This window comes from Papaver somniferum, chromosome 9, assembly GCF_003573695.1.
Source record: "Papaver somniferum cultivar HN1 chromosome 9, ASM357369v1, whole genome shotgun sequence".
Classification (NCBI taxonomy): Eukaryota; Viridiplantae; Streptophyta; class Magnoliopsida; order Ranunculales; family Papaveraceae; genus Papaver; species Papaver somniferum.
In genome coordinates this window covers 176,919,853-176,991,941 of record NC_039366.1, presented here as the reverse complement: position 1 = coordinate 176,991,941, position 72,089 = coordinate 176,919,853, and the positions used below count along the sequence as shown (strand labels likewise).

General features: G+C 36.9%; 2 protein-coding genes, 1 long non-coding RNA gene and 1 pseudogene across 10 annotated transcripts; all 4 read left to right on the top strand.

Annotated features, from left to right (window-relative positions):
* The first annotated feature begins 18,525 nt into the window (after positions 1-18,525).
* Positions 18,526-23,403, top strand: LOC113308976. Of its 8 annotated transcripts, none has more exons than XR_003340240.1 (8): positions 18,526-18,766; positions 18,902-19,011; positions 19,259-19,298; positions 19,480-19,677; positions 19,795-19,891; positions 21,434-21,565; positions 21,652-21,763; positions 23,005-23,403. It is a non-coding gene; the product is annotated as an uncharacterized LOC113308976 (long non-coding RNA). The 8 variants fall into 8 exon arrangements; XR_003340241.1 differs by having other exon boundaries at positions 21,430-21,565; XR_003340237.1 differs by having other exon boundaries at positions 21,235-21,565.
* Positions 23,404-23,994: 591 nt separating this feature from the next.
* LOC113309118 (protein GrpE-like) lies at positions 23,995-26,804 on the top strand. The gene is made up of 3 exons (XM_026557537.1): positions 23,995-24,306; positions 25,143-25,646; positions 26,329-26,804. The coding sequence occupies exons 1-3, from the start codon at positions 24,049-24,051 to the stop codon at positions 26,557-26,559; spliced, it is 993 nt and encodes a 330-aa protein (XP_026413322.1). The 5' UTR covers positions 23,995-24,048; the 3' UTR covers positions 26,560-26,804.
* Positions 26,805-27,091: 287 nt separating this feature from the next.
* On the top strand, positions 27,092-30,840 carry LOC113309117 (vacuolar protein sorting-associated protein 36-like). Its single transcript, XM_026557536.1, has 9 exons — positions 27,092-27,936; positions 28,340-28,540; positions 29,093-29,186; positions 29,265-29,322; positions 29,549-29,618; positions 29,821-29,956; positions 30,052-30,136; positions 30,228-30,281; positions 30,474-30,840. The coding sequence occupies exons 1-9, from the start codon at positions 27,298-27,300 to the stop codon at positions 30,475-30,477; spliced, it is 1,341 nt and encodes a 446-aa protein (XP_026413321.1). The 5' UTR covers positions 27,092-27,297; the 3' UTR covers positions 30,478-30,840.
* A 138-nt stretch (positions 30,841-30,978) lies between these two features.
* Positions 30,979-35,107, top strand: LOC113309115 (annotated as a pseudogene).
* The last annotated feature ends 36,982 nt before the right edge of the window (positions 35,108-72,089 follow it).

Genomic DNA, 72,089 nt, shown 5'->3' with positions numbered 1-72,089 from the left:
AAAAGTCCTTACGAAATATCTCAACATCATTTGGTTATACCACACACAAGGATTATCACATCATCTTTTGTTCGTTCATCCGTACATGGCAGTAATCTTCATCCATGGTGATAATTAGGTAGTTGTTCATCTATTTTTCTCCTTCTCTTTCGATTGGGTGGTTGATGATCTTAGATCGTGTTAGCATATATATTGAGATTTAAAACGAAAACAACAATATAACCTGTTTGAGAGAAAAAAAAAGGCATTACCGTATGTTTCCGAATGAATGCGCATCAATTATCAAATTCCATGCAACAACTCCCTCTTCATGGTGCGATCAAAGAAATATTGAGGATTTTTTCAAGGAAATTCCAAATTCCAACACTGCCAAAAAAGGTTAAATATTTTCCCTTTTTCTTCTTTGTATTTAGTTTTTGAAGAGATATAATGCTTGGAACAAGGGGTGAGTAAAAAAGGATTTAGTGTAAAATAAAAATTCTTTAACAAGCTGTTGTTTTTCTGAATAGGATGTTTTTGATGATTTGGTTGATTTAGTTGGAGGTTATATTGATCGATGCTGATGATCATGTAAAATCTGGATAGTTTTGGCTTTCACCATAATAATGCTTTCATGGAGAGTAACTACGTGATGGTCTCATGATTATCATCATTGTTGGCAGTAACATGCATGAGATGGCCTTACTGAAGAGATCGGAGAGGTAAAAAACAAAGTTAATTAATCTCTCTTTTAGTTTTTTGTTTGAGAGATTGACAAGAGAGATCAATCTGTGTAAACTATTGACTGAATATATATAAAAAGGACTCCTATAAGGTTTGGAGTAAATGTAATCATCCCTCTATAGCTCCACTGCAATATATCTGGAAAATAATTTGAGTGATGAATCTGATGATAACACCGGTTGCTATTTGAACTTATCGTTCATAGGAAGAAATTAATTGGGTTTCATTTATTTTCATTTTTTGATGAGACAAAGGGATCGAGATTAGAGACATTCCATCTATGTAGAGATAACATCTTAAGAATACAACTGAGTATCCGAACTCGAAAATTTGTAAGCCAGTTGATGCAGATACCTTCACAGTTTGGAACAAAATATCAGAATCCAAGTGCAGTTCTGCCAGGTGGGGTTCTAGCCTTACTAGGCCTTCAGGCTGTGACAAATAACTGCTCCGAACTATGAATCCTGCTGATTTCCTCTCATATATTGCCGGTTAGTACTACAAAGCTAACATTAATTAGACGTGAATTTCTTACATAATACAAAATAATTGATTTGTAAATGTGTTTGTGTGTAGGAGTTCATGTGGATGACGAGAAAAGAGAATGATCCATCAAGTAAGATTTATATATTCATTACAAGACAAATATTTCCAGCAGACTGAAGTTTCAGGAAACAGGTCATCAACACTAATAAAGATGGAGATCTTCCAACTGTTGTCGATAGAATATAATTTTGATTCAATAATATGTGTTGGTTGCGTTTTGTTGGTTGAAGCTAAATTATATAATGATTGGCGTTACTGCGGACTCTCAGGCATGTACCCTAATTCATTTTGGATTTTAACTTGCTGAACTAGCCCGTGCGATTGCTAGAGAGGTTAAGAGAAGGCTATAATTGTGTGAATCAAATTAATAAACTAGCTGCACAATTTCGCGGGTTTACTGAACTTGTTGAAGTATATATAGCAATACGACTTTTGTCTCAAATAGGAGATAGAGTATATAAACTTTTGAGTGATAGATGAGTTCAAGTCTCCACATACCTTTTGTTGATGAAGTTCCAACAAGTTCCCTTGAGTAGTTCTTCGTATTCATTCGATGAACGCCGTGAAGTCTAAAGCTCAACGACACTAACTATCCTAATCCGAGACTTAGCTATAAGTTATAGAAATCAAGACTTATAGTTTTGGCAACTAAATTTGACAAACAAGCTTGAGATAGTAACGCTTACGAGTTCGACCGAGCAGTGTTGTAACATGCTCAACTACACTTTATATCCTAATCCGAGACTTAGCTATAAGTAGACTAGAAATCAAGACTTATAGTTTTGGCAACTAAACTTGACAAACAAGCTTGAGATAACAACGCTTGCGATTTCGACGGAGTAGTGCTCTAACAGTTATTATTAAAAATTGGACATGAAGGAAATTATGAGGGGGTGCTCGATAATGCACAGTATGTGTGTTGAGATGGAATATTGCAATGAAGAATTGGGGGGGGGGGGGGATCACAGGGTATGAACCTCAACCTCCAATTCAAGGAAACATAAGGCTTGCTCCTTATGTATTGTACAACCCTGCGCGTTGGGCGGAACTTCGCTTGGAACTCACTACACATATTTGGCAACGACATGGAGAAGGTTTGAGAGATGGTGATATTCCAAACATGGAGATTTATGATGCCTTGCCGGAAATTCATTAAGTAGACATTTTAATTAGTTCTTGTAATAACTCCATAATACTTTTTTTTTTTATTTAAGTACGTTTACAATTGCATTACATATTTAACTAGACTTCATGATATTTCTTCATCCATATACTTCAAATCATCTTCGAGCTCCACCAAATATCTCAAAAGTGGTGGTATATATGAGTGCACGACATTCCTTGATCCGCTTGGTATAAAACCATGACATCTTCACTATTACCATTTGATGCCCTTAATGAAGCTATAAAAAGCTTGCAATAACGTTTGATGCATGCTAACCGACTTTGTAGGCTTCCTCGCCTTCTTTTATTAGCATTACCATTGATTCTCACAAATTCTTCAAGAACTTTTTCCCAAAAATTGTTGCGTGTTTGAGACGTTTCTAAAGGACTTGTGTGAATATTGCAAAAACTTCTCACCAAGTCATTGTCTTCGGAAATTGAGAATCCAACCAATCCGGCCATGCTTGAATTGAGAATTTAGGAGAAGAAGAAAAGAGTGAAACTTCACAAGTTTGGGGGTGGGTATGTTGATTTCATATGTGGAGTTTAAATAGAGGAAGAAGAAATGATCTGATTTTCTTGCTGTTGGATCAACGCTGAACCAAACAGCGCTTTGCCTAACAGCCGTAAGATGACAAAATAGCCGTTATTTTTAACGGTTGGAAGGCTCAGCGTTGTACCGTTTGGCGTTGTCTAATTTCAGCCGTCATATCAAAAATGATCGCTAGATCTCAACAGTTCCGATTTACTAGATGCTTGAAATATCAACAACTATATTTTCAGGAAAAACCCTATAAATAGAGAACTACTTCTACTTCATCTCTCACATACCAAAATCAATTGATTCTCTTCTTCATTGATTTTCTTCTTCTTCACCTATTTTGTTCATACAAAAGCACACTTTAGTACAAAAGAAGATGAGGCACTAATTTTAGGTTGGATTATAGCAAGCAACGATCCGATTAGAGGAAAAGATAAAAAAAAAGGTTCACAATTTTGGGCGAAGATTATGGAAGAGTTCATTAAAATATTTCCTAATGGTGGAGAGAGGGACAAAAAGTCATTGCAATCAAGGTGTAATACGTCGAGATTCGAAGTGAGAAGATATGTTTCACACGTTAGACCCTACTTCTGAAACAGACCTACGATATTGACAGTCCAAGATTAAGTACCTGAGTTTTTTTTGATGTTTTTTTCCCCATTTTGGTCTCTTTCTTTCTTTCTCTAAATTTTTTCTTTCTTTCATTCTCTAATACATTTTTTTTTCTTTCTTTCTCCAGTACTATCATGGAAAACTGAATTATGAAGCAGAAGTTAAGAAACCCTAGAAACATGAATCGATTTTCAAGCTCCTGAAGACCTATCAACCGGACTACAATCCAGAGGTGAATAATGATGATGGACCTACTCAAAACATTCAACCTACACAAGACAATGAAGCTGATACTTCCGCTCCAGTAACTATGGATGAAGATTTGGAGGATATGGCAATGTTTGATAGCTCATAATATACTCATGGTTCTGAAACCTCAGACATATCTCGTAGAAGACGTTATTTGGAACAAACAGATGATGTTAGAGGTGCATGGAGAGATAACTCAAAGAAAAGGGCTCATGTGGCTAAAGCATCGCAGAGAGCATATGACAAAATTGATAAGCTCATCGAACCTCTTGAAAAATCACAAGCACAAAGGGTTGCCAAATATGATACAGAGGAAGAGTACCTTAAGAAGCACATGGAAAACTCTACAATCTTGGCACAAACACAACAAAAAGAAGTTGACTTTAAAATCCTACGCCAAAATATGAATGAAGTAGAGGATTCGGAGAAACCCCTCTACAAACCATGGAAGAACCAGATTTTGGTCCGTAATGGATTACCACTTATCCCCTAAATTAAGTTATTTAGATATTCATTTTTAAGTTTGAATTATAAGTTAATTTAGAAATAGAATTTTAATTTCAATGTACTTTTTTAATTTTTATAATTAGAATTTCAATTTCAATGTACTTTTTTAATTTTTAGAAGTGGAATTTTAATTTCAATGTACTTTTTTAATTTTTTCAAAATACATTGTAACTTTGTTTTGCAATGTAATGAAAAAATTCCTTATTTTCGTAAATTTTCAAATTTTGAAACAAACAACTATTGGAACAAATTGTCAAATATTTCACAATTCAAAATTTGGAAACATAGCCGTTGGTGGTGTAAACTAGGTGTAGGAAAAAAAAAGGAACATTTCAAAATTTGAAATTTGAAAGAAAATAGCCGTTGGCGGTGTAAGGTGGGTGTAGGAAAAAAAAAGGTCAAGCGCTGTTCAGTTTAGCGTTAGAGGGCAGCGCTAAACTGAACAAGGCAAACTCTCAGCGCTGAATGGTTCAGCGCAGATACCCTGGAATATTATTTTAGCGATGAACCATTCAGTGAAAGGGTCATTTTTGTAGCGCTAAACCATTCAGCGCTACTATTTCATTGCTATTTCAACTGCGAGCAAATGTTAGGAGAGAGAATTAGTGTTGACAAATAGACAACACTTTTTCTTTTTTTGAAATGGAACACTTTTTTGGCTATTCTAGGGGCTCAATCTAGCCGATGGGATTTAGCCTTAGGCTAAGTGTAAAATAAACTGACCTGGGATAACTCGTTTTCACTATCTTAAAAAGGGGACTAACAATATCTACTTGTGTGAATTGTGGGTGAATCCTTGCTCACCCCAATTCATACGAGTCAACATTACCTTTTGATAATGTGCAACTGTTGGACCACAAATGGATTTAGGATTGGCTGGCTTCCATAAGAATGGTATGGGGTTGGATAGCACATAAGGCCTATTCCTATGCACAAGGTTAAAAAAACCTATTTGACATACCAGGTGGCATGGTAAATGAATTGCGCCACTATGGGAAAATCATGGAGCGACATAAATTATAGGGAACAATATTGATAATATCGACAACGTCACCACGAATATCGTTCGACATTAAGTCTAGCGCCAACGGCTAGTTCTTTAGCGCCTATAAATAGGTAATTTTCAAACTCAAAACTTATCCCAAATTTTTTGTGTAATTTTTTTTTCTCTATTTCTCTCTTTTCAAGTTCGGGATATTAATCAAATCAAAATGCAACTAAGAAAAGGCAAAGAAAAGTTCAAGTCAAGGAAAATCAATGCAAAACAAATTTGAAGACAAAGAAAAAGATAAACAAAGGAAACTCCGTTCATGAGCGCATTGATTGGAAGTTTTGTGAAATGAAGAAGATAAACAAGATGAAGAACATTGTCCCAAATTTTAATTTTTAAAGTCTAGTTATTTTCTTTTCCAAATTGTTATTGTCTAGTTTTATGTCTTGTAAAATGACTATTAATGATTAATTTGAAGTTTAATGAATTTGAAAAATTTGACTCGTATTGTAGGAACAACAAAAATGCATCTTGGGTATGACATAGAGTATTCAAGACAATACAAATTTTGCCTGAAAATTCAGTTTCTAGGTTGTAGGGTATGGCACAATATTCTCATATGAAAGGATGGATGGATATATGGTAGTCAATCACCTCTAATACCTACAACTTATTTTGATGAAGCTCATAATCACAATATCGTAAACGATTTAATAAACCACGACACCAAGTTATGGAAATTTGTCGTAATTTATCAAATGTTTCTCCCTAAAATAGCTGATAGGATTCTAAAACATGAGTATTCCAGCTTCTACGAAAGTTCGGCTCATGTGTACGTTAACAAGAAATCGATAATTTATTTTCAATTCCGCTTATAAAAAACCGGAGAATATTAAGCTAAAAAACATCTTTAATAGCGACGAAGAAACTGTAAAGTTTTGGAAAGCTCCATTGGGATTAAATACTCTTCAAAAAATTGAAAATTTTCTTTGGAAGTGTGTAATTGATATTGTTCCTTCAACTGAAAGACTGACTGGTCAGAGTTATGACACATGGATGGGATTTTTTCCCCAGAGCAAAATATATCTTGTGGGATTACTATTTCTCTACGGTAATTTGCCTTTCTGTTTCTATTGCTAAAATAAGAACGTAGTCTGCAGTTGTAACTGTGCAAGATTGGATGGTAAAAAAACGGGGGTATAACAACCACACTCAATAATTCGTTCGGAAATTTGTATGGAAAAACTCTAATATAATTCCTAGAGCACCAACTTAAAAGCGAGCTCAATCAAGAGATATATCAAAGAGCTTCATCTCAATTTCTCAATACAAACCACAAACAAACAGACAAAAATTTGTGAGCCTGATTGATATGAGAAATAACTTAGACGGTACCAAAGACCAGTGCCCAAGTGCCAATCAATTCCTATCCAACAATCAAGTTCGTATTTACCAATTGATTGAACTACGCACAACCTGTGATATTTCAATTATATAGAATATAATACGGAAAAGAAATAACACGGACACCAAAAAATTTGTTAACGAGGAAACCGAAAATGTAGAAAAACCCCGGGACCTAGTCCAGATTGAACACCATGCTATATTAAGCCGCTACAGACACTAGCATACTACAAGTTAACTTCAGACTAGAATGTAGTTGAGCCCTAACCAAGTCTCACACCGATTAAGGAACAGTCGTGTTCTTTACGCCTTTAGAACCACGCCAGATTCTGCGCACTTGATTCCCTTAGCTGATCTCACCCACAACTAAGAGTTGCTATGACCCAAAGTCGAAGACTTATAAACAAACCCGTCTCACACAGATATATCTATTATAATAGATAAATCTGTCTCCCACAGAAGTACCTATGAAGTTTTGTGCCGTCTTATGATAAATCAAGGTGAATAATAACCAATTGACAATCCGGTCTATACTCCCGAAGAGCAGCCTAGAAATATCAATAACCTCACAATAACTTAACTATATGGTGGTAGAAGAAGTTACTACGGAACCACAAATTCTGAGACGAAGAACTTTGTGACTACTTTTTATATCTTACCTATCGGAGATAAATCTCGAGCAAATCTTATAGAAGATAGTACTCAACACGATAGAACAAGTAAGATCAGAACACACAACTATAAAGAAAATAGTTGGGTCTGGATTCATGAATCTCAAATGAAGTCTTCAAGTCGTTAACCTAATAGGGTTTTGGAAAAACCTAGGTTAAAGGAGAATCGACTCTAGTTTGCAACTAGGGCACATGAAAGTGTCGGGATTAGGTTTTCCAGTTGCTAGAGTTCTCCCTTTTATAATCTTTCAAATCAGGGTTTGCTTATAGTCAAAGCTAAGATAGCTTAGTAACAAAGCATTCATTATTCACTCTTAGATGAAAACCTAGTTTAAGATTCAAGCTAAGTCTGCTTTAACAGTTAGATGGTCTTAGCTTGTTACACACAAATGAAATATACTTTCATTCAGATATGGGTAACCGTACCTAAACGTGTATATTGAGTTGGCTCAATAACAGTTAACCGAAGTTAGCCATATGAACACTTTTGTCTTAACCATATTCATCTAATACTTCTAGACCAAATATGATGATGATCAATCAATTATGAAAGATAATCAAATGGATCTAATTGTGTTTCAAATAGAGTTGTTCAATTTCTCACTATCTCATAGAAATATATATGAACCAATTGAAACAAAATCAGATTGATTCGTAATTGTACAAAGTACTTATACAAGAATCAATTCATGAACATTAAGCCACGATTTGCAAAGATTACATTTATTAATTCATAAATGTTTAGTTCATGAGTATGAGAATCATACTTAACCGATTTTAAAACTTTAATCACTGTGTTCACAAAACAGGTAGGCAAACAACAGTTCCGGATTTTGGCATGTGCAGCCGTTCACATACTAGGTATGCATACCGTGTTGTATCCAGACATGGTTAATTGTTCTAAACTCCCATTTCAATCATTTAAACATCCTTAGAAGACGACAATAGCTGTCTCACGTGAACTATTAGCTTCAAGTAATTTTCAAGTGATCGAATGATCAATACGAAACTTTCCAAGTCGACATCAAGTGATTGTCTCATACAAATCATGTAAGATGTTGCAAGACAATTTTCACATGATCATCTTTTGACTTAATATTTAGTTTCCAACAAATAAATTGTTTCCAACTAAACTCGTCAAGAATAATGATGAACATAGTTAAAGCAAAAATCTTCCAATATATATTTCGAGAAATAGATAACCGAGATAAACTCAGCTCGAAATATCAAATGTGTGTAATGTCAAAGTCTATATAGCTATATGACTTGGTCTCATTAGAAGATAGAATAGAATAGACTTATGAGTGATAGATAAGTTTTAGTCTCCACATACCTTTTTTTGATGAAGTTCCTCCAAGCTCTCCTCAGTAGATCTTCGTCTTCAATTGATGAACGTCGTGAAGTCTAAAGCTCAACTGCACACTCTATCCTAATCCGTCACATAACTATAAGTAGACTAGAAATCAAGACTATAGTTTGGATCAATTAAACTTGACAAACAAGCTTGAGATAGAAATGCTTGCGAGTTCGACCGAGCAGTGCTCTAACAATTGGTTTAAGAATAACCTCTCTGATTGTGATGAATACTGGGTTGCAAACACTATTTGGAAAATTTGGAAAGCTAAATGCGGACGTGTCTTCAAATCCTATTAAAACAATCAGGAGTATACGAAATCTTAATGTTATGACTGGAAACAGAACAAAAAAGAAAAATTAACAACTTAGGATCTAGTAATTATTTGGGAATTGCAGCTCCATTTTTTTGGAAACCACCGACTGGCCCTTAATATTACTCTGCATGTTGTGATGTTTCTTATAAAAAGATAACCAGTCATTCTGGAATTGGTCTGATTCTTCAAAATTTTGCGGATGAATATGAACGGGCAAGGTGCGTATATGCAGACGAATACATGAGTGCAAAACAAGCTGATTGTGAGGGGTTGTTGCAAGCCATTCAATGGGCAGAAGAGCTGGACTACAACTTTTAAGCTGGATGTTGAATTGGTAGTTGAGGTTGTCAAGGTGACTATAAAAAAATAACATGAGAAAGTTTATCTATTAAATTAGATATTAAAACAATAATACTTAACTTTGCGAACTTACAAGTTTTTTGATTTTTTTTATATAATAAGCTAGTCGAAAAATTAGCTAGACATGTTAGGTCTTTTAAAATTTCAAAAGTCTAGGTCTCTTATCCTCCAAGCTTTATTGAAAATGCAGAGTATTAAAAGATAAAAACAATGTAACTAATTATTCATTATAATTCATTATTTCTGATTTCATTAATATTATTTTTCTTCTATAAAATATATAGTGGCACTGTAACAACACAAAAAATGAAAAGAAGAAAAAGAAGGAAATGGTGTCTGCCTTTGAAATTTACAATAAACTACAAAAAAAAAGAAGACGTGATGTCTGCCTTTGGAATTTATAACAATCACTGTGAGCTACAACTGAGTTCGTATCTTGCAATATCGACACTAGTTTTTCAACAAAAACTGCAAATGTGTTATTTTCGAGATGTGTTTCTTCTTTAAATTCCTACTAAAATTAGTACATTAGTCAATCTTAATTTCGACTATTAATTTCCAATAACTGATTTTTAAAATATTAACGACATGGCTTTATGTTTCAGATTGAGCTCATTTCTAGCAGAGATATGTAGTTTCTTAAGAAGAAACTATATCAAGAAAAACTAGCTTAGCCGATATCAATAAAAAATTGAGACTCAATGGTCATGCCCCAGTCAATGCTTACAAAACAGGAGTGCACGCCTGTATAGCGTGTCATGCAATGGTCCAGATATATTCATTTTTCTAACTGGGGGCTAGGATCCCTCCATTCCTAGATTTCATCTCAATCTTTTTTTTTTTTAAAAAAAAAAAACCGAAAGGAATGTATTATTAGATTATGAGTTCAGTACATAGTTTTTATCAGCTCGAAGTTGAGCTCTGATCTCAATTGGAGTAGAGTCATACCAAGCCATAGTCAAACCATTTACTCTAGCTAGCCTAGAAAGAATGTCAGCTATCTTATTTCCTTCCTTAGGAATGTAATAACATTTCCAAAATCTAAATAAACGAAAATACTCTTGGATATCCTTAATCATATTGAAAAGTTGTCAGTTTATTGTAGCATTATTGTTGACAGCATTTACTCTACTGTTTTAGCATCAAGCTCGAAGTGCACTTTCTCTAGCTTTAACTCTTTAGCCCAAATCACAGCTTCCCACAGTCCAATGCATTCGGCTTGCTCTGCACTCCTAATGTCCTTCAGTTGGATGCACTTTGTTGCACGTTGCGCCCCTGCAAAATCACGAATAAGTAGTCCAATTCCACCAGACTTATTATCATATAAGAAAGAACCATCACAGTTTATGGTTACAAAGTCTATTGGAGGGGGTAGCCAATGCACAAAGTTGCGACATATTTTTTTTTGTTAGTGTTGACTGTTTTGTTGAGATTTGAAGAATGTTCTTCAATAAAATTCTGGCATCTTTTGATGGTTTAATCTGGCACTGGATTGAGATTCTGGAAGACTTTGTCACATCTGACAGACCATATGCACCATGCCGTGATGGATCTGTTACATATTTCCTTCACTGTAATTTTCTTTTGATGCAAATCATCAAACCAACTGCATATCCAATCTGAAAGACTATGAAGACCATTAGAAGTAAATCCTGTTATTGAGAACCAGACCAATCTGGGGAAATTGCAGTCCCTTAGAACATGAGCTGGGGTTTCCAGAGCTTGTTCACAGAATGAACAATCACATGAGACTCCTGGGATTTTTACACTAATGATATATCTTGTAGAAAGAAGATTAGACATAGCCTTCCATAAGAAGTGACGAATTCTGGGAAGCACCGGCAGTTTCCACAGAGTTTTGTAATTCTTAACCATTATGGGTCCCACAGAATCTGAACCATGTTGATCTTCATACATTCTGTGATAAGAAGACTTGACCGAGAAAGAACCGTTTCTTTCTAGAATCCATACCAGTCTGTCCTCCTGATTCTTGTGGATAGGAATACTTAAGATGTGAGTAACTGTTGAGCTTTCAAATAAGTCCTGGAGAATGTTGATATCCCATGAATTTCCATCTGAAGTGAAGAGTTGGTATACATACTTGTATTGCTGATGAGAAGAACAATTCTGTTTTGGTTGAGGAGGAGAACAAGACTCTTGAATCCATCTTTGCTTCCAAACTAAGATTTTCTTTCCATTACCCAAACTCCAACAACTGTGTTTTTGAACAAATTCGATCTCAGAGATTATGCTTCTCCACGACCATGTTGTTTTCGTCTTGTTCTTCAGATTGTAAAGGTTTCCATCAGGATAGTATTTGGCTTGAAGAGATTTTGTCATCATTGAATCAGAGTCTGCACAGAGTTTCCAGACTGATTTTGCGAGAAGTGCTCTATTAAAAATATGAAGATCACGAAAATCTAAACCTCCTTGCTCCTTAGGCTTTTGTGTTCTTGTCCAAGTGATGATATGATTACCTCTGCATGTTTTTTTGTTTCTCCAGTACCGTTGTTGGATAGAGCTCATTTTCCGTATGGTAATATCTGGTAGCTTAAAGATCGTCATGTGGTGAATAGGGATGGCAGAAGAGACATTTTTCACCATGACAGACCGTCCAGATTCTGATACATTGCTTCCACTCCAGTTGGAAAATCTATGATCCATTTTATCGCAGAGTGTAGAAAATGGGATGCGCTTGTTTCTGCCCACAAAAAAGGGTAAGCCAAGATATTTTTCATCCGAAATATTTAGATACCTTACTTGGAGATGGCAACTAATTGTCTGACATACACTTTGTTCTGTGTTAGAGCTGAAGTATACTGAAGACTTACTGAAATTAATCAGTTGGCCAAAACATTGTGAAAACTGTTCTATAACTTGAAGGAGTTTACTAACTTGCGCATGTTTTGCCTTGCAAAACAAGAGACAATCATCGGCAAACAACAAATGGTTAATCTTTGGAGCTGAACGAGAGATCTTCATACCTGTCAACTGGCCTGTTTTTTCAAAATAAGCCATATATCTCGAGAAGGATTCCATGGACAATATAAATAGACACGAAGACAACGGATCGCCTTCCCTTATGCCTCGCGATGGTTTGAAGGGAGATGTTGGACATCCATTGAGCATAATTTCTATCTGGGTAGTACGAGATGCAATGAGAGATTAGCTGCCGGAACTTTTCAGAAATACCAAACTGCTTCAGGATATCTAACAAGAAGCTCCATTACAATTGATCAAACGCCTTGGACATGTCCATTTTGAGCGCTAGATGGCCAGTCATACCTTCCTTCTTTTTCATAGCTTGAACAATCTCTTGCACTAGGCAAATATTTTCAGATATGAATCTCCCCGGGACGTATGCTGATTGCATTGGGGAGATAATGTTAGCAATATGCTTCTTCATTCTCAAGGAAATGATTTTTGAGATAATCTTGTACACTGTATTACACAGTACAATGGGTCTAAAGTCTTCTGGTTTATGAGCCACCTGAACTTTTGGTATCAACGAGATTCTTATGTTGTTTAATTTCTTGAAGAGATATCTATAGTGGAAAAAAGACTTGATCATTTTGCAAACATCATCTTTCACCAAGTGCCATTGATTTTGATAGAAACCGGGGGGAATCCGTCGGGTCCTAGTGATGTTCAAGGCTCCATTGTCATTAACGCTTGATGTATTTCCTGATCAGTTGGAATCGCCTCAAGTTCTTGGTTATGCTCGTCTGATATACACTGCGGAATATGCTGAAGAAAGTGATGACTATCTCTTGGTGTTGAGGTGGACATAATCTTTTGAAAATGATCGTTAAGAGAGCTGATAGAGATTTCCTATCTGTGCACCAAGTGCCGTCTGGAGCCAAGAGTGAGTCGATTCTGTTTCGAGATTTTCTCCTATTCATCCTGATGTGAAAATATTTTGAATTCATGTCCATATTATTATAGAATTGGTCTCTAGCCTTTTTCCTGTTGGAGATTGCCTGTATATCATTGAGATTTCTAATTTCTGATTCTAAATATATGACTGCATCAGTGTTAGAACCATTCAAATATGAAGCTTGTAAATCAGTAATATTAGATTGCATTTGAGAGATTTTGTTATTAATGTCTCGATAAATACCTTTACTCCAAGAGGACAGTATATGTCTAGTATGGGATAGTTTGTTGCAGAAAACATAAGCATTAGAACCATTGTAACTAGAGGACCAAGCATTCTTAATTTCATCATCACGACTGTCTTGATTTAGCCAGTGTTCGAAAAATTTCCAATTCCTACCTGTTGCTCTATTTTGTTTACAAAGCTCTAGGAAAATTGAGACATGATCATATCCATTTTGAGACAAGTGACTAAGGAATGAGTCTGGGTACATCAAAAACCATTCACTATTTACTATAGCCATGTCAATCCTTGATTTTATACGCCCTGTGCCGTGTCTATTACTGGTCCGAGTGAAAGGATTACCGCAAAAACCTAAGTCAGACATGTCACTATCTCTAATTAAATCAAGGACATCACTAGGAGAATTATGGGTGGACTCATTATTTCTATCACTAGGAGAGAAAGTGAGATTCAGATCACCTATAAGAACCCAAGGTCTATTGATATTTCTACTTAGGTTGTTTATATAGGACCATTGTTCTAACTTTTCATGGTTATAAGGAGTTCAGATACCAGTCTCCCTTACTAGGGTCGTTAGTCACCTGTGTATGAATGATTTTGTCAGTTTGGTGAATAACATTCACTGCAAAACCGTGTTTCCAGAGTAGGATTAAACCACCAGCAACTCCTATAAAAGGAGCATAAACTTTGTTTGGCATACCTAAGAAATTCGTGAATCTAAGAATTCTATTGTCATTGATTTTTGTTTCACATAAAAAAAACATATCAGGAGTACGAAGATTATTAAAATATTGGAGGTGATTTTGGGTATCTTTTCCTAAAAAACCTTGACAATTCCAACTTAGGATTTTCATCTTAAAAGAAAAGGATAGCTTGACATGAATAGAGAGGATAATGTAGAAAAGAACCGTACCAGAAACTTGAAAGGCAAGAGAAAAAAGAGGAAGAGTTATTAGATTAGGAAATACCAATATAGGGTTGACAACAGCCACGTCCACAACATGGGAGTATTCCTTTGTAGTAACATCTCCTTCATCAATCAGGTCATGCTCCATGCCATCAAATTCAACATTAGATGGATTCTTTCCAGTATTTTGTTCAATGATGATACTTTAAGCGATTTGTTCATGCAGCACTTGAGTCTGAATTGCACCAGAGAATTCTGGAGGTACTTCATCAGCATTCCTTGATCTCTTTGACTTTCTAGTTTCATCTTGGTCATCGGTCTCCTCTGCAATTCTTCGTTTACTAGCTTCACAAATTCTTTGCACCAGTAGCTCCAAATCATCACATATCTCAACTCCATAGGTTCTGGATAGTTCATGCAAATGATTAATGTATTGGTCATTAGTGAAACCTCTAATCATAAGATTTTCTTCAACATTTGCACATTGTCCTTGTTATGTGACAATCCAGCAGCGAGTGCATAAGTTATGTGGTTGACGTTCCCAGTGATACCTTACCCAAGTTACACCTACAACTCTTGTATTCCACCAACCACCTCTGAACATAGGCTTTCTTAGATCTATCTTAACTCTAGCAGAAATCATGCTTCCAAAGGTAGGCCTGCAGTTGGGGAGATTAGTTGATATTCTTGGCCCCAACTCAACTAGGGATTCATCTATTACTTGAACTGAGTGGTGTTCAAGTAACAAATTCTTGAATTGAACATGCCATTCTTGATGTGTAAATTGCCAGTCACTCAGTGGAATAGAGTCATCATATTTGAGAAGATTAAGGTGAGACTTGTAGACTTTCCAAGGACTCTTCTTTAACACAACATCCATTACTTCTTTTGAAAAGAATTTGAAAAGGAAGATATTTCTATCCAAAGCTCGAACTTCTCTTATTTTGTAGCGTTTCCACAGAAGTTGCAATTTCAGACATCATCAGTTTCTTGAGCTTCTTCAGAGAATACTTTGCCAATAAGAGTATGTCCCCTTTCTTCCTTGGCTGCAGCAAGTGCTCTAGCAGATCCTATAGCTTTTCTCATTTACATAGCAGAGATGTCGTGAATTCTAGTTTTTTGAAGCTGGGTGGTAATGGTTGAAACTTGTTGATTAGAAGAAGAGGCCATTGCTATTACTTGAGGATAGAGAGGGAGAATTAGGGTTGAATGAGATGGCTAAGGCTCTCTGATATCTAGCATATAAAAAGAGATGGAAATTAAAGAATAATGATGTGTTTTCAAAGTTGTTGTAGATAGTGATAAAATGGTTGTTTTAAGACTTGTGAAGGCAATGAATTTTTGACTTAATAAAAATTTAAAAACAAAGAAAACTTATTACAAAATTGACTTCAAGATATTAGAAAACAACCAAGACACTGATTTCACTATTACACATGAATAAATTATGGTAAATAATCCAAAACTCTAATTATCTTTTAAGACTCTTATTTCTTAATTCACAAATAATCTGGAAAATTCTCAAAAATTAATTGTATCCCCAAGCATAGATTATCTAAACAAAGCATAATCTATCTTATTGAATCACAACTAATGAAGAAATTTTTTGCAAACAATTAAAAACTCTGCAAAAACAGTGATTGAGTGAATTATAAATTATAAATTAGAGGAAAAAAATGATTACCAATTATTCATGCGTAAATAGCTTCCTCACTGCCTTGGTTGTGGGAGAAATTAGCCTCTCATCATGTTGGAAACACGCTCAAAAGTTGATTTCATTTATGCTCAAAGATGGGTTTACAAATGATAAAAAGGGAGAAATAATTCAAAACCGGGTTTGTAAAAATTATATTTGTTACAAACCAGAAAACTACGACCCTCGGCTGTCACTGTAGCAAAATAAGACTGCTGCCGCTGTTTCGCAAAAACTGTAGCAAATAAGTCTGCTGCAGATGTACGACCCTCAGCTGGGAGTCGTTATCACTGTTGATAAACGACTGTCCTGGTCGGTCCGTTCTTCGTGTTCTTCAGAAATGCAGTAGCAGAAAATGGCAGCTCTGCCACTTTGGTGTTTAAGCTCTGTGGTGTTCTAAAACCTCCGAAACTCTCCGTAATCCATCTCTGCTATCCCAGAAACTCTTTATAACCCAACAACCTCAAAATATCACGCAATAACTTCATCGAATTCTCCATTACTCGGGATTGATGAAAAATATTCTCGGGAATATTTTCTTCCACTTTTATCTCTTCCACGCATATACAACTACTGAATCTTCCTCATTTAACTTCTCCACGCTTCTGCAGAGACCCAGCTCAATCCAAACATGATCAACACACGTTTAACCATGCTGTAATCCCATGGATATCTTCTTCCGAGTACGTGCTGCCCTGTTTTCTTCTCACGGATTTTTCAGCCAAATTTGATCGAAACAAACACTCATACCAGCTTTGTTATGACATATCACGTCTACCCATTAAGTTTCAGCCCTTTAGTCTACCCAGAACTCCTTCAAGAATCGATCGAAAGTTACACAGTTGAGAATAAAATTTTCCCGCCAAAACGAATTTTTGAAATGTTGAAGATGGTGTCCCCCTATCCGGTTATGGGGTGAGGTTAGCAGCTGCCTAGAAATGGGGTGCCCCTTAGTAATTAGGTTACCCCTTATCCAAAGTGAGAGTCCGTATAGCAAATGTCCTCCGGGGGTGCTCCGAGCAACTTTTCGAGCCGAATTTTCCAACAATATTTATTTCCTGAAAATACATAAAAACACAATATTAGTACAAAAATCGAGTTCCAACAAAACAGACATTGAGGATAATTTAGACACAAAAATGTGTCTATCAAATAACCATAATTTGTTATAGGAGAATAACTAGAATCCTTAATTTTTGGCAATTCAAAGATTATAAAAGAGGATAGCAGATATTTAGTATTGAATTGGTAAAAGATTTTCAAGCAAATATGGTAACCATGTTTAATTGCTTGTTGTTGACCTGGAACCGCTTTGAGTGAATGTAGGCGAGATTGAGTAAACTGAACATAACAGTTGTGCTTACACCAATTACGCGGAATCAAAATTTGAATTTTCCCTGGCTCGTCGGAGATTGAAACTCGGATCGGTAGTGCTGAGTTTAAATCGGAAAACTTGCAAAGATCACTGTAATCATATACATGATTCATGACAAAATACTGGAACATACTGTTAAAATCCATCTTGAGAGAGATGGTCTGCAATACTGCCGAAGGAGAAGACTTGCATACTGCTTCTGACTGAAACAATAAAGTTTGAACAAGGAGCGTGACTATCAAATAGGTCCAATAATGGATGCCTTCCATGCTAAGAGTGGATGAGACCCTGCAAAGAAAATTAACAATTCATTTTAGCAGGAAATCCAACTGAAAGGGGAGGCAAACTTAGAAATTTAAACAAATAATTGAAAAAAGAAAAGAATGCTGGTTTTAATAGGCAGAAACATAAACTAACAGGAGAAATATAGTAATAAGTAAAGCATAAAGTTTCTGAAAGGAGATTAAGATAAGTAAACCACTAGACAAATGAATAAAGAGAGAAAATTAGATTGTAGTCACGGTTGAAAAGTAGAATTCCATGAAAAACAAAGAGAAAAATATGAAACTGAGTTGACACCGATTTGCAGAGCTTCTCTCTCTTCTTGTTTATCTTGTTACTTCTGTGATTGTTAACTTCTCAATCTCTGTAATCATACAATTTACATAATGAGTGAAAGTCCGATATTCTGCCTGCCCAAAATACCCGCAATAAAAAAAAATCTTACGATTTAAAATCAGGAAAGTTTAGGTAATAACATATCAGAAGTAGCTTTTCGATTTCTAGTCAGAAGTAGCTTTTCGACTTCTAGTCAGAAGTTAGTTTGGTAGTAAAATTTCAAAACGACTTCTGGAAATCGAAAAATTAACTTCATAACTTCTTGTGAAGCAAAATAGTTCTGCTTTTGATTTTTGTTTTTGACTTCGAACAGAAGTCAGAAACATATTTGTATCCAATCGCCCAATGCAGTCCTTTCGGACGATACGTTTGGACATCCAACTAATCGTTTCTCCTTCATGCAGAACCCATTCTTGGGCAGTTAAGACGTTGAAGTATAACTGAGAACTTTTCAATAGTGCTGCAAATGGGGGGAAGTCGATTTCAAAGCAAAACTCTAGAAAAACCTAATTAGATCAAACGTGAAAAACAACAAATTTTATACTTCAGGAAAACCAGAATTCATCCTGATGTTGGGTTATGAGTCAGATGCATTCGATTGAGCTTTATTAACAGGTAATCCTTCAAGCTCTAAAATAGAATTGGTTACAATAAGTTTGAGCAGGGATAATTAATACTGGCTAAGCTTTGTCAAATAGAGCATTTTCAGTTTGTATTTTCTGTTCTGATGTTAAGGATTTATATTTGAAGGTTGATGAGTTCATTTATGCTGATATCCAGAGTCTTTACCCAGTAATCCTAAATCCATCACTTCTCCCATCTTCACAGTATGAGCAATTTTCTGAAGATGTTTGTGGCAGGTATAAAATTTGACAATTCATTTTTTTTGCTTCTTTATCTTATATGAAGAGGTTTCCGTGTACTAAAGCTTTTTATTCATGACCTAATAGAGTATCAGTTGTCCCTTCAATCCTAGAGCATGGATTCTACACTTTCAGTTTGTAGTATACGATCGGGAATCCTTATTGCTGATCATTGTATTATGTGTTTAATTGTTTGATATGCCCTAATTGTGGATTTTGTTTGTCCCTTTTTTTCAATGTTAAGCTTACGCGTCTCTCTCTCTAAAGGAACAAATTTGTTTAAGGTATTACACTTTTCTTTTTGCTTCTTCGCATTTCGTTTCTTTTATTCCAAGTTCTGTATAGAGTTGTGAGAACTAAAACTGATTGCCATTGGAGTTGTGTCTTTAGAAGAATTTCTGATAACAAAGGAAGGATGTGCAGGAGGATTTAGCTGATTAAAATTATATGGGGTCATTTTGACAGAAAACAAAAGAAAATTCAATACCCTTTATGCAAGGGATGTTGCTAGAAGAATTAATTGTTAATAAACAACACTATTAATTTGATTGTCACAACTGGGATATTAGAGGAGTTTCATTAGGCAATCTTGGGTTTGGACGGCAAGAATTTGAAAAATGGTTTGGAATCAATACTTCTATATAGTGGGTGTATCATTTTATGGTATGGAGCTGTTTTAGCATTCTCATTATATTTTTACTTATTCTGTTTATTTACCTGTTAGAAATGCTCTGTTAATTCATTGTCTCATGAATTTTTCATATTTTAATTGAACCACAGTTCGAAACTTCTCATAGTGATGAGAGGATCCTCAACTTCGAGGTTAACACAGAAAAGCACAACTGATATATCAATCATGATGTGTGGTCTTAAAACGGTATGGTGATTCATTGCCTGTACTTTTTATTTTGATTATTGTGTATAGCTCTCTAGCTGGATACTAAAATATGTGAGTTCGATCAAGTGGGTTTGTATCAAAGGGAAATGTCAAAACAATGGGCCATCTGTCAAAACAATGGGGACCATCTGTTAATATGCTTAGATGCTGAAGTAGATATATTCAATTTAGATTGCTTGCGATGCATAAACATAAAAGTAAACTTACTGTCTGAAAATTTATCCTTTTATAATTTGTAGTGCCGTATTTGTTAGAGAGCATTCTGTTCACCTGCTTCCGTTTTCTAAAATCGTGTAGATATATGCATCTGAACTTCACAGAGAGAAATCAGTAAAATCATCTTGCTTTTGGTATGAAAAAACCTATAAGAATAATCTTCTACTGTTGTAGTTTGTTTAGCTTTAAATCTTTAGTTTTGTTTTATAAAAAAGCCAGTGCTTTCTTGAAACATCCATAGCCCGGGGCAGTTTGATGTTAGTTTTTGTTCCATATATAAGCAGGCTCTTTAGTCTCTTTCATTTATTGGGTCTTTAACCTCTGTCATGTTTTGAAGTTGAAACAGACTTGAAACTGATAGTGTGTGAAAACTATCCTACCCGGTGCATGTAATTGTAGTTCTAAGAATCCTATTTTGGATTGTATATTCAGTTAAGAATGGTCAAATTGTAGACCTGCGTTGTTGATAAATCTATTAAGTTTGCAGCGTCATTCATAAACCTGAAATTCCACTTTAGTGTAGCTCATCTACTATTATTTAGTGGATGAGATGGGTGTTCCGGAGAACTTAAGGACTGACCTATGTTTGATTTCTTCATGGTTAGGCAAACTTTGGAAGTAGTTTAGCTTTATGATAGTACCACAGTGCTTCAGATACTAGATAGTTTCAGACTGCAGATTACTTCAGATATTAAATCAAAATAACAGTATGCTCATATTTGTTGAAAGAGTGTACCAGAAAAACCAACAGAAGTATCCCAACATCCTCCATTTACAAGATTATTAGTGGTGTGGCTGTGCCTACGATGACAGCGTATCATTTGTCACCATTGCTTATTTCAGTGTTGTTTAATTGATCAATTCATTGATTTATGAAGATCTCCATCCTCCTTTTCTGATCATCTGATTTTGTTTTGTTATGTCTTTGACTTTGGCGTAATTAAGAACTACTTTCAATATTACATAGTAGGAGAGTGTAACTACTTCAGATAATAACAGAGTGTTCATCTCAGTTAAATGTATTCAGTAATGTTATGTAGCTTCATTAAATCTATTCACTAACTTTCACCATCTAAATTTGAGCATTTGGATGTGGTACCTAACAGGGGAAATAAGTCATTCCAGACTTATGGTATTCCTCATGAGGAAAAATATAATATCGGGAAGTATCCAATTCTTCTTTTTCATTTTACACCCGTGTCTTTCTGCTTCAACTGGATGTTATTATGTTATTAATAAGCTTGAAAAAGATAATGTTATTAAAGCTATTCACTAACTCTTGATATTGGGCTATGTGAAAGTAAGGAGGTGAGTTTTGCCATCGAGTTGTCTAAAAGATGGTGAATGGTAACGATTACCCAGTTGTTCACTGCATCCATAAATGGTTGTTGCGAAGGCAGTCTAATCGGTCAGGATTTTAATCTCCTCTATGAGAAGGTTAGTGATTGGAGCAGTCATATAAATTTTTCCGTTTACAGGCTTCTTATTTAAGATGTTTCAATCTCTGTATTCATATTTTACAGAATATAGAAAGATCCACCTGTGGAAAGTGTGTAAAGTGGCCTACATAGCTACATCGTTGTGGGCCACCTCTACACTGCGGTTGTAGCTCGCGTTTGTCTCATGAACTTAGAGGTAAAACATTTCTACCGCAATGCATAATGCTTTCCATCTCTTTTCCGGCTTGAGGATAGCTTCATTCCCGTTCTTTTTTCTGCTTGCACATAACTTCATTCCTGCGAAGTTCCAAATCACCTTAAGGAGGCTTTAAAAAATCCCCAAATATGCATTCTGAAACCCAATAAGATTAGCAACTGTCACCTAAAGTAGCTTGCAGAACTAATAAAAAAACTGAAGGAACCTCATGTAATATATATAATGTTTTTAAGTAGAATCGAAACTATTTTTTCCTGACAAACGGATGGGCCTAAGGTAGTGTAACACTATGGTGACCGTATTTATCATGTGTGGGACTTTAAACTTTTAATTTACTTAATTAATCTGCATTTGTCTTACATGTAACTTTGGAACTCACAACTATGTCCTTCATTAATTTGCTGAATTAGTTTGTGTTAAATGGAAAATTGGGTTTAGGTGCTATCTGACTTCCAGGATTGCTTTGGTGAAAAGATTTTCCATTTCCTGTCTTGCCTTTCATAGTCACAGCTTAGATAACTGCGTCATGTTGTACATATATTTTAGGTAGTTCTGTACTGACAACAGTTGCACATGCCTATCTTCAGTAACGGCTAACATGCCGTAATATCATTCTCAACTTTTTTAATACCAAGAAGTGAGAAGAAAGAAGTGAACAATGTTTCATTATTTGTTCATGATGTCTGAAGACTGTGAAACCAAAAAAAATTTGATCCAGCCATTGATTTGGTTTTCTAATTTTCGCTGGAGTTAATTAAAATATATGTTGCCTAGATGATGTGAACATAATAAAGTCATGTTAGAATCATGTTAGTGCCTTGGTAAACTACCAGGTTGCTGTTTAATTGGCCGAGACTACACTTCTCAAGCATTGATGGTCAAAGAACTGCTTAAGGCAATGTCTCACTCCAAGGTACTCTTTTGAGTGGTCTATCAAAATTCATGCTTTCTGAATACTGTGTGGAGATGATATTTTCAACAGAACGTTTAGGTGTGAGGTCTTAAATTTGGTTTCGGATACTTCATTCCTATTTGATCGTTTCATGTTGTTGATCTTAATGGGAGATTTCTGAACACCAATGCTTTCACCAGAGTTTTATATTATCTTTTATTTGCATCATGCTGCTTGTGCTATGAAAACACATTGTTTAATCTAGATATCAAATCATTCTCTATCTTGAAATGTCTCATAGTAGCATCTTCCTTTTGTGGTTACACAGACATATGGGTTGGTTCTACATGCTGTCCTCATCACCATGAAAATGTCTCAACAATTGTCATATATGGTCTGCAAGATGAGTGGTCTTGGATAGTTGATTAATGAAGATTGGTTCAGAGAAGTAACTTAAGAAGCTTAATGGGTGAAGGTGAAAGAGATTTTTCTGCAAAGTTGCATTTCAAGTGTTTTATTTCAAGCCTTGATATAAGATTCTGTACAAAATGGTTTAACATGTCTTCTCTTCTTTTATGTAGTACCCGATAAAAGTTATTAATGAAATACTCCCTCCGTCCCTAATTAGATGATTTAGTTAAAATTTACTAGTAAATTTAAAAATGATTTATCTCTCAAACTATACAACGGATTTTCGTAAACTTTCTATCATTGGAAAGCATTTTAAAACACCTACCTAATGAATATAAATATGACTATAAAATTTTACATATTTCTTATAATAATACTAATCTATTACTCCACTTATTTATGATATAGGTCATCTAATTAGTGACGGAGGAGGTAGTACATCTTTTGCATACCTAAAAAGTGTGTTCAATTTGAATCTTACACTAAACCACCTGGAAGACATTAATGAATGAAATTATGTTAAACTGTAGAAGTACATGATTGTATATCACTCCACACTTGCTGTTATAAAATCCTAAACTACAGAATTATGCATTTAACACCAAATGATGCTTCGACCAAAATAAATAAATAAATAAAGAACTGAGCTCTATATCGAACGAGCTTATAGATTTGTCCCAATATTAGGTGCAAGAACATCAGTAGCTCGTTCTACTTCTGAGTCACTTGGCTCCACTGGATCACATCAGATTAAACATTTAGCACGGAAAACACACATAACGATCCCCCAAATTATGCCACCGCGAAATAGCACGGCACGGGTCACTATACATGCGACAGCCGAACAAATGTACCCAAAACTCTACATTTTCAAGAAGCTTCAGCACGGGTTATTTATTTAAGATTCTTATCTTCCTACTAGTTCAGCCCCTCCTCTCTCTCCCTCGGTCGCTCGATTCCAATGGCTACAATTCTAAGAACCTCAACGTTTCTTCAGACTCCAACAAGCCTAAGCAAAACACCATTGGAAACCCTTAAACCTGTCTCCTCCCTCTCTTTCAGAAATAGGACAACAAAGATTGGGTCTCAATTAAAACTTTCCAATCTCTTCTGTAAGTCTAATAATACAACACTTAGGGTTTCAAAATTCATCCCCTTTGCTGCCCATGAAGAGGTTACGGAAACCACTGAGGTAGAAGAAGAAGAAGCTGAGACACAGGTATAATTACCGAATTATGGATTGATTTTGTCTCAGTTTAGTTTTTTACTTTTTGTGAAGGTTAATAATAGAAGAACTTTGTTTAAATGATTTACTCAGTGGTGGGTTCTTATTTTAAAAATTAGTGTTCTTAGAATTGTATAATAAGCTCAATTCCTGGATTTCACCCTTTTTGTTTTCTTCCACTGTATCCCAATTCCCTACAGTTGTAAGTATTCTAAACTTAGAGATTAAAGGATGACAAACAAAACTAACACCAGGGACATCAAAAAGAAAGAAACTTTAGCATTTTAATTAGACTATCAATGTTGTATTATGTATCTCTGCTTGGGGATACTGAGTGGAATTCAAAGCTGGAATATGTATGTTACCTGTAGGTATTTGCCATTGCATGGAAATTACATAAGGTAGTCTTGAATACGAGTATGAATGATTAATTAATTTTATTTGTACTAGAAGAAAACTAGGTTATGAGTTAGGAGTGTGGTTTCATTTCGTAGCAAGAATGGTTTTTATATAATCAGAATGAGACATTTCATGTGATAGATAGCAATGGGGCTTAATATATAATCTTGAATATCTTTCTGATATATTGTTGATAGTTTATTGGAGGTACTAATCAGGTTTTGTGTTAGGTATGTTTGTTTAATTTATGAACTATGATTCGTGAAGTTAGTAATGTTAATATGCTTGTAATTTTATTTTCGCATAATGATCTAGGCCATTGTGCTGTAAGTGGTTAGAATTTTGACAGCTCAGGACAGTGTTCTCATCCACTTTATGGTCGTTTATTTCAGTTTTGCTTCTTTGCTTAAAATAAACTCTATATTGAACAGGAAGATGAGGATGATGATGCTCCCTTGGAAGAGTTAATCGACGATGCTGAAGAAAAATCAACTTCAGTCATCATGGCATCACTACAGTCATATAAAGAAGCTCTGGCGAACAATGATGAGTCCACCGTTTCTGAAATAGAAGCTTTCCTCCAATCCATTGAAGTAGAGAAAGTGTCTCTTGCAAATGAAGTGAAAACCTTGACTGAAGAACTTGCTTCTATGAAGGACCGGACTCTTAGAATTGGTGCAGATTTTGATAATTTCAGGAAGAGAACAGAGAGAGAACGACTATCACTTGTGACAAATGTACAAGGGGAGGTGGTCGAGAGTTTTTTGTCTGTCATGGATAATTTTGAGAGAGCTAAATCTCAAATTAAGGCAGAGACTGAAGGAGAGGAGAAGATCAACAATAGCTACCAGAGCATTTATAAGCAGTTCCTCGAGGTTCTGGGATCTCTTGGTGTTGTATCCGTGGAGACAGTTGGGCATCCTTTTGATCCGTTGGTGAGTTTCTGCTTTAATTAATTTTTTTTTAGTTTGATTTGAATTTTGGAAGTATACTTTGATGAAAATTTGGTAGTACGTTTCTTCCAAAGATGAGAATTTGAGCTGAGAATATGCTTCATCATTTTTAGCCAGTTTCTGGCCAAGGGTTCACTTATATTATTAAATAAGACTAACACGTCTAGGATTGCAAAGATAGGTAGAATGGACCGCTCCTAACATGTATTTATGTTCTTCCGACATAATGTGTTATTGCCGTTATTGTTTATCATACAAAGTCAATTTCTGAAACTTGTTTGTTACATTTTATTTATTTTTCTTCTGTAAAGCAATCTAATGTTTGATGCACACAATTGACATTGATATGCCAGCTAAATGGTAGACTGATAACTTATCAGCCATATATGGTGATAGCGAGTGTTTTATTAAAACTATATCACGTTTCACATCATATTTGACAGTATTGTGCTTGTATCCACTTGCTGATTCTACTTGACTTCATATGTTGGGGTCCTGTATATTAAGATTGCATTACGGACATAGCATTGTCATATGTATTTGAACAACTTTTCTGACCTCGGCTATTAAACTCTTCAGATACTCTCATTTTGAGCTTACTTACGAGCCATATTTTTATTCCATCTTATTGCCTTGCTCATAATGATCTCTCTATTGTAAACAGTTGCATGAGGCGATCATGCGTGAGGACTCGGAGGAGTTTGAAGATGGTATTATACTTCAAGAATTCCGCAAAGGGTTCAAACTCGGCGACAGACTTTTACGTCCTTCAATGGTTAAAGTCTCTGCAGGCCCTGGTCCGGCAAAAACCGAGGATCCTGCACCAGCAGAAGATGAATCAGAAACGGGTAGTGAAACCAGCGAGGAGAGTAGCGGTGAAACGGAGTCTACATAGTTGTGTCCTTGTTATTTTTCCAACCCCTAGATTGTAGATTGTAACCAAACTATTGGTAGTTCAAAGGAGACTTTTGGTTTGAGGAAATACCAATTGTAACAGCAAAAAAACACAGAGACCTGTTACTTGTCTTAAGTTCCTCTTATTTTTTGGCTTCTCATTTATTTATTGGTGGGTGTATTGAAAACAAAGGTATGATCTTATAATCTTGGTATTCAGATGTAAATCTGTTACTTCAATGTCCATTTATTTGAGTTAATGCTTGTGTTGTCAAATAAGCTCTTCCATGGATTGTCAGGTAAACATATAACAGGAAACATAGTTCCTCCATTTTCCTGCTGCCAAGTACAGAATAAAGGGATGCCGTTACAAGAAACATAGTTCCTCCATTTTCCTGCTGCCAAGTACAGAGTAAACGGATGCCGTTCTGTGCATCAAGGATCTTATGTCTTCTGACTTTTGCCAATACCTACCGATCACACTAATACCCAACAAGCAAACATATCGCGAACATATCATATCGACTGGTACGGCAGCCCATGTCTTGGTCTCGTTACTCGTACTGTATCTTGTTGACTCATCGCGAACTATCAATAAATTCTTGTACTGGACATATTTCTTCTGGTTTCTACTTTCGAAGAATATTACACAAAATCTCAAGTCTGCCAGAATTCCACGCGCAAAAATAAGTATTTCGACAACTCTTAAAATTGGATTTTGTCTTGGAGAATTGGAGTAATGGCAGGAAATTGGTTTCCAATAGCACAATTAACAAGCAGTGGTCGACCAATTTTTCAACCTGGTGAAGTTGAAAGCAATCTTCTCTCATCAATCGACATAGAAAGTGAAGAAAACCCTAATTTCCCTGTTTTCAAATCTGGGGTTTTGATTCTCACAACTCATCGTATTATATGGATTGACGAGTCGAAGAATAATAATTCCAGTAGTTCATCATCAACATCATCAGCATCAGCAATATCAATTCCTCTCGGTGCTGTTACTCATATTTTTTCACCCAAGAAATCGATTAAAAGTATGTTTGCTAGCCCTAGAATTCGATTTCAAGTATCAGTATCAACTGCTGGAAAGGTTGAAGAGAAAGGTTCGAGATCAATGGTTATTACTCTTGTTTTTAGAGGATCAAAATCAGATCCTGATACATTTGTAACTAAATTTTGGGAAGCTTGGAGAGCTAGATCATGGGAAGTATTGAGTTCAGAGAAATCTGATTCTAATGAGAAGAATTTTGGATCCGTGGAAAGTTCGAGCGGATTGAGAATGGCTGGAGTATCTGGGATTTTGAGGAAAGAACAAGAGACTTGGGAAAGTACTGATAAAAGCTTGCAAGATGCTTTTCAGGATTTGAATGCTCTCATGGTATGTCTTACCTTTGTATCTATACAGTTTCATCTGTTAAAGTTAATTTGTAATGATTATTGGTCATATCTTTACTGAAGCACTTGTGAAGTTTGAAGTTCATTTGATTCTCATCTTGATAAAAAAAGGGAGTTTCATCAAATGACAACAATAGAAAATGAAAAGTTATTTCTAGTATACAATTTGAGAATAATGAAGAAGAGACTAATTGCAGGGAAATTAAACTAAATTAAGAACTTGCAACCATTTTCTCAATCTTCCACTGAGTAAAAGACAAAAAGTTCCTATTTTCCTTCAGACAGGTTTCAATTGTGTAAAGTACATTATTGTTGTAGTTCTTGATAAATTGGTTTCCACTCTACTTAAGTTATACATCTGAGTGATTGTGATTGTGGTTTTACAGGGTAAGGCTAAAGAGATGGTGATGTTGGCAGAGAAAATGAGGTTAAAGCTTTTATCCGGTCCTACTGGTCAACCTAGTACAACTGATGAGGAGATGGGTTCTAAGCAAGATATGCAGGATTGGCTTTTGAGTGTGGGTATTGCATCACCAGTAACAAAAGAATCTGCTGGTGCTCTATATCACCAACAGTTGTCTCGCCAGGTATCCATTTTTGTTTCATCATTGCGAAAAATTGTTTATTGATTTTAAAAATAAGCGACGTTGTTATGAGTTCCTAAGAAGGTGAGTTTGAAATGAATGAAATTGAGAACCAACTTGTGTGCTAACTGTATCAGTCACATTTGGAACTACCAAAAACTTACAGCTGGTATTTCAAAGAGTCGAACGAATAACCGAGGATATCCTCACCTCGTTCCTGAGGTGGCCTTAATTGCGCCTTAATTTGTCAACTAACCCGAGATGCTCACCAATAATTACAAGGAAGGGTAGACACAGGTTACGTGAAGACTGCTAATACTGGAATGTGGTCTAGTTACTATATTCTCTATCTTGCATGGTTCATTCTGTAGGCAGTACACTCGATCACCTTTGATGTCGAGTAGCAGATGTCGTTTTTCTTCTTTCTAACTTTCTTCTCGAATTGACATCATGTCAGTATAAAGCCTAATTAGTCTTTTTCTTGTACTACTTACGACATAGGTATTTAATCTTCTTGTAGAACTAATAATTTTAATTTCACATGTATCCCTTTAGTTGGCAGATTTTGTGAAAATTCCATTGGAGAGAGCTGGAGGAATGACCGCTCTAATAGATGTTTACTGTCTCTTCAATCGCGCCAGAGGAACAGGTATTCATTGTATAAATGTTCATTTATAGGGGTTTTTTATGTAGTTGATAACTAATTTTACCTGTATCTCTTGAACAGAGCTGATTTCACCGGAGGATCTGTTACAAGCTTGTGCCATTTGGGCGAAATTTGATGTGTATGCACAAAAGAACCTTCAACCTCTTTCAGGTTTCAATGCAGCCATCTTTTTATACGCTGTGATTTTGAACCAAATATTGGAATGTTGATATTCTGGCGGCACATATTTGAAGGATAAAATTTGGCATGTCTCACTATTTGGGTTTAGTCAATTTCAAGTTGCATATGAATTTTTTTTTTTTCCAAGTTATGTCATTAATTATTGCTGCTAACTTTATCAACAGCCCAGTAATGCTGCGAAAATTTGATAGCGGAGTCATGGTAATCCAGAATAAGTCCCACAGTGATGAGGAGGTATTCCCTATTCACTGGCTTATCCATATTTTTCTGTATAAGATAGATTAGTTTTTTGGTGAAAATTTTGAACTCATATACTTTCAAGTTCCAATAAGTTTGCCTTTTTGTTCCGGACCTTGCTAGTTGTTGGAATTGACGGGTTTGGATTCTATGCTGTACGACTATCCTGTTTATCTAACAGTTATGCTTTCACTTGTAGGTGTTTGCCAGAATAATGGCCCTTGTACTGAAACCTGAGGCCCTCCGATTGGGTGTAAGTGCAAGCGACGCTGCAATGACACTAGGAATTGCCCCGGCATTGGCGAAGGAGCATCTTCTAACAGCTGAAACAAAAGGTACTGATTGAATCCCTTGATAAACTTAACCGAACTTTTCTTATGTTGCGCTTTTTGAATTATCGCGACTGATTCATTTGTCATCGTCTATGCAGGGCTTCTGTGCAGAGATGTCAGTGCTGAGGGCTTTCGGTTTTATATTAATCTCTTTAAAGAAATTGATCTAAATGACATTCACCTGTACGTAACAAACCCAGTTGAAACTGTTTGGTATGTGATAGTTCACATACATCGACTTTTGAAACTGACATGAACCTCGATCGCGTTGCAGGTTAAAAGACTATGGGGTTTACAGCAACTGGGCTTCTGCTGTCTCTGTTTCTGGGTGAGACAATATGCCCACCAGTTTTCTTATCCTGTTCAATTCGAGAAGGTTTCAAAATCATTAACTATTATCTTGGTTTGGATGCTTTGCAACTCCAAGAGTATCACAATTTTAATGGAACATACCCGATAACTGCTCCCGACACTGTGAAAGACAACTGCTTGTCTGCTTATCATATTCTTGTTTTGTCAGGTAATCAGAGATATCAGTGTGTCTAGTGCCTGAAAGTTGCAAGACCGAGAGCCATCCAACTTAGCCCTTCATACATTGTCGCGTTGGGAACTCAATTTAGTTTGGGACACTTAACCCATTTCAAAATCGTAAGTTTTGTTTCATTTTCCCTTACTATTCTATGTCTAAACGGGATTAATCTGTACATCTAAAATCTGTCAAAAGTGGGTTTTGGACCGGAGGAAGGTGATTGTAAAAAGCTGAGTGATTTGTACACTAGAGAACGGTAATATGCATACTTAACACCATCTTTCTGTAGCCAGCCAATGCTCAACTAAGTAAAAACTTGTACTTTATCTCATAATAGTCAATTATGTTATTAGTTGAACTTTTATGGCTCTGTTCTTATAATGTCAAACAGAAATACAGTGTGTATGAATAACTACTCCCATATGTTGAGTAAAACTAATCTTGCCATGGTCGATTATCAAATCTCTAAAAATCTGCTTCCCCCTCTTTAGCTTTAAAACCAGTAAAACCCTAGAAAACTTACTCAAAGACATTCCCACACTCAACCATCAGTATAGTATGCAAATATGCTACTAAAGGGTACATCATGGCTTGGCTGCTTAGTCGCTGGAATTTGGGAAACATACAACACGATTAGGAAAACAGGTTACCAGTGAATTGTTCTTGATACCACATAATTGCTGACTGACGACGAGCTAGCATCACAGAAAATGAATGGAAGGAGTCTGTCATGCATCCAAAACAAGGAGCGCATCAGTTAACACTAATTGTTGACGACATCAGCACCTTAGAAATTCAACGCTTCTCAAGGTGGCTTCAATAATAGTTGCCACTAGAGTAACTGCTCCTGCATTTTACTCCGGCTTCAATAATAGTGCCCCTTATCCAACTTAGGAGTGCCTTTAGCAATTCTTCTGGGATGTTTTCCGCACTTTTTCGTGGTTCCTCCGAGCTATTTTGGGGTACTTCCGGTACACTTCTGGGGAGCTTCCGGTATGCTATCTACAGAGGTCTAAATGCCATATTTTTAGCCAATTTTACCGCAAAACCTTATTCTTCTGAAAACACCTACAAATAAATAAAATAACCAAATAAGTATAGAATCAATCACTAACACTATATACAATTGAGATATATTAGACACATAAATGCGTCTGACATCATCAACAATCAACATCACATACATTTCTGAATCAATAATTTATGTACTGACAAAGATGCGCAAAGGAGATCAATACTATTCTTCTTTTTGCTACTACCTAGAGGCAAAACTCCAAAAAAGTCTTAAATAGTCCGAGCTACTTCCACCGTGCAGTCATTCACTGTAATCAACTCCTCCTTTCCTTCTCTTCAAGATCAAGAAGAAGAAATTGGTGGGCAATTGTTGCAACACCACCCATCAGCTGGTTTTAGCGTCTTATCTTCTTACACTTCTTCCATGTAAGTATCTTTATGTACTTTTTCTCTCTTTACGTACGCTCCTATATGTGCTACTATTGATCTCATGGTCATGATTTAGGAGGGCATAAATGTTTGTAATAGATAAGAAGATAATGAAATTTGTCATCAGTTCTCATTATTAATCTAATCCATCATGGAAAATTTGCCTTACGGCCAAAATGATCGTAGTTGTATTATCGAGTTGAAGGTTATTCATTTAAATGATAATTCAAGTAGTTTCTTGGTTATCTCTAATAGTTTCTGCTTTGTTTTTCAGGGCAGCATGATTATCGATTGATCTTCTTGTTCTATATTATTGGGGTATTTGATCAGAGAGAAAAACAAAAAGGCAGAATGGAGACCAACAGTATAAACAAGAAGCTTCTGAATGAGGATAATGAAATAGAAGTGGATGAGAATTTGAGAAGTAAGCTGCTTGTAGAGTCGAAAAAGTTATGAGTCGTAGCTGGACCCGCCATTTTTACGAGGTTTTCTACATTTGGGATATCGATAATCAGCCAAGTTTTTATAGGACACATGGGTTCTACTGAACTTGCAGCTTATTCTCTCGTTTTCACTGTTCTCTTCAGATTTGCTAATGGCATCCTGGTAAGTCCTCTCTCTGGCTTATAACCCACCAAGTTTTTTAGTGAATTCTCCTGTAGAGTAGGTGCAGGGGACTGGCATGAAAATGTTTGTTAACAGACTACTAATAATGATCATATGGTGTTACTGATTTCCCTGTAAAACCACAATGCATTGACTTCTGCATAGTTTTAATTTGCTTGCAGTTGGGAATGGCAAGTGCGTTAGAAACTCTATGTGGGCAAGCATATGGAGCGAAGCAATACGATATGCTAGGGATATATCTTCAAAGATCTTGGATTGTTTTGTTCATTACTTCACTTTTTCGTTTTCCTTTCTTCCTCCTCACTTCACCCATACTTAAGCTTCTAGGACAACAAGAGGATATCGCTGACGTAGCCGGTATTTTCTCATTGTGGACAATTCCTATTATGTTCTCGTTCATATGTTCCTTCACTTGTCAAATGTATCTCTCTGCTCAAAGTAAGAACATCATCATCGCTTACTTGGCTGCTGCCTCGATTGTTGTCCATATCGCTCTCTCATGGCTCTTTTGTGTTAAGTACAATATGGGTATTACTGGTGCAATGACATCTACAGTTATCGCATATTGGATTCCAAATGTGGGACAGCTTTTGTTTGTAACTTGTGGTGGGTGCCCTGAAACATGGAGTGGTTTCTCGATGCTTGCTTTTCAAGATCTTTGGCCAGTTATAAAGCTTTCCATGTCATCTGGTGCCATGCTTTGGTAATTTGGCTCTGTACTCTTAACTACTAGCAGTAGATCTTTCAATAGAAAAAAAGGAAAAAAAGAAGAAGAAACTGTTAGCATTAGGCAGGTGCCAAACTAGCAACTTTAGCACTACCCTTATTATTATAAGATTTTAGTGATTATGCCGTGGGAGTATTACTTCAGAATATATATATTTTCTGATGAGTATGATAACTAATTTGTTGAATGTTTTTCGTTTGGTTGTTTGACAAACGCAGTTTGGAATTGTGGTACAACTCTGTATTGGTTCTCTTAACAGGAAACATGAAAAATGCTAAAGTTGCCATTGATGCTCTTGCAATCTGGTATACCTATATTTTGCGTTTGAATCTCGAAGCAGGCCAAGTTTAAACGAACTTAATATTAAATTGTATATATCTCATGTGCAGCTTAAATATTAACGGGTGGGAGATGATGCTATCTCTTGGTTTCTTGGCGGCAGCAAGGTATCCATCATATCTATCATAGGACAAAAATCAAGTACCCATAATCAGTTGTGCGCCCCTAGTCAATAGGTTTTGGCTATAATGTGTGTAACGTATTGTTTCTCCTTTTCTTTTCTTTTTCACAGGATAGTTTATCTTACAATTAACCAACTCTATTTATTGCAGTGTGCGGGTGTCCAATGAACTTGGTGGAGGGAGCTCGAAAGGGGCGAAGTTTGCTATATTAGTGTCGACACTTACATCATTAACAATTGGGGTTGTGCTATTTGTGTTTTTCCTGTTTTTCAAAGGAAAATTAGCATACATATTTACAACGGATGAGGCAGTAGCAATAGCAGTTGATGGCCTAGCACCTCTTCTTGCTTTCTCTATACTTCTTAACAGTGCTCAACCTGTCCTCTCAGGTCATCCTGACGTTCTTTGGTACAATTGTTTAGTTAATGGTACATTATTAACACAGTCAAGTGAAATTGATCAATATTTTGAAACACACTTGCAGGGGTTGCTGTTGGTGCTGGATGGCAAAGTATCATAGCTTAATGTGAACATAGCCTGCTATTACTTGGTCGGAATTCCTGTCGGAATGGTCCTCGGTTACCTTGTCAATTTTCAAGTTAGAGTAAGTTATTCAATGTGTACTAGCTAAATCAAACTTCAAATTACACTAAAAACTTTTTTCCATACTAAACTTCAAAGCAATCTCTCATTAAAAATAAAAGTTCTTGGTGCTGTTATTATGTGCCAAAACAAAAGAACAAAGTAGCAGATATTTTGGCTAATTTAGCAAGGGTCAGTCGTCTTAGTAGTGTCTGGTTATCTGTCATGACTGAAGAGATTTTATTTCAAGTTGAGGAAGATGCTAAGTATGTAACTTCTGAAAGTTCATCAATAGAAACTTCTTGCTTCAAAAAAAAAAAAAAAAAAATCTCTCATTTCCCCCCGGGTTACTCTCCTGGGCATTTTTCTGTAGGGGATTTGGATGGGAATGTTAATTGGAACAGCATTTCAAACAATTGTACTAGTTACAATAACCTGGAGAACGGATTGGGATAATCAGGTACATTAACTGCAGTCAATGCAAAAGGCGCTTGGCCATTTTGGAATATATGTACCTAATGGATATACTTATGCATATAGGTTGCGTTGGCTAGAGACCGCGTGAGGAGGTGGGGTGCACATGAAAGAGAAGAACCCATTCAGAACGGGCAGGGCGTGTAATGTCGAACTGCATAGACTATACAATAAGCATACATTAGGACTACATCTATAGATCAATGCAAAATTTTCAGCAATTGACTGTTCTTAGGATTTCATCCTCGGTTTGGAAAATAATGTTGGACCGTAATCATTTTATTGTATTTTGATGATGACATTTGGAATTTTGGAGTGTGAGTTGTCTCTTATATTGGAAGAAAAGAAACAAAATGATGGGGTATTGGCGATTCTAACCTGTTAATGGGAGTGAAAAAATAGACTTGAGAAGGGAAAGATTACGGGAAAGAAATAAAACTGTCAAGGGAAAGATTGACTTCTTAAAATAAAGGTGACATGTTGTTGATGGTGAGTTTTTGACAAGTACATGAATTGTAAAATCACTCTGCGGTGTAATATGATAATTGCTGACCCGACATCAGAATCAAGGATTTGTGTCTACAACTTGTATTCTGCAAGAGAATCAGTAATGCATATTCGACCTCCGGTTTAATAGTCGCATTATATATATGGAGTATTTCAGTATCAGTGTTGAACTCTCTTCTATCATATTGATTGGACAACTCCTAGACTGATTGACCGCTAGTATAGAGCAATGTTGTCCTCAGGTTGCTACTGATGCCGGTGACGGCTACTCTTCAGATGGTCTCTGCTTGTACAAAATATATATGCTACTGAAGGCGTGGTATTTAATACAAAGTCGTATCGAACATCGTCTCAAGTCGCAAGCTCCCACGACCGAGTTCCTTGAACATGTCATATTGGCACTTTCATATTCAACTTATTGCCTGAATAACATCATGTCCTAAATTTGGGCATGGCATGTTTCCATAAATGAAATCCCAAATTGTAGCCGCCCAATGATTAAGTCATAATCAGTGGCATGGAGATCATGGCACCTTGGCCAGCTATGGCCAAGTTCGCAGCATGTATTGCATCTCCTATGGCACCTTAGCCAACTACGACCAAGGTTATAATGCAGCTGCCTAAGCCCATAAAGCTCCAGCTAAGATAAGAAAGGAATAGTTGGAATCTTCCCAATGCAATCGACCAAGTCCATGGCATAGCCAATCACAACTTGGCAAGCTATGGACGAAATTGTGGCATAGCCACTATCGTGCCTACAAAGCCGAGAGTTGCGGCCAAGATGCAATCCCTAAGCTGGCCTAACCATTAGCCGTGTCCGTGGCGCAACTTTCCACACTCAAGATGACTTGGCCAAACCTTGGACAAGTTCGTAGCACAACTTGCTACGCCAATCTCATCTTGACCAGCTATGGCCAAGCCTGTGGCCTAGCCTGCCACGCTCGAATAACTTAGCCAGATCTTGGCCAAGCCTGTAGCTCATCTACTACGCCCAAACCATCTTGGCCAGCTGAATCCAGCTCCCCTGGAAGAATTCTCACGGCCTATTGGACCCTATCCAACCATATTAAACTCCATGGTCCCTTGGCCAGTCGCGACCAAGTTCATGCCATATATATCAGGATTCTTGTGGGACCTTGGCCAGTTATGACCAAGTCTATAACATGCTCAACATCAGCCCCACAAGTCATAAACACGTTATGTCTAGGTTTATAAAACCCTAATACGCTATTAGGGGCCACATCCAAATCAACGGCTTAAAAAGGGATTTGATCTTAGCTTAGCTCTACCAATTTTAATATAGTCAATCACACAAGTGATCGTGTTGTTATATTGTCTCGTTCTTGTATCCATAGACGATCAACGAAGTGTGAACCGAATCTGTTATATTGTTTCGACTCAGTCCATAGACAATCATATTCGGTAAATGACTTATAGGTCGATAAATAAAAGATTGTGGTGTATTTGGGTACTCTCGTCTTTTCAATTGGTATCAGAGCAGGAAAACACGAAAAGATCTAACAATCTGTGTTTGGTGCAATCCAACCTATAAGACATGAGTCTAAATAAGAAAAGTAATTCTAAACTTATAAAAGACTCAGTTAGCGTACATCAATATCTTGAGAATAATCTCTCAAAAAAGATCAATGTGTTAGAGCATAGCTCGGTTGAACCCACCAAGCGTTGGTATGTCAAGTTTGGTTGTCATATTTTAGTATCATCTAGAGTCTCTTGATTAGATATTAGAGTCAACTTCGTTTAGGTTAGACTAGAAAGTCTAGGAATATTGAGATATACAAGTATCACTCCGAAGACCTGAAGAATGAGAAGAAGAAACGACTACAACGACGACATTATCCTTTCACTTTAGGTTAGTAATATTGACTTGATCTTGTTTCAAGTCGTGCTATATTGAAAATATAACATGCATAGGTGTACATAATTGTAACACTCTGTGTTTTTAGCATGGCGCGTGCTAAAAGATGCGCCATGGCCTGAGATGAATCTTCATCCAAAGATTTTGTTGCTTGGTAAGAGGTAGATTGGCTTAAGGCCAATATCGCACCAAAATGAGGCATTATGTTTGGAATTTGGCCAAGGGACAAATCTCGCATAAAATGATGCATTAGGCCAGTGGGGTAGATGGCCTAGAGCCTTGCAGCGCATCCTTTGCGTATTATGAAGGCTATTGGCCTAGAGCCAATATTGCACAACTATTGTGCATCATGCCAGAGCGGACATGCTAAGTGAATATTGCATAACCATTGTGCAATACATGAAAAGACGAGGGTACCCAAATATACCTCAATCTAAAACTTTTCCACCTATAAGTCCTTTCTCCGAAAGTGATTGTCTATGGACTGAGTCGATACAATACAACTGATCGGTTCACACTTTGTGTGATCGTCTATGGATACGAGATCAAGACAATACGACAACAAGATAACTTGTGTGATTGCCTAAGGATACAAGATCGAGACAATACAACAACGAAGTATGATTACTTGATAATAGGTTCGGACTTAACCAAACACAATAGGATTGCTATCAAGTAACTAAGAATTAATGTTTGTGTATTTTACTTCTAATTATAATAAAAACAATTATAATTGCGGAAATAAAAAAGTAAAAGACACAGCAAGATTTTGTTAACGAGGAAACCACATATGTAGAAAACCCCGGGACCTTGTACATAATTGAATACTCTCAGGATTAAGTCGCTATACAAAATCTAAACCAACTTCGTATAGTTGAGACCAAGCAACTAAACCTATAATTCACCTAGTTCCGTCTGTATCCCTGCACCTCCAACTTGTAATAAGTCACGCACTTGGAACAATTCCTTTGGTTCGTATTCCAAACAATAAAGGAACAACAAATCTGTTCGGTAATAACTCTTTTCAAACAAGTGATATGAGTTTGACAAAAGGCTCTTCCATTTATCCCAATAAACTCTTTTGTCAGGTTCTTAGATCTATCTATTAACACTACCAAAGTAATTGTCTAGACTATGCAATCAACACTTTGATTGAATCACAAAGAATTGTATTGATGCCGATCTACTCAACTAATCAATCAAAAAGATAAACCGACTATAGTTGGATCCTTTTCCAGCCGAAACAAGTTTTGTGCACACCAAAGATTATGAACTCAAATAAGAAATCTTCTTTGTCTTTAAATCTTCTTAGATCTTCAATAAACACCTGCATACAATCAACTTGAATCTCTTATGATCAATCACACACATAACGGAGTCTGTTAATAATGGATTATCACAAGACGTCTTTGATGTGTTTTCAAAGTTGTTGTAGATAGTGATAAAAGGGTTGTTTTAAGACTTGTGAAGGAAATGGAATTTTTAGATTTAAAAAAAAAATATATACAAAAATATTAACAATGGGATAGAGGTACTGGGACTAAGGATTTGGTCGAATTCACTACACAGGGTTCATTCATAAATTCTTTGACAATTTAAAACTCAATAAAATTAACATGGACTCTAATTTTGCCAAGATAGATTCTCAAAACATCGATTGTAAGTCCTAAGCATGATGTATCAAAACACCTAAGATAAGCATACATCATCAAATTAAATAACAACCAATTAATTCAAATCATATTTCAATTTTAAATTAATGCAAAAGTCATAAAAAAGAATAAAATAAATTTACCCGTGTATGATATTCACCCTCCTCCATCGTCCCAGTGTTGGGTTTAGCTCATCATGATAAAAACACGCTCAAAATATTTATTTATTGCTCAAATGGTGTTTACAATTAAGAGAAGAAGAGAAAATGGTGTAAAACTGTAATCTGCGACGCACAAAAAGCGTCACAGAATGAACGATAAAAAAAAAGTGATGCTGCTGTTTAGACTGCACTACGACCCACGGCTGTGCATCTTAGACACTGTTGATAAACCACTGTCCTTGCGAGTCTGTTCTTCGTGTTCTTGGTGTTCTTCATCAGCAGCAACAGCAGCAGAAACAGAGTTTCATCAACTCTTGATTTCTGCTTCTCTGGACCTTCTCTGGACACCGCCTCTTCTCAACCCCAGCAACCTATTTATAGCCAACAGACCCATGGAATCTCGCTCATTCACTCCATATAATTCTCCATTACTCGGAAAATATTTTTTTCCATTTTCTTCACTGTCAGCCGAGATATGATCTTCTCCATCCCCTCTGCCTGCGCATATGAGCTGTAATACTTCCATAGTTGCATAAACACTTAAGAAGATCAGATATCTTCCCCATTTAGTCCACAAAACTTCCTAAAAATTCCTCTCACAGAGAACTCGAGCGTATCTTCCCTGTTTAACTCTCGATTGAAAGTTAGCGGATTCTAGCCAAATTTAACTCATTCCAACGCTCATAATAATCTTGTTATACTCAATAGATATGACCCAATTAATTCCAGCCATTTAGTCTCTCCACAAATCCATCGAAAATCAGTTTGAAAATCTGCCAGGGAGAGAATATATTTTCCCGCCAAAAATGAAATTTGAATTATGAGATGAAAAGTTTCCTCCCCCTAATCCTGTACGGGTGTCCCTGTAGCAATTAGGGTGGAAATAGTAATTTTGGGGTGGAAATAGTAATTTTTCTGGGTTCCTCCGGTACATTTCTGGGACGCTTCCGGTGCATTTCTGAGGTGCCTCCGGTACATTATCCTGGGGTGTAAAACACTACTTTTCGAGCTCATTTCGCCGCAAAGGCTTATTTCTCTAAAAACATCTACAAAAACACAAAATAACACAATAAGTACTTAATCGAGTCTAACAATACAGAACATTGAGAACAAAATAGACACATAAATGCGTCTATCAAATACCCCCAAACTTATTATTTGCTAGTCCTCGAGCAAATTTATTCTAGAAAGGAAAATCATTTGAACCCCTAGGTGGCCCTAGTGGCGGAGTGTTGTCTCCGGAGGGTTTACCAGAGGTGTACCCACAAAACCTTTACTCCAAACCCTAACTATCTACAACGAACCTTGGAAGGCACTAAAGAATCTCCTTGGTTGGCATACTTATTGACTACAAGAGGAAGTACCCTGATGCGAAATTCCAATTGATGTACACGAGTTTGCACTCAAGCATACTAAAATTCATATATAAGTGACAGAGCTCTACTCAGATAGTTGCACTATGGACATCATATTCGGAGTCAAACTAATCATATGGATAGATCAAGAAGATGGATATAGAAAAACATAGATGGTTTTGATGTTTACTAAGTGAACGGCGTTTCCCATATCTGTCTGAAGGCCTCCGCCAAAATGAACCTATCCTAATGGATTGAGATACTAGTCTGACTAATATCAACACACTGGCATATACAAGGGTACCAGTGGTCGATAACCTAACTCTAGGTCAACACAACTGGCATATACAAGGGTACCAGTGGTCGACTTTATTGAATTTATTCCTTTTGGTCAAATGGTCTGGTCTCAATTATTTTTTTTTCAACTTTTTTTTTTCAACTCTTTTTTTTTTTTCATGGTATCTCAATCACTCTAATTCACCCTAGCATTGGTAACAACTTGAATCTTGAGACCCACCAAATCACTTAGAAACATATTTAAAATGAAAAAATAAAAACAGAAGTGAAAAGGACTCAACGAGATATGGTGAAACTATCATGTTATTTCTAACACCTGAGCTCTGTGCTTTTATGAATAGACTCTTCTAGATGTTTCCATCTAATCAGATTGGTTCCTCAACTCCTACAACCAACATGCTTCCATCCACTTAGATTAGTTAGTTCCTACCTCAATACGCATAAATTTTTAGGCTCCGGAGTTTATTTATTGCAACTAAAAAGTTTCTCCCATACCCCCAAACTTAAATCTAACATTGTCCTCAATGTTCTAAAGATGAAACTAAAAGCATGAACAAGGAGAAATTGTTACCATTTGAAGCGAAAGAGTTAAGGAAAGATATTACCGTGTTGCATGAGCATGGGATACCTCCCAAGAAGTGCTAAGTTTAAAGTCTTCAGCCAGACTTAGAAAAGGATTGGTCAACTCGAACCATAAAGTAACAGTCGAAATGTGGGTCTTCAAAACCAAATAGAGCTGACCATAGGAAACTGCAGTGAACCAAGAAAATGGACAAGAATAGCATGCCCTTACCTAGTTTCCTGAAAACTATCGCTAATTGCGGTTCAGGTTCAGGTTCTATGAAAGGGTCTAAATAAAATATTTTCCTAAGATGCATTTCCTCATAGGTTGGATCCAAATTATTAGGTCCTAGAGTCTGGAAAAACTCAAATAAGAACTTAGAAATCACAAAATAATAATAACCTAAATAACTGAGGATCCTCTAAGTCAATCAGGTTTAACTTACATAATTGACCACAGTGAGAGTAGTGGTCATTCTTAAGCAAATGTGTCGATTCTAATTTCCTAAAACATTTAGGTCTAGTCTCATAACTTAATATTCGACACATTTGGAATATAAACGTTCCCACAGTTGGAAGAAAACTATTTGGTGGGAAAACAAAGTCAATCTGGGGATCATAGCCTGGGCAAACCACATCAACCAGAGGATGGGTTTCTAACGACTGAACTCCTTCATGGACATCATTAGGCTCGGTAAAACGAGTATGAATGTAATCTTGTAAAATGGTCGAGGCACAGATATCAAGTCCTAAGTGTAGGGACTTTCTGAGAGTTAAAGGTAAGGCACTAGGGAAGTGATAATCACCCCCAAACTTAGTGTTTTCAGTGTCTCTAGATAGACCTCTAATTATTTCTTGAATTTCCGTATCTTCAGAGTCCTTAAAATATTCAAGAGATTCTTCTAAGTTATTATCAGGTAGTGCATCTTTACTCATCTCTACGGGTCTATCTTCTTCTTCTTCTTCCAAGACTATTGTTTCTAAGTCTCTAGACTCTAAAACAGTATTTTCGAAATGAACCCGTTCCTCTAAACCACTATCGGCTTCGTAATCAAAAGGAAAAACTACATCGTCTAAAACGGTGGTATCCCTAATCAAATCCTCGTCCTTTTGAATAGGTGAATAATCATAAAAATTATTTGGATTTAAACTAGAAATAATATAATCACTATAGAGCTCAATTGGATTACTAGACTCCTGATCACTATGCCTACATATTTCGGATTCTTCATTACTGCTATCCTCATCATCATAGTAAGAAAATGATTGAACCTTATCTAAATAAGTAGTGTCTTTTATTCTAACCTCGTCCTCTAAATTAGGCAAATATTCACTATTTACATCAAGGGTAAAATTGGAAACACTATTTTGGAAATTAAGATTATTTCGAGCAAATCTTTCGTTCGTCTCAGCCATCAGCTTGAGGGATTCCTCTATAGAAAGTTCACTCATTATTGTAGTTCTTTCGTCTATAATTACATTATTCATCTCAGCTAACTTACGTGTCGACTCAGTTAACTCCCTGAGGGACACTTCTAAAGGAGGAATAAGAACAGAGGGATCATAAAAAGGACTACTTTTCAATAGTTTGATTGTATCCTCTAGAGACGAAGAACTAGTACTATAATCTTCTTGCTCGTAAGATTGATGCATGTGTGGATAGTAATTGGGCTCACCAGGGTATGACCCATATCCTTCCAAAGGATGGCGTTCCCAACCACTATTCCCAACATGGTCATAAAAAGGATGATGTCCATATTCAAATTCAGGTCGATAATCATTGTATTGGCTTCTATCATACCAGTTCGACATTCTTAATTGCAAGGGAATTCTACACAATCACAAACAAGGTTGACTCGACCAAATCAAACCTATAAAATCTAGCAAACAACAAGCATGATGGCTCCACTTAGATTGTTTCTAGACTTGCTTCTATCTCTCGAAGGGGAATTCGTTACAATTTAATCAAACCCCTCTGGAATCAATCCGAGTCAAAGTAAGTTGAATTGAGGCGAGGGAAGCTCAGTGGAGCTTTGATACCCAAGGCCTCACCGCTATCACAAGGCGGCGCAGTCACGCATTCAACTCACATAAACCGTCATGAACTTCGAAGTATGCTAAAAGAATAACCAATATCCTTCGAAATTTTTTCCTAAGAAGCTCGATACCCTATAGGTCTTTTTCTAATCAGATTTTAAAGCTTGGGTTCGCGTTAGGTTTTGTTCTCCTAAAGCGGGCAAGAAGGGAACGGTGATGAAATCCGAACCCTTATCTTGTTTAGGCCAGGCCTTGACCTTTACTAGGAAAATAAAGACAGTCCAAATTCGTCCTCAATCAATGATCACCTTAAGGAATACAGTAACTCGCTTACAGGAGATTCACGAGTGTTTCGATGGACTTACCTCCCGTACCAGACGAGGGATGAACCGTTGAAGTCGACTCGGGCCACGACTCCTATGTCATGTACGAACCCGAGGGGCCGAGACGATATAGTAATCGTCGTCCTTCCCTGCACACAGTTTATATAATTTTTTATTTTTTTTTGTTTAATAATACCCTTCCGTAGGGTTAAAAAAAAAATAAAGTCCAATTGTTTAAAGTCCAAAGTCCAAAATAAATAAAAAAAAAATTACAATTTTCCTCACACACTCTAAAAAAATTAAAAATTAAAAATTAAAAATTAAATCCTAAAATTGTCCTTTTTTCTTCTTTTTTCGCTTTAAGCTTTTTCCTCTCTAAGTCCTTAGTGCTCCACTTAGAACCTGTAAATCAAAGAAAAAAAAGACAAAGTAAAAAGGAACAAATAATAAAAAAAAGATAAACCTAAAAAAATAAAAATAAATCTATATACAAGTCCGCGTCGGCGGCGCCATTTTGTTATAGTGTTGAAAGTGGTAGTAAAAGTTCGTTGCTCGGACTTGTAAAGATTTAAAAATAAAAATATATACAAAAAATATTAACAATATGGGCAAGAGTACTGGGACTAAAGATTCGGCCGTTTTTTTTCTTCAAATGGTTCAGAAATTAATTCTAGCAATTATAGTTCAAAAACAAAACAAATATTAACTCTAGTTTATTGCCAAGATAGATTTTATAAAATATTACTTGTATTTCTTAAGCATGGCATATCAAAAATCCCAAGGACTAAGCATACTCCATCAAATGAAATCACAAGTAATTAATTTAAAATCTTAATTCCATTAAAATTTGTGCAAAAAGTAAATAAAAGAATTAATGAAATTACCACATGGATGAAATTCGACCTCCTCCGTCGTCCCAGTGTTGGGTTTAGCTCATCATGATAAAACACGCTCAAAATATTTATTTATTGCTCAAAGGGTGTTTACAAGGATGAAAATGGAGATGAAATAATAAAACAGTGAATGTGCGACCCACAGAAAGCGTCCAAAATGAACGACACAGAAGAAGTGCTATTGTTACTGTAGCTCTAAGACCCACACCTACGACCCACGATAAACGACTGCTAGTGCAGGTCCGTTCTTCGAGTTCTTGGTGTTCTTCATCAGCAGCAACAGCAGAAAAATGGCAGCTCTGCAACTCGTGAGTTCTTCATTCTGTAGCCTCCAAAACTTCCCCAAACTCTCGACACCGCCTCTGCTCAACCCCAGCAACCTATTTATAGCCAACAGACCCATCGAATCTCGCTCATTCACTCCATATAATTCTCCATTACTCGGAAAATATTTTTTTTCCATTTTCTTCACTGTCAGCCGAGATATGATCTTCTCCATCCCCTCTGCCTGCGCATATGAGATGTAATACTTCCATAGTTGCATAAACACTTAAGAAGATCAGATATCTTCCCTATTTAGTCCACAAAACTTCCTAAAAATTCCTCTCACAGAGAACTCGAGCGTATCTTCCCTGTTTAACTCTCGATTGAAAGTTAGCGGATTCTAGCCAAATTTAACTCATTCCAACGCTCAGAATAATCTTGTTATACTCAATAGATATGACCCAATTAATTCCAGCCATTTAGTCTCTCCACAAATCCATCGAAAATCAATTTGAAAATCTGCCAGGGAGAGAATATATTTTCCCGCCAAAAATGAAATTTGAATTATGAGAAGAAAAGTGTCCTCCCCCTAATCCTGTACGGGTGTCCCTTTAGCAATTGGGGTGGAAATAGTAATTTTGGGGTGGAAATAGTAATTTTTCTGGGTTCCTCCGGTACATTTATGGGACGCTTCCGGTGCATTTCTGAGGTGCCTCCGGTACATTATCCTGGGGTGTAAAACACTACTTTTCGAGCTCATTTCGCCGCAAAGGCTTATTTCTCTAAAAACATCTACAAAAACACAAAATAACACAATAAGTACTTAATCGAGTCTAACAATACAGAACATTGAGAACAAAATAGACACATAAATGCGTCTATCAGTCTTTAAATCTACAAATAGTTCTAAAGATCCCCATCGATACTTCGATCTAGTTTGAGTGAATCTTATATCAGAAGAGAAGATTCTGAAGCATAAACAAACTAGGTGCAATCAAAGTTCAACAACCGTTAGTCAATCAAATCAATCGAAAACTAATAAAAAACTGCAATTATCTAGTTTCCCACCAAACGGTACTCGTAGAGCTTCCCAATCCCAAAGAAGTCTTTAAAACGAGCGGTCGTAAGAGATTTCGCCTAATTAGGGTACTTTCCTCTCCGAATAGACGACTCCACCAGTAACAACACAACTAGGTAGTTTTGCTGGCTCTGAGGATTAGTTTGCTCGAAATTCAAACTTCAATATTTATAGATCAAGGAAGTTTGGACACCAAGGAATTTCCAAAAACCAAAAACATTCTCAAGATATGCAATATATTTCCAAATTCGGTCTTCATAATTCCTGGAAATGCTCTGTCCAAATATTCACCGAAATCTCAGAAGATTATCTCCAATTAGTAAATGCACATTACCAATTTTTATTTCTTAAGATATGCATTTTAATTGCTGGAAATTAAAAGCATATAAAACTAAAATCCTTAATTAAAAGATTCTCAATTTGTTTCGATCGGGGATTCTGCTTTAGTTATTAAGGAATATCTTTGAACAATAAAAGATAAGAATTACTGCACATATTCAAAGTATGTCGACATCTTTACTTTGTAAATCCTTTTTCATATTTACAATCTTGGAACCGATTTGCCACACTTCCAAACGAGTTTAGAATTGGTTCATCTGACTTCCAAGAACTATGTGATTGATTATCCTATCAAATCACTAATAATGGGTTTAACGGTTCTACCAAACACAAGTTCGGTTCTACCTCCATGTGGGTACTAGGATCGATCACACTAGCTTTCCAAAAATTGGTTGACTAGGTACCAGGATCGGTTACCACATAATTATGGTATTTAACTTGTAATCGATTGCACAAGTCATATGATCGGTTACCAATTACTAAGACTTGCTGCACCTCTTGCAAGGATCGATTCCACATGCTTGTGATTGGTTGCACCTCTTACTAGGATTGGTTCCCCAATGTCTAGAGTTGGTCATACCAGTTACAAAATATCGATCATACCATCTCAGGTGATTACTTAAGATCGATTTCACTAATAAAAGTCATACCAATACAAAAGTCAGGCATTGTGAATAGTTTTACCAAGATACATAAATAAGTTATGAGCGGTTATACTAAACACACATATTGATAATCCAAAGATTTGCAATGAATAACAACACCATTAAGCCTAGTGATTTCCCTTTCGATTCATAAAGCAAGTTTATGAATTGTACTTTGATAGGTGTCATAAAGACCTTCATTTATATCTATAGTTTATGCTTTCTTTGGTATGTTTTCATGTAAATTATGTATCTTATGTTTGCTTTTGAGTTTAATAGGTACTTTGGAGTCATTTGGAGCAAAAGAAGGAGAAATCGTATTTTTGGAGCGTAAAAGGCAAAAAGGTCAATTCACAGGCGATATTTATATTTGGAGCAGGCTAGGTTTCACAAGAAGGAGATAAGGAATGAACTAGAAACAACAAGAAGAACTACGCTGGGAACTGAATTGTTACACCTCCATTTGGGTGACCCTTATCCTAATGAGTGGGTATCATAGATCCGTTTTCCTTATAACCTAGAAACTAGGTCGAGTTGGTCATTACACGACCAGTTCTTCTCTCAGCCAAATCTCGTCGCCGCTCTCAGTTCCTTGCCAAGAATGGTTCACGCCGGAAAGCTCAGGTCTGGTCTGGTGGAGTACGTCGTCGGACCAGAGAGTTGTAAAAGGGTAAGACAAGTCGAATTTGTAAGAGTTTAGTTTGTGTTTGAATTCTCAGACGAAAACTCTATCAAGAACAATAAGCTGGTGTCGGAGAAAATGGAGATGAAGGGAGTAAAATCATCAAGCAGTTGCGAGTTTCTGTGGATTCAAAGGTCTGTAAACAATGGGTTTGTGTTGGATTTGCATTTGGTAGTGATGGTTTCGATAATTGAAGACTAGGGTTGAATTCAAACTGGAATTGGGGTTGATGTTGCTCCATTGAGTGATCTGTGTTGTGAATCGAAAGAGGAGAAGTTGCTGCTGCTGTACAAAGTTAAGAATTTTGAAGCAATGGGTTCTGATATTGCTGTTGACGATTGAAGATTAGTAAGAATGCAAGATGGAGCATGACTCAGGTGAAGAGATTCAAGGGTTGAGTTCTCTGTGTCTATTTCCATGAATGATTACAAGGAATTTGAGTGCATCTGGAGCTGGTGGTGATTGAATTATGGACTGGTGCAGCTGCAGATTTGTGTTGCTGTCACCAATGGGAGATGGCATTGCAGATTATGTGTGATGGGTTTGTAATGATTCTGAGTTCGAGGGGGCGACGACGAGATTGTGCTTGAATGCTTGCTGTTCCAGTTGGGCTAGAGAATTCGACAGCGAATATGATGAATTGAACTGCAGATTTGTATTGCAGGATATGGATGAATATGTTGATCTTGTGCAATGCAGGTAAGTGATAGTTACAGCTGAAGTTGGGTCTGTTAACTGGTGCTTCTGGTGTTAAACATGACTTGCAAGTAAGAAGCTGATTGCAGAGAATGGGATTTCGTATGAGGCAGTGGAGTGAAGTTAGTGGATAACTTTGAGAAACAAGTAAAGGCCTAGAAGGTGAAACAGTTGATGGAGAATGAGAACTCGATTCACAGATATAGATGGGTTTTGGATAAAGGATAGTTGCAGTTGCAGTTCTGCTATTAAGGGATGATGGCAGCTGAGTTAGCAGGTGGACTGCGAAGAAGATATGGATTCTGGAGAAACTGAGGCAAGAAGCGTTCGAGTTAATGGAATGCGGAAATGTAGAGAAGGAATAAAGCTGGTGATATACGCAAGTGATGCAGCTGCAATGGTTGTGCAAGCATGAACTGAAATGGAAATGGTGATTGCAGGTGCTGAGATGATAGAAAGTAGTGTTCTTGCTGGTGATTGTCATGGGTGCAGTGGTTGATTATTGGAAGGTGTTAGAGCTGAGTTGGTACTGGTGGTTGCTGCCAAGGGAGTGAGTTGCAATTGCATTGTAAGTGGAGAAGGAAAATGGTGGATTGATGGCTGCAGTTGAGTTCAGAATTGCAGGTGCAGTGACTTGAGTGGAGGTTGGATGTACTCTGGTGCTGTTTTGCAGAGAACTGTAATGGGAAGAACGATTGAAGCTCAAGGATATTGCAGGTGCAATACAAGAATGGAATTGAAGATGGAGTTGGAACTGATGTTGTTGCTTACAGAGAATGAGAACAAGCAGGAGATGATGTAGCAATGGTAGTGCAGTGTGAATTACAGGGAATGTGCTAGCATTGTGCACGTGGTGTTTGAGGCTTTGAGCTTATGCAGTACAAGGTGGAGCTTATATCAATAGATGAATGTTAGGATATTTACAGGGTTGGAATGGCTTGAATTTGGCCGGGAAAACAAGCCTGAACAGTCAAAACTCGACAGGAATTAGTTATGGCTGAGTTGACTCAGCGAGTTATACCGAGTTGACAGAGAAGGACATGGGCCTGTATTAACCGGGCTGTGGCTGCTAGTGGGTTGGAACAAAAGTGGTAAGGTGGTCAGGCTTGGTCGAGTTATATCCCTAGGAAAGCTACTTCACACAACAGGGGGAAGCTATATAAGCTCTTTAGGGTTCTATTCTATCAGGATATCTATTAACTTCTTCTACTACTTTTGTTCTATGGTTTAGACATGGAAACTCTTCTCTTTATCCTTGTTATGAACTCCATTAACATGAGCTAGTTTTTATTATTGGTTAAGGAATAAGTTGAATTTCCAAACATGGGTTTTGTTCAATAAATTAGTTTTGTCTCACAATTATCGATTATGATTCACTAGAAATATCGCATGTATGATTGATTGTTAGTTTCTTCAAGTTGCAAATTGGTAGAACTCGTAATCATATCTATTGCTAGTTTAGGGTTTATTATACGTAAACGTGATACACCTTGAATACAAGTAGCGTAATTGTGATTATTGCTTGTAGTGATACATCCTAATAGTCACATGTGAGTCATAACCTTTGTTAAATCGGATTAGTGCTTTTACACGTTCGATTGCTTTGATTGGCCTGATTTCATAAAATTTAGTGCATCTAGGGAATTAAACTTGATTAGTGCTTTTACACGTTAGGTTGTTCTCTTAGATAGAATTCATATTCGCATCTTTTAATGTGTTTGTTGATGACAAGAGGGAATTAGCGGGATATTCTTGCGATCAAGGTATTCTAGGGCTTTTGATAATGAAAGATTAAATATCAATTCTAGTTATTAAGACAAGAACATGTTAGTGAATGAAAACGAAGTCCTTAACCAATACTTTCTCATAATTGATTTGTGTGCTTTATTTGTTTTGTTTGCTTTTATTTTACTTTTAGATTATAAAAATCAGAAAATCCCCCCTTGTTTATATAGGAAACCGAAACAACTTGACAACCTAGATCCTCTCTGTGGGAACGATCCTTTCTTACCCTTGCTATATTTTATATTTTGAGTAGTGAGAAAGTAATTTATTTTTGACGCATACGACAACGATCAAATTTTGGCGCCGCTGCCGGGGAGGCAGCGGTTGTCACTTGTTTTTGGTTTCTTATTTTCTTGTTTTTTTTTAGTTTTGTTTTATTTTCTGGTTTTTAACCTTGTTTTGAGAATCGTGTTTCAGGTACTTATTTCTCATGGATGGAGCATATTGGAACAATGGATACGGTTTCCAACAATCTCAACAACATGACAACTTCCAACAATTCCAAGGGTATAATCAAAACCAATTCATTGGCTATGACCAATATTCCATGGATCCTTATGGTTTTCCTCAACAACCTTATGGCGGGTATGTGTGTGAACAACCACAAGGATTGGAGGATTCTTATGCTCGTGAAAAACAAGTCTCTAACTTGTTAGACAACTTTTCCAACTTTTTACGATAAGAGTTTCAAAAAGATAAAGAGGCTACAAACGAGCAACTCCAAGAACTTCGTGAAGGTATGGATATCTTACGAAGAAGCATTGATGAATACAAGGAAGAAAGGTATGAAGAAGAATTTTGTTTTCAAAGCAATAATTATTCTAATATGCCTGTGGTGTGTGATGAATATTTGATTGATGCTAATGTTGAAAAAGGCCAACCTTTGGGGACTTTCGTTGATAATTGTGTAGCTAACTCAACTAATGATCTTAATAATGATCATTCGCCTATTCAAAAGGATGAATTTGAGGTTAGCAACACTAAATTCAGCGACAACCAATCTTATGTTAACTATGAAAGTGATGATGATTATGAAGACACGTCGCTTGAACCAACCCATGGTGACATTTCCCAAAGGTGTACAACGAAATCTTTTTGGGATCCAAATGAAGACGAAGAGGAATATGTTGACACTTCTGTAGATTACTCAAGCATTGATCTTAATAATGATCAAGAGCCTATTCAAAGGGTGGAGCTTGAGGATGATGCATTTTTGAGTCTTCTAAAAAAATTCCTTATAGCGAAATTTGCAGCCGCAAAAGAGTTTGAGCCTAATGATGACGAGTATGTTGAGAATGTGACCGCTATGACCAATATTGTAGAAGACCCAATTGATCTTGCAAAGGATTATAATGATGATGTTAATGCCGAGACTTTAGTTAAGGTAGAAACGGATGAAGAATAGTTGCAAGGTCTGATAGAGGACCATGATATAAAAGAGGTGAGTAATTCACTTGAATTTTTCAAGGATGACGAGGATTATGTGATACAAGAGATTTAACAAGGTTTGTCTAACCCTTTGCATATTGTTTCTTCTTCTTTACCTCTTATTGGTTTGAATGTATGTGCTTCGAGAATATTGTTGAATGACTTTGTTTCTCGATTTCCGCCATTAAAGATACTTGATTCTCAAAGTATGCAGGTCTTGGAACAAGAAACTACCCGACATCTACATTCTTTATACACTTCCAAGTGTGGGGGAAACTTTTATCGGTTAATAGCTTCGTTTCTATTTTATTGTGCTAATATGTGTGTGAAGTTAGTGTTTGTAAAACAGGTGCTATGGGTGGATCCGCAACTTTTCCGATTATTGGTGTATGGGGAATTCGTCGTGCAAGTCGGGCTAAAGACGTTAAACTAAGCGCTAAATGGGAGGCAACCCACTGAGTTTGTATTTCTATCTTTTGCTTTTCATATCATATTTGCATCCCCATGTTTACTTCCTTGAGTCGATAATCTATTTTAGAAGAAAATGATGACGAATACCTTTTCGACGGAAAATTTCAGACTGCGCGTAGTTCAGTCCAGAGACCATAACTGTCAGACCGTTTATCGAAACACTGTTCCCTTTTGACACTGTGTAGAAAAGACATAGGCGAACAACTTTCTTGAAATAGTGTTTTGCCAAATTCCTTACCAATTTGTACAGTTTTTGTGTTTTATTTGCTGGTACGTCAGAATTCAGAATTTTCGGTTTTTCACATTGAGGACAATGTGAAGTTTAAGTGTGGGGGAGTGGTTAAGCTTGCATTGTAAATTTTTCATGATTTTTCAACTTTTTTGTAAATTAGTGCATGAATAACTCCAACTTGTAGTTAGTTTAGAGTCACATAGTATACATGTCGCTAAGATTACATCGAAATTCTCATAAGAGTGACTGAACTTAGAGATGACAGAGAACGTGATCGGGTTTCTTACTTGTATGAGAGTTAAAGTTGGATTTAACCATCCCAGTGGAAAATGAGGTGCAGACTGAATTCGGTATTAGAGTTGTGGTCCCTTATAGTGGAGACTACCCATGTTACATCGTGAGAGGCACTGACCTTCAATTCTTTGTACTTGTCTAAATTTGTGCTTTTAGAGTGTGTGTGTAGAATGGTGAGCTACCCAACCTCCCACCAATAGAAGCACTGTTTTGATCTCTTGAGTGCTATTTTATCAATCATGATGGTGACATCGAATTGCTAACTTACATACCACTTGTAATCTTGTTCGCAGTTAGCACCATCCACTTTATCTCTCTCTACACCAACAGATCCATAGAAACACCATCATCATCAACAAGAGGAGCATCACAAATTCGAAGGAAAGTTGAAGACGTTTTAGGTTTACAAGCAACAGTACAGAAATGAGCAGATTTCAGATTCAAGTAAAGCAACAAGACAAGGAGCAGAATTTTTACAAGTTGAAGACTATTGTACGAGAGCGAATATTATCAAGATGAGAGTCAAGAAGTTTATGATATCGAGACATACAAGTTGTGAAGAATCGAGCGGTAAAGTACTTACACCGTGGCCTTTGTATTTTATTTTATCTTTATTTTTATTTGTTAATTTGTATTTTATTTTCTCTTGTCTAAAAAAAAGAGACAAGAGACAAGAGAAAAGTTTATTAGGTCCATCATTAGTTTTAATTTTTTTGTTTGTTTTTGTTTTTACTTTATTTATCTTGCATTTCAAAAAAAAATGAAAAAGAAAAGAGAAAAAAAAATCATTGCATCATATTTTGGTTTGTTTAGTTCGTTTTTGGTTTTGTATTCATTCAATAAAGCCAATGGAAGAAAAAATATGTGTAATGAAGTTTCAAGCAACAAGGAATTAGAGGAAAGAATCACATTGTCAAGATTCTACGAAGTTCAAGAGTTATCATCAAGAGTTGAAGACCGAAGACGAAGATGAAGACAAGGATTGAAGACCGAAGACGTTTCTATGGATGCTGTGAGAGTGGTGCTAACTGCACGCCGAACGGATAACGAGGTAAGTAAGCATATTCCCACCTTTGTTAAGTGGTTGATTTCCTTTCTTAGAGATCGTCAGAAAAAGGGTTTTCAAAATGAATAAAAGATGTGGGTTTTCAAAACAATTCGGAGGGTTTTTGCCTTCCTACCATTCAACGTGTCGCAGGATTCTCTCTTCATTCCTACCTCGACACATGTGTGACCCATAAAAAGCTATTTATTATTGAGAGCAACTTCATAAAACCCTTTCTTGTGAGGCAGAGTCGAGACTTTCGATCACTCCGAACCCGAATTTCTTTCGATAAGGGATGGTTATTTCTCTCTCAACTTTTAAGGATGAGATTGTGTTCATTTATGTGTCTAACTTCTTATTGCTAGTGTGAAGAATTTTTATGTCTTCTTAGCGCGTTGGATGCTATCATTACGGAGAACTAGTAAGTTGGAAAAATAGGTTTTGTGGGTATATCTCTAGTAAACCCTCACGAGACTAAAACTCTTCCACTAGGGACACCTAGGGGTTTAAAGGCTTGTTATACGTGCTAAGTGTGACCGTAGCCTCGACGACACGGAGTTGTATGTATGTTTTAGTATTTGTTTTGTTTGATTTGCTCGAGGACTAGCAAAGTCTAAGTGTGGGGGAATTTGATAGGTGTCATAAAGACCTTCATTTATATCTATAGTTTATGCTTTCTTTGGTATGTTTTCATGTAAATTATGTATCTTATGTTTGCTTTTGAGTTTAATAGGTACTTTGGAGTCATTTGGAGCAAAAGAAGGAGAAATCGTATTTTTGGAGCGTAAAAGGCAAAAAGGTCAATTCACAGGCGATATTTATATTTGGAGCAGGCTAGGTTTCACAAGAAGGAGATAAGGAATGAACTAGAAACAACAAGAAGAACTACGCTGGGAACTGAATTGTCACACCTCCATTTGGGTGACCCTTATCCTAATGAGTGGGTATCATAGATCCGTTTTCCTTATAACCTAGAAACTAGGTCGAGTTGGTCATTACACGACCAGTTCTTCTCTCAGCCAAATCTCGTCGCCGCTCTCAGTTCCTTGCCAAGAATGGTTCACGCCGGAAAGCTCAGGTCTGGTCTGGTGGAGTACGTCGTCGGACCAGAGAGTTGTAAAAGGGTAAGACAAGTCGAATTTGTAAGAGTTTAGTTTGTGTTTGAATTCTCAGACGAAAACTCTATCAAGAACAATAAGCTGGTGTCGGAGAAAATGGAGATGAAGGGAGTAAAATCATCAAGCAGTTGCGAGTTTCTGTGGATTCAAAGGTCTGTAAACAATGGGTTTGTGTTGGATTTGCATTTGGTAGTGATGGTTTCGATAATTGAAGACTAGGGTTGAATTCAAACTGGAATTGGGGTTGATGTTGCTCCATTGAGTGATCTGTGTTGTGAATCGAAAGAGGAGAAGTTGCTGCTGCTGTACAAAGTTAAGAATTTTGAAGCAATGGGTTCTGATATTGCTGTTGACGATTGAAGATTAGTAAGAATGCAAGATGGAGCATGACTCAGGTGAAGAGATTCAAGGGTTGAGTTCTCTGTGTCTATTTCCATGAATGATTACAAGGAATTTGAGTGCATCTGGAGCTGGTGGTGATTGAATTATGGACTGGTGCAGCTGCAGATTTGTGTTGCTGTCACCAATGGGAGATGGCATTGCAGATTATGTGTGATGGGTTTGTAATGATTCTGAGTTCGAGGGGGCGACGACGAGATTGTGCTTGAATGCTTGCTGTTCCAGTTGGGCTAGAGAATTCGACAGCGAATATGATGAATTGAACTGCAGATTTGTATTGCAGGATATGGATGAATATGTTGATCTTGTGCAATGCAGGTAAGTGATAGTTACAGCTGAAGTTGGGTCTGTTAACTGGTGCTTCTGGTGTTAAACATGACTTGCAAGTAAGAAGCTGATTGCAGAGAATGGGATTTCGTATGAGGCAGTGGAGTGAAGTTAGTGGATAACTTTGAGAAACAAGTAAAGGCCTAGAAGGTGAAACAGTTGATGGAGAATGAGAACTCGATTCACAGATATAGATGGGTTTTGGATAAAGGATAGTTGCAGTTGCAGTTCTGCTATTAAGGGATGATGGCAGCTGAGTTAGCAGGTGGACTGCGAAGAAGATATGGATTCTGGGGAAACTGAGGCAAGAAGCGTTCGAGTTAATGGAATGCGGAAATGTAGAGAAGGAATAAAGCTGGTGATATACGCAAGTGATGCAGCTGCAATGGTTGTGCAAGCATGAACTGAAATGGAAATGGTGATTGCAGGTGCTGAGATGATAGAAAGTAGTGTTCTTGCTGGTGATTGTCATGGGTGCAGTGGTTGATTATTGGAAGGTGTTAGAGCTGAGTTGGTACTGGTGGTTGCTGCCAAGGGAGTGAGTTGCAATTGCATTGTAAGTAGAGAAGGAAAATGGTGGATTGATGGCTGCAGTTGAGTTCAGAATTGCAGGTGCAGTGACTTGAGTGGAGGTTGGATGTACTCTGGTGCTGTTTTGCAGAGAACTGTAATGGGAAGAACGATTGAAGCTCAAGGATATTGCAGGTGCAATACAAGAATGGAATTGAAGATGGAGTTGGAACTGATGTTGTTGCTTACAGAGAATGAGAACAAGCAGGAGATGATGTAGCAATGGTAGTGCAGTGTGAATTACAGGGAATGTGCTAGCATTGTGCACGTGGTGTTTGAGGCTTTGAGCTTATGCAGTACAAGGTGGAGCTTATATCAATAGATGAATGTTAGGATATTTACAGGGTTGGAATGGCTTGAATTTGGCCGGGAAAACAAGCCTGAACAGTCAAAACTCGACAGGAATTAGTTATGGCTGAGTTGACTCAGCGAGTTATACCGAGTTGACAGAGAAGGACATGGGCCTGTATTAACCGGGCTGTGGCTGCTAGTGGGTTGGAACAAAAGTGGTAAGGTGGTCAGGCTTGGCCGAGTTATATCCCTAGGAAAGCTACTTCAAACAACAGTGGGAAGCTATATAAGCTCTTTAGGGTTCCATTCTATCAGGATATCTATTATCTTCTTCTACTACTTTTGTTCTATGGTTTAGACATGGAAACTCTTCTCTTTATCCTTGTTATGAACTCCATTAACATGAGCTAGTTTTTATTATTGGTTAAGGAATAAGTTGAATTTCCAAACATGGGTTTTGTTCAATAAATTAGTTTTGTCTCACAATTATCGATTATGATTCACTAGAAATATCGCATGTATGATTGATTGTTAGTTTCTTCAAGTTGCAAATTGGTAGAGCTCGTAATCATATCTATTGCTAGTTTAGGGTTTATTATACGTAAACGTGATACACCTTGAATACAAGTAGCGTAATTGTGATTATTGCTTGTAGTGATACATCCTAATAGTCACATGTGAGTCATAACCTTTGTTAAATCGGATTAGTGCTTTTACACGTTCGATTGCTTTGATTGGCCTGATTTCATAAAATTTAGTGCATCTAGGGAATTAAACTTGATTAGTGCTTTTACACGTTAGGTTGTTCTCTTAGATAGAATTCATATTCGCATCTTTTAATGTGTTTGTTGATGACAAGAGGGAATTAGCGGGATATTCTTGCGATCAAGGTATTCTAGGGCTTTTGATAATGAGAGATTAAATATCAATTCTAGTTATTAAGACAAGAACATGTTAGTGAATGAAAACGAAGTCCTTAACCAATACTTTCTCATAATTGATTTGTGTGCTTTATTTGTGTTGTTTGCTTTTATTTTACTTTTAGATTATAAAAATCAGAAAATCCCCCCTTGTTTATATAGGAAACCGAAACAACTTGACAACCTAGATCCTCTCTGTGGGAACGATCCTTTCTTACCCTTGCTATATTTTATATTTTGAGTAGTGAGAAAGTAATTTATTTTTGACGCATACGACAACGGTCATACTTGCTTTAAACAAATATAAAACATTGTTTCCTAGGACGAAATCTTCACCCATACCCATACATAATCACAATAGCATTCATACGATTATGTCGATGTCTTATATACAAAGTTCAAAAGATAGAAGTTATACTTCATATTGTAATTCCTTAATACTATGTCTAACTAGAGTATAATCATTCACAGCTTCACAGTTATGTTTTCAATATGCACGACTTGAAAGATACGTTAGGAATGAAACGGTTCAAGTCAAATATTACTAACCTCAAGAGGAAGGATGATGTCGTCATTGAAGCTCTTTACTTTTTCACATTCTTCAAGTCTTCACGTTATACTTGTAACTCTCATATCCTAGTAACTTTATAGCTAACCTATACGAAGTTGACTCTAGTAAATAATCAAGCGACTCTTTAAATGAGTTTTGATTCACTAAAATATGACAACCAAACATGACATACCAACGCTTAGTGGGTTCAAACGAGCTACGCTCTAAAAATACGCTAGAGTAAATTTTGCACAATCATCGTGCAATAGCCAGAACGAGTGTTGCACAATCATTGTGCAATAGCCAGAACGAGTGTTGCGAAATTATTGTGCAATACGCCAGAGAGAGCCGACAGAAGGAATGTTGCGTAATTATTATGCAACATTGAAGTGAACCCAGCAATCATTGTCGGTTACTCAGAAGTACATGGCAGCCACCATGAATAGTGAAGCAGGCATGTCAATCCTCTCTGTTTTCCAAAGTTGTTGAAATGTCTAGTAAACATATATAGGGAGGGGTAGTTGGTTGAAGGTGCATATGCGACCATGTACCAAGTAAGCTTTATAGCTTAGCCCAAAGAGTATAAATGATGCATAACCCTTATTTATAGATGCGTAGCCTTGAAAATAACATATTTGATGCTTAGGCATCACTATGCCATGTCGTGGACTCGATAATGTGCAACCTTTGTGCATTTTAACGGAATGATCTATACGGACTAGGCCATTACCATTATTGCTAGACCACGGCCTTGTAAACGAGTTGTCCCTTCGTATATGAACTACGATCTATGCTTAATACCTTTAGAGTAGGAAAGGTCACATAGGTAGCCGCAATGAGTAGCAGCATTGTCGGTCCAGCGCTTTGTCGCTCATATCATCTAATTGCGAGATGATTGCGGCATACTGGCCTCTCATATCATCTGGCTCGGTATTGCGATGCAAGAGGTAATTGTGTCCAGACTTGATGAGGCGAGTTGCATTCCATTCCTTGGATGCTCATACTTCATATCAAGGCGTTTGATGGAGGCATGTACCAATAGTGCTTTGGGCGTGGCCAGGAAAAGTAAGTCATATGGATATGCAAGTAACGGATCTTGTATAAGCCTAAGGAAAGTACAACATGAGCCTGAATTATGCACCCTTGGCATGTGCAAGATAAGTGCATGCCTCCGGAAATGCCTAAGCTAAGGAAGAGAGGGTATTAGGCCTGCGATGGCTTATGCGTAATCCCAAGGCATGCCTGGACAAGACTTGATTGTATGACAGTTACTTATCTAGATAGGAAATTCATTACCTAATTTCCTACATTGAGGCAAGGCTTTATACCCATGTTATATGGTAATTTGGAACGGTGTGGAAGCTAAGTTAGATGCATCATGCTTCACGAGCATGTTTGCAAGGAAAAATGGACGTGCATTTTCCTAGCTTTAACGCCCGATAAGTACCATCACCTTGGCGCATCGGGGAAGTTATGGCAAACATACCCAGGCGCGCTAGGCGTAATTTCCGGTCAGTCACATTTGGTATTAGAACAAGTTCCGAGTTAACTCTAGGGACTATGCGGAGTGGACTCATTAGAGAGTATTTTCCTTGAATGGAAAACTTAAAGTTGGAGAGTAGGCCAACTTTTGGGCGGTAAGAGTTTGTAACTGCTATGCCAGTTACTTTGTGAATCGAGTTGATCTTGTTTAAGAGATGTGAGTTTGTCAGGAAATCTGTCTGGGACTGTGCTGTCTGGGAAAGTTGGACGATATCCTACTACCACTGGCATGGGGATTGATCACACGTCCGGGACGGTGTACGTTGTCATGTTGGATAGCAACCATTACGATGAGTGAATGGAAATCCGTCAGGGATGGTTACTTGCATCCCATTGCATTGGCATTAGAGTTTGGTCCTCACGGTGCTCCATTAAGATTTGGCTTGTCATTTCGATGACATCTTCCACTTGTGAACTTTAAGGATTCCTGAGTGGTGGTATGAGACGCCCCTTAGGATACCTGGTTGAGATATCTTTTTGGCAACTGGCCAACTTGATATGTTCGGAATGTTGTGGACTCTTTTTGGATTCCTGAGTACGCGGTATGGGACGTTTGCTCAGAAGGTCCTAATTGACGTTCCATGATAAACTGAAGAAATCTTGTGATTTCTGAGCATCTGGTACGGGTCAGGATTCCAAATCGAAGAGTTTGTCCACAATAACTTCGATTTTGAATTTCGAGGACGAAATTCTTTGAAGGGTGTAATGATGTAACACCCCGTGTTTTTAGCATGGTGCATGCTAAAAGATGCACCATAGCCTGAGTTGAATCTTCACCCAAAAATTTTGTTGCTTGGTAAGAGGTAGATTGGCTTAAGGCCAATATCGCCCCAAAATGGCGCATTATGTTTGGAATTTGGCCAAGAGAAAAATCTCGCATCAAATGATGCATTAGGTCAGTGGGATAAATGGCCTAGAGCATGGCAGCGCATCCTTTGTGCATTATGAAGGCTATTGGCCTAGAGCCAATATTGCACAACTATTGTGCATCATGCCAAGTGAATATTGCACGGTCATTGTCCAATACGCCGGAGTAAATATTGCGCAATCATTGTGCAATATCCAGAAAGAGTGTTGCGCAATCATTGTGCAATACGCCAGAGCGAGCCGGCAGAAGGAATTTTGCACAATCATTGTGCAACACTTAAGTAAACCCATCAATCATTGCCGGTTACTCAGAAATACATGGAAACGGCCATGAATAGTGAATCATGCAAGTTAATTCTCTCCCCTTTCCAAAGTTGTAGAAATGTCAAGTAAACATATATAGGGAGGGGTAGTTGGTTGAAGGTGCATATGCGGACCATGCACCAAGTAAGCTTCATAGCTTAGCCGAAAGAGTATAAATGATGCGTAATCCTTTATTTATAGCTGCGTAGCTTGCAAATAGGGCATTTGATGCTTATGCATCATTATGCCATGTCGTGGACTCGATAATGCGCAACCTTTGTGCATTTTGACTGAACGACTTACCATTATTTCTAGGCCACGACCTTGCATACGAGTTTGGCTTAAGTTGTTGTCCCTTCGTGGATGAAATACGGTCAGTGCTTGATCCCTTTAGAGTAGGGAAGTGTATGTAGGCAGCCGCAATTAGTTGCTTCATTGTCGGTCCAACACTTTATCGCTCATATCATCTAATTGCGAGATGATTGCGGCATACTGGCCTCTCATATTATCTGGCTCGGTATTGCGATGCAAGAGGTAATTGTGGCCAGACTCGATGAGGCGAGTTGCATTCCATTCCTTGGATGCTCATACTTCATATCAAGGCGTTTGATGAAGGCATGTACCAATAGTGCTTTGGGCGTGGCCAGGAAAAGTAAGTCATATGGATATGCAAGTAACGGAGCTTGTATAAGCCTAAGGAAAGTACAACATGAGCCTGAATTATGCACCCTTGGCATGTGCAAGATAAGTGCATGCCTTCGGCAATGCCTAAGCTAAGCAAGAGAGGGTATTAGGCCTGCGATGGCTTCTGCGTATAAACTTTTGTTGGATAAACTTAAGCCTTTTATATCATTATTTTGATGGAAGAAAGGATAAACTTTTGTTTACAAAGATTAAATCTATTATGTCATTGTGCAAATAGTGATGAAAAGTAGAATGAATCTTTGTTTATTCCGCAGTATTGGTCTTTCCCTGATCCACATCTTTGTGCATATACTGTGTTGCTCCGTAAGTTCTCTTATGTTGAGCATGGCCAATTGATTGATCATTTTTGTGGCTAATTCAATTGTGATTTTTGGATACAAATTCATGTTTTCATGTGATTTAATTATGTCCAAATAAATCCTTCTTTTCTCGTAAAAGTAAGGTCGCTCTTGTTTTTCTTTCGGGAATGACATATTATGGGGGAGAGTTCTTTTTGAACTTGTGCTTAAAGTGCAAAATCTCCGTGGGGAGTGCGGCTATGGAATATTGTAGGAGTTATCTTGTATCTTTATAAACTCCTTAATGAATGCATTTAGCTTCGGCTATATAAGATTGCATCTAAATAAGTTGGTATGTTATTATATTTTGGTCATGAAGTATCTCTATGAAAATTTCATGAGGATCCCACTAGTTTACGTACTTTTGTCAATATTTACGGATCATTATGTAAGGGGGAGTGATTTTCATGTCGAGACGAAGTATTGACTAAGGGGGAGTGATATATATCACCATAGTATTGTTGTCAAAGTTATGATACAATTGAACTTTGATGCTGTGTAATGATACTATGACATTGTATAACAATGATTGAAAGCATTTGTAAGTGACGAAGATTTTGAGTCGTGTTGAAGATGCCAAGGACATCAAGCATTTGGATGAGAAGCTACAAAGTTTTATTTATTTTGTAATCCATATGTATTCATAGTTTTGTCACTAAAATTGACAAAGGGGGAGATTGTTAGAGCACTGCTCGGTCGAACTCGCATGCGTTGCTATCTCAAGCATGCTTGTCAATGTTAGTGATCAAAACTATAAGTCTTAATTTCTAGTCTACTTATAGATGTCTCAGACTAGGACATAGATTGTGTAGTTGAGCCTTAGACATCACGACGTTCATCATTTGAAGACGAAAAACTACTAAGGAGAGCTTGTGGAACTTCATCAACAAAACGTATGTGGAGACTGAAACTCATCTATCACTTGGAAAGTCTATTTCTACTCTATATCCTATATTGATACATAAGTCGTATTACAATATAGTTTTCTATTATACACATTTGAGATTTCGAGCTGAGTTTAACTCGCTTACATATTTCTCGGAATATGTGTTGGCAAAGCTTTCGCTTCGACCAAGTTCATCTTATATTCTTGACGCAAGTCAAAAGATGATCATGTGAAAATTTCCGAGTAACATCTTACATGGTTTGTGTGATACAATCATTTGGTGTAGACTTGGAATGTTTCGTTATGATTATTTCAATAACTTGAAAATTTCTTTGATGCTAATTGTGTGTGAAAACGGCTATTGTCATCCTCTAAGAAAGTTTCAATGATTGAAATAAGAGTTTATAACACTTAACCATTATTGGATGTGTCATGTTGTGTACTCTTGCACATATGTAATCCATGTCCGGGAACCATAGTATGCGTACTCGTACGCGTACCAGTTGGCTTGAGAAATCCGGGAACCTAAGTATGCGCACCCATTCGCGTACTGGCGTAAGGTTCATGTCCGAATATTTCTGCTGAGATTGGAAGTACGCGTACCCGTGTGCGTACTAGCGAAACCCAATCTTGGTCCGGGTATTTCAAGTATGAGTACTCGTTTGCATACTTGAAGGTTAAAGCTATAAAATCGGTTATGTTCATGAACTCAAACATTTATAAAATAAGGAATGCAATCTTTGCAAACCGTGGCTATAATGTTGATGAATTGATTCAAGTGAATCAAACCGATTTTGCTTCAATTTTGTTCTTGTATACTTCTATGAGAATATAGCAATTGAAAAACTCTTTAAATAGTTTCATTTGAGTCATTTTAACTAGTTATGGTTAAGATTAACAAGGTTGATATGAGAGTAATCATATGGCTAACTTCGGTTAACTATTGTAGAGCCAACATGGTGTACACGTTTAGGTACAGTTACATAAACATAAATGAGGGCACATTTCATTTGTATTTAACAATCTAAGTTCGATCTAACGGTTGAAAGATATTAACTTGGTTGAATGAGTTTGTTCATCTAACGTTGAATATTGAATGCTTTGTTACCAAGGTAACTTGGATTGCAAACCCTGATTTGAAAACTATATAAAGGAGTACTCTATCAACTGGGAAACCTAATCCCCATACTTCTGTGTGTTACTAGTTGCATAACTAGAGTCGATTCTCCTTTAACCTTAGGTTTCTCTCGATACCCTGTAGGTTAACGACTTGAAGACTTCATTGGGATTGTGAAGCCAGACCCAATTATTTTCTCTGTAGTCGCGTGATCTGATCTTGCTGGTTCTATTTTGTTGAGTACAATTGGAATAATTGGCTTTAGATTAATATCTCCGATAAGCAAGATAAAAAGTAATCACAAACACCTTCATCTCATCGTTTGTGATTCCAAAATATCTTGTTTCGCTAGTCGATTGTATAAGACCGGTTTATCAATTGGTTCCTGTACACCTTGATTTATCAAAAGACGGAACAAAAACTCTTGGGTATTTCTGTGGGAGACAGATTTATTCATTATATAGACTTTTTTGTGTGAGACAGATTTGTTTATCAAGTCTTCGACTTTGGGTCGTAGCAACTCTTGGTTGTGGGTGATATCAGCTAAGCGAATCAAGTGCGTAGTACCCTGCTGGAATCAGATCGTAAGGAACACAACTGTACCTTGAATCAGTGTGAAATTGATCAGGGTTCAACTACAGTCCATGTTAGAGCATAGATCGGTCAACCTCGCATGCGTTTCTATCTCAAGCATGTTTGTCAATGTTAGTGATCAAAACTATGAGTCTTGATTTCTAGCCTACATAGCTAAGTCTCGGACTAGGATAGGAAAAGTGTAGTTAAGCTCAAGGACTTCATGGCGATTCATCATACAACGACGAAGATCTATACAAGGAACCGTGGAACTTCATCAACAAAAAGGTATGTGGAGACTTGAACTTATCTATCACTCAAAATTCTATCTATTCTATCTCCTACTTCTTATGAGGCAAAAGTCGTATGCTATATAGACTAGATCATACACACTTGACATTTCGAGATAAGCATTCATTGCTTATCTTTTATCTCGAAATCGTGTGTTGGTAAAGCGTTTCGCTTTGATCAAGTTTATCTTCACCTTCTAGGATCAGAATCTCGTAGATGCAACATTTCAGCGAAATTATTAACAACATAATACAACAATGTCGCAAAGCAATTTCAGAAACGACATAATAAACAACATCAGCTAAATCATGAGAAAAATTTGATGGACTTGCGAAAATTAGGAAGTGTGCGAGATTAATATTTGTAAGGTTGCGAGAATGTCGCAAACCATATCCGAAAATAAAGGACAGATTAGCTGTCATCCACTATGTAATTCCCTATAAATAGCCATTCAGTTGTAAAGGAAAAGAGAGAGATCTTTTTTGAGTGAGAAGCAAGTAAATAGGAGAGAGAAAATCTAGAGCAGTGGTTATTCTTGATTCCTTTATCTTTTCTTGTAAGATTGTTCAAAGATTCATCAATAAAATTAATATTGTTAATCCAAAAATGAGTTGAATGTTAATGAAATCTTGTGAGGGGTGTAGTGTAGGATTTCCTGCAACTACATAATGGCGCTAGAAACAGGGAGGGGGTTGAAGATTGAAGATTGTTCTAGAAAAAGTTGAAGATTAATATTGTGATTTATTAGAATTGAAAGTAATTGGTGAAAAAACTTACATAATCTCTTACAATTTGTTAGTATTGAAAGAATGGCTAGAAGGAGAAATGTATCAGAACAACCGACAACTGCTAGAAGAAGAAGGAAAAGACTTGCTGGAAGGGAGAGAAGTGAAATGGGAGAATCTACTAGAAGGAGAAATAATGGAGAAAATCAAGTTCAACCGCCAGTTCAGCAAACACTGGTACAAAATGGAACAACAAATTATGATAGAGTGAGTGTACACGCTTGGCGATCAAATTCAGCAGAAGAAGTAGAAGAAGAGCAGCAAACCAGGAATCATAGACAGGTAGAGAGAAATCAAGAAGCAGATGAAGGAATAATTCATGGAGATGAGGAAATTGGAGCGTTAGAAACGTTGAGACGAAGAATACATGAAGAAAGAAGAGCTGAGGCAGAAGAACGTGCAAATATAACAAGGCAAAATCACGAATTGAAGATGGAAAATATGAGACTACAGAGTAGAAGATCGAGAAGTACTACAAGATCATATTCAAGATCGACTAGAAGAGAGATGAGGCGAAACTCACCCACAGTTAATGCTGGAAATAATATTCGAGAAGAAATACCAAATCCTAATGAAGAACATCGCGAAGATAGAGAAAGGACTGGTGATCGTTATGTTCCACAAAATGAAACTTTTGATGATAGGAAAAATGATAGAAATCAAGAGAATGGACAATGTCAGGGACGAAATAATCAAGATGGCGAAGGGAATCGAGAGGAAGGAAGGAGAATTTTACATGAGACAGAAGCTCAAAGAAATCAACAAACGATTGAAGAAGAAATTGAAAGACACTATGCTGAACAAACACGTTTAACTCGCGAACGTGAAAGATTGAGAGCGAAAATGGAAGAACAAGAGCTACAGGAGGCGATTCGCCAGAATAATCAAGACAATCGAGAAAGAAGGCGTACACAAAACCGAAATAACGGTAATCTCAATGAAGAGTATGATAGAGTACAGAGGAGGGCTGGAAGACAACGAATGGAATTGATAAGAAATGAACAAAATCATGGAGGGGAAAATGAGAGACATCATTATATGCGAATTCGAGATAGAGATGAGGAAGAGAATCGCAGGAGAAGACGAGATGAGAATGATGAAGAAGAAATGCAAAATTTCGCGAGAGAAGAAAGACATGAACGCAGAAGAAGGGAGGCGAAATTAAAACCAATGGATCAAAATTTAGGCGTAAATGGACAAATCTTAAAAGAATTGGAAGAAATGATAGGAATGCTAAATAATAGAGGGGAAGTAGGCAGAAGACAATTAGACGAAGCTATAGAAGAAGCTGCGAAAACTCCATTTACAAGAGAAGTACAACTAGGAGGAATACCCCCGAAATGCAATTTGCCTGCGTTAACCAACATCTTTGATGGAACAACTTGTGCAATTAAACCCATCAAAGCCTATGTGAGATGCATGTTATAGTGGGAGAATCATGATGCCGTATTGTGCAAGTATTTTGCATCCAGTCTAACAGGAGAGGCGTTAAAATGGTTCGAAGGTTTACCAAAAAATACAATAACATCTTTCAATCATTTGCAGACCACATTCTTGGGGGCATATATAAGTAACAAATCTTCGCGACCTGGTATTGAAGATGTGTTTGGATTAAAATAAAGGATTGGCGAAAGTTCGAAGCATCTGACCGAAAGGTGGAGGACTATGTGTAGTGAGATGGCTGGCCGTGTATATGAGAGATATCTAATCTTGTCATTTATCAATGTTATGTTCGCAACCAATCTATTGTATGTCCAAATTTTCAAAGTCAAGAACACAATCACAATGACCGAACTGCGAGAACTTTAGGAAGAGTATATTGATAGACGCATTTATGTGTCTAATATAGCCCAATTGTATACATTGTTAGTACCCATTTTTGTACTTATTATATTGTTTTATTTATTTGTAGGAGTTTTTGGAAAAATAATCCCTTGCGGCGAAATGGGCTCAAAAATGTGGCATTTGGACCTCCGTTGATAGTATACCGGAAGCGCCCCAGAAGTGGACCGGAAGTACCCCAGAAATACCCCGGAGGAACCTCGAAAAAGTGCGGAAAACATCCCAGAAAAATTACTAAAGGCACCCATGTTTTGGTTATTTCCACCCCAAGAAGTCTATTTCAACCCCACTTGCTATTTGCACCCCTGAACTGGATAGGGGAAGGTCTTCAACAAAATTCAAATTCTTTTTTTTGGCGGGAAATTTTTCTTCTTCCCTGGCAGAATTTCGTTCGAGATTTTGATGGATCTGTTGGGAGATTAAAGAGCTGAAACTTAATGGGTATATGTGATATGAGTATAAGAAGATATTATGGTGGTTGGGATCGATCAACTTTGGCCAGAAAATCAATTCCCGATCAAAACAGGAGAGAAGAATATCGGTTTCATTTTTGGAAAGAAAATCACGTAAAAGATGCTGCATGGTTGTGGAGTTAAGACCAGATACTTTCCTAGGTTGCGTATCAATCAGTTTCTGAAGATTTTCAAGGAAATTAACGTACACAGAGAAAGAAATAAGAAATTATTCTCAAAAATAATTTTCTTCACTGTGAACATTTTTGAGGAGTTATGGCGAGATTAAATGAGGCTTAGGAGTATAAATAGGTTACTATTATCACAGAGAAGGGTTTCGAGAGTTGGGAGGAGAGAAGGAACGCTGCAGAATCGAGAACCATGATTTCTCTCTGCTGCTGCTGCCGCCATTGATGAAGATGAAGAACACGAAGAACGGACTCGCAGCAACAGTCGTTTATCAACAGTGTCTAAGACGCACACATGTGGGTCGTAGTTAGTCGTACAACAACAGTTATCATTTATCGTTCTTCTTGTAACAGCTGAACAGCGCCTTTGCAACAGTTATTTCTGTTGCGATTTTTCTGTTCAATTGTTTTACACCTTTTCATCATTTGTAAACCACTTTTTGAGCAATAAATAATTATTTTGAGAGCATTTTTACTATGATGAGCTAAAACCCAACACTGGGACGACGGAGGAGGCCAAACTTCATACTTGGGGTAATTTCATTTAATTATTTTTTATGACTTTTGCATTAATTTAAAATTGAAATATGATTTGAATTAATTGGTTGTTATTTAATTTGATGATGTATGCTTGGCTTAGGTGTTTTGATACATCATGCTTAGGACTTACAATCAATGTTTTGAGAATCAATCTTGGCAATAAATTAGAGTCGATATATTTAATATATTTTTTGAGCTATTATTGATAAAAGAATTATTATTTGAACCTTAAGAAATGAAATTGGCGGAATCCTAGTCCCAGTACCTCTCGCCCATTGTGACAAATATTGTGTATATATTTTCATTTTTAAATCTTTACAAGTCCGAGCAACGAACTTTTACTACCACTTTCAAAACTATAACAAAATGGCGCCGCCGACGCGGATTTGTATATAGATTGATTTATTTTTTTTAGGTTTATTATTATTTTATTTTTTAGAATTGTTTGTTCCCTTTTACGTTTCTTTTTGTCTTTATTTTGCAGGTTCAAAGTGAAAACTAAGGACTTGGAGAGGAAAAATCTTAAAGTGAAAAGCGAAAAGAGAAGAAAAAAAGGACAATTTTAGGATTTAATTTTTAATTTTTTTTTTTAGAGTGTGTGAGGAAAACTGTAATTTTTTTCTTTATTTATTTATTTGGACTTTGGACTGGACTCTTGGACTTTGTTATTATTTTTTTTAACCCTACGGAAGGGTATTATTATTAAAAAAAAAAAATTATATAAACTGTGTGCAGGGAAGGACGACGATTACTATATCGTCTCGGCCCCTCGGGTTCGTACACGGCATAGGATTCGTGGCCCGAGTCGACGACAACGGTTCATCGCCCGTCTGGTACGGGAGGTAAGTCCAATCGAAACACCCGCGAATCTCCTGCAAGCGGGTTACTGTCTGCCTTAAGGTGATAATTGTTTGAGGACGAACCGGATTGTCTTTATTTTCCTAGTAAAGGGCAAGGCCTGGCCTAAACAAGATAAGGGTTCGGATTTCATCACCGTTCCCTTCTTGCCCGCCTTAGGAAAACGAAACCTAACGCGAACCCAAGCTTAAAATTTGGAATAGAACGAGACCGATAGGGTAACGAGCTTAATAGGAAACTCGTTCGAAAAATATTGGTTGCTCTTTAAGCACACTTCAAAGTTCATGATGGTTTCTGTGAGTTGAATGCGTGACTGCGCCGCCTTGTGATAGCGGTGAGGCCTTGGGTATCAAAGCTCCACTAAGCTTCCCTCGCCTCAATTCAACTTACTTTGACTCGGATTGATTCCAGAGGGGTTTGCTTAAATTGTAACGAATTCCCTTTCGAAGGATTAGAAGCTGGTCTAGAAACAATCTAAGTGGAGCCATCATGCTTGTTGTTTGCTAGATTTTATAGGTTTGATTTGGTCGAGTCAGCCTTGTTTGTGATTGTGTAGAATTCCTTTGCAATTAAGAATGTCGAACTGGTATGATAGAAGCCAATACAATGATTATCGACCTGAATTTGAATATGGACATCATCCTTTCTATGACCATGTTGGGAATAGTGGTTGGGAACGCCATCCTTTGGAAGGATATGGGTCATACCCTGGTGAGCCCAATTACTATCCACACATGCATCAGTCTTACGAGAAAGAAGATTATAGTACTAGTTCTTCGTCTCTAGAGGATACAATCAAACTATTGAAAAGTAGTCCTTTTTATGATCCCTCTGTTCCTATTCCTCCTTTAGAAGAGTCCCTCAGGGAGTTAGCTGAGTCGACACGTAAGTTAGCTGAGATGAATAGTGTAATTCTAGACGAAAGAACTACAATAATGAGTGAACTTTCTATAGAGGAATCCCTCAAGCTGATGGCTGAGACGAACGAAAGACTTGCTCGAAATAATCTTACTTTCCAATATAGTGTTTCCAATAATACCCTTAAAAATGAGGATAGTTATTTTCATAATCAAGATGACAAGGTGAGAATTGGTAGCACTACTTGTTTTGATGAGGTTCGATCTTTTTCATGTTATTATGATGAGGATAGTGTTGATGGAGAATCATACTTATGTAGGAATAGTGATCAGGAAATGGTTACTCCAATTGAGCTTTACAATGATAATATTATTTCTAGTTCAAATCCAAATAATTTTAATAATTATTCACCTATTCAAAAGGACGAGGATTTGACTAGAGATACCCTCGTTTTAGAAGATGTAGTATTTCCTGTTTACAAAGCCGATAATGATTTAGAGGAACGAGTTTATTCTGAGAATAATGTTTTAGAGTATAGCGATTTAGAAACAATAGTCTTAGACGAAGAAGATGAACTCGTAGAGATGAGTGAGGATGAACCTGACTTAGAAGAATCAATTGACCATTTCCAGGAATCTGATGACCTAGAAATTAGGGAAGTTGTGACTAGTCTTTCTAGAGACACAGAAAACTCTAAGTTTGGGGGTGATTATCATTCTCCATGTGCTTTAACTCTTAGAAAGTTCCCTCGTGTAGGACTTGACATTTATTCCTCAACTATATTACAAGATTATCTTCATACATGTTTTCCCGAACCTAATGATGTCCATAGAGAAGCTCAGTTGTTAGAAACCCATCCTCTGGTTGATATGGTTAACCCAGGCTATGATACCAAGATTGACTTTGTTTTCCCACCAAAAACTTTTCTTCCAATTGTGGGAACATATGATTTTCAGATGTGTCGGATATTAAGTTTTGAGACTAAACCTAATTACTTTAGGATATTAGGGTCGACACATTTTCTTAAGAATGACCATTATTATGGTCAACTTTGTAAGTGATATCTGATTGACTTAGGGGATCCGCAATTATTTAGGTTATTACTTCGTGACTCTAAGTTCGTATTTGAGTTTTTACAGACTCTAAGACCTAGTGATTCGGATCCCATCTATGAAGAAACACAGCCAATGAAAATATTCTATTTAGACCCTTTCATAGAACCTGAACCGCAATTAGCGATAGTTTTCAGGAAACTAGGTAAGGGCATGCTATTCTTGTCCATTTTCTTGGTTCACTGCAGTTTCCTATGGCCAGCTCTATTTGGTTTTGAAGACCCACAGTTATTTTGACTGTTACTTTATGGTTCGAGTTGACCAATCCTTTTCTAAGTCTGGATGAAGACTTTAAACTTAGCACTTCTTGGGAGGTAACCCAATCTCATGCAACACGGTAATATCCTTCTTTAACTCTTTTGCTTCAAATAGTAACCGTTTATCCTTGTTCATGCTTTTAATTTCATCTTTAGAACATTGAGGAAAATGTTAGATTTAAGTTTGGGGGTATGGGAGAAACTTTTTAGTTGCAATTAGTAAACTCCAGAGCCTAGAAATTTATGCCTATTAAGGTTTGCACTAACCAATCTAAGTGGATGGGAACATCTTGGTTATAGGAGTTGAGGAACCAATCTGATTAGATGGAAACATCGAAAGAGTCTATTCATAAAAGCACAGAGCTCAGGTGTTAGTAATAACATGATAGTTTCACCATATCTCGTTGAGTCCTTTTCATTTCTTTATTTTTATTTTATTTTTTTAAACTATGTTTCTCTAAGTGATTAGGTGGGGCACACGATTCAAGTTGTTACCACTGCTAGGGTGAATTAGATTGACTGAGTTACAAAAAAAAAAAAAAAAAGACCGGACCAGTTAGACCAATCGGAATAAGTATTAACACTTGGATAGCAATATGCGTGTGTTCTCCCTGTTTCCGTCGCCTAAGCAAGCGTGGAATGCAGGACCCGTGGGAACTATCGTGTAATCTGCTGACAAGAAGCATGCGCTTGGATCCAAAAGATCTATTCATGCCGTTAAGTTAAAAAAAAATGATTATTGTTATGTGTAGTCAACTGCTGGTTCCCTTGTATATGCCAGTGTGTTAATATTAGTCAGACCGGTATCTCAGTCATTTAGGTTAGGTTCATCTTGGCAGAGGCCTTCAGACAGATATGGGAAACACCGTTCACTTTTCAACCATCTACATTTTTCTTTTTCCATCTTCTTAATCTTTTCATGTGATTAGTCTGACTCCGAGTATGATGTCCATCGTGAAACTATCTTAGTAGAGCTCTGTCACT

Bases quoted from the DNA above. Each gene is read 5' to 3' on its own strand.
- LOC113309118 (XM_026557537.1), top strand. From the start codon at position 24,049: ATGGCTACAATTCTAAGAACCTCAACGTTTCTTCAGACTCCAACAAGC. The intron at 24,307-25,142 runs GTATAATTACCG...TATATTGAACAG, and splicing joins AAGAAGAAGCTGAGACACAG to GAAGATGAGGATGATGATGC. The intron at 25,647-26,328 runs GTGAGTTTCTGC...TATTGTAAACAG, and splicing joins GGCATCCTTTTGATCCGTTG to TTGCATGAGGCGATCATGCG.
- LOC113309117 (XM_026557536.1), top strand. From the start codon at position 27,298: ATGGCAGGAAATTGGTTTCCAATAGCACAATTAACAAGCAGTGGTCGA. The intron at 29,619-29,820 runs GTATTCCCTATT...TTTCACTTGTAG, and splicing joins AGTCCCACAGTGATGAGGAG to GTGTTTGCCAGAATAATGGC. The intron at 29,957-30,051 runs GTACTGATTGAA...TCGTCTATGCAG, and splicing joins TCTAACAGCTGAAACAAAAG to GGCTTCTGTGCAGAGATGTC.